Genomic DNA, 72089 nt, shown 5'->3' on the forward strand with positions numbered 1-72089 from the left:
TTGTTTCCTCTCTGAGGGGCTGGGTGCTCACAGAGCTCTCTCCAGAAGTGCTGCCATGACTTGGTGTCTGGGGGGAAGGTTGGCTTTTTGTTGATGTGGAGGTAGAATGAAGATGGAGGTGTAGGAGGCGGACAGCAGAGCAGAGAACTTCCAATCCCAGTTTTACAGGTTTTCCTGTTGCACTGCAAGTGGCGGGTGGAGAACAGTCTTTTCATTTTCTTTAATGTATGTAAGTACACAAGGAACTATGACAAATACATCTAATCTAATCTAATTAAAAAAATTTGCTTCCATACAGATTTGGCTTTTATGCGATTTAATGTTGTCAGAAGAGATGGAAGATGCATTTTATTTGGTTAGTTTGTGTTATTTCATATATCATTTGCTCTGTTATTGTAAAAAAAAAGGGAGAGAATATATATAATCGATATAAATATCAGTTACATATTGTATTAGATCATAAATAGTGAACAAAATACTGAATGTATTATAATCAACATTATTTATTGCTGAAACAATCATTTGAATAATAATTAGTGAAGATAGATTTTTTTTAAATGTTTTTTTTTAAACCAGTTTATTGTTATTTTTAAGTTACCTCATTAAGGATGTCAGTGCTGGGTTAACTCCAGTTCATCTCGTTTCAGCAGTTGTAGTGTGAGTAAAGTAATAGAGCAGAGAAGAAGAAAAGTAAGAGGAAGGCGAAAGGCGGAAAATAATCGATTAAATTATTTTGAAAGCAAAATGCGAAACTCGAAATGTTTTCTTATCTTTTATGCTAGTAGCCTGAATTAAAAATATATTTTGGACTTTCTTTAGACAAAACAAGTGTAATAAGAATATGGCATCTTGAGCTTTGGCAAATTGTAATGCACATTTTTCACTATTGTTTGTCATTTTAGCCTATAAACTAAACAATTAATTGATAATCGGGCAAAGAATCTGCAAATAAACTGATTATAAAATGAAAATTAGCCACGGCCCTATTACAATGTAGGCCTACCACCCCTCCCCCCCCCCCCTTTGTATGTTCTGTGCTACAGCATAGAAAATCTGCTTAGAAATATAGGAAATATTGGATAGGATAGAACAACACAATGTCATTATGCTAAATAAAACACATTGATTATTAATTTCACTTGTTTTTATTTTAACAAATTGTATATCCAAATACAATGCACATTTTCTATATATCTATACTCTTTTTAAAAAAACAATTCCAGGGCTGGTTCCATGGCATCAGAATTTTGGACAGTCATCATGGAAACATTAATTGGTCATGTGACACAGGCTAGGGAGATTGGCAGAACAGGCAGCCAAGTGACAGTACTCTGATCCACTCATATTTCAGAGGGGGGGTGGGGGGTGGGCGGTGCCACCCCATGTCCCCCTTCTAGCCCCGCCCCCCTGACTGTGTATCCCTGTCTCCTGTGTTTGCAGCAGGCTGCCCGCAGAGCCAGGAGCAGGATGCAGCTCTGTCCCGGGGCAGCGGCCGCTGCAAGTGGTTCAACATGCGGCTGGGCTTCGGCTTCCTGTCCATGAGCAGCCGGGACGGAGCTGCTCTGGAGCCGCCGCTTGACGTCTTCGTCCACCAGGTGAGACGCTGCTGCTTGTCACATCTGTCTGTCACACATTTCAGCTTTATTTCACTAGCCCAGAGATCTTCAAAAGGGGGCCCGGGACCCCTAGGGGGTCATCAGAGTTACTGCTAATATATATAATATATAATATAATATTAGCAAATGTAAATTTAATATAAATCTAATCTAAAAACCTATTTGTGAAAAAAAAAAACATTAAAGGACAATTCCGGCACAAAATGAACCTAGGGGTTAATAACACATGATTACCGAGTCCACCACTATCAAGGCTCAAAATAGCACTTCCACGGTAGCATGGCAGTTTTTGAGCTAAAACTGATCACATTCGATTAGCATGAAAACATATCCCAGAGAACGGTCGACTCGGTAATCATGTGTCATTAACCCCTAGGTTCATTTTGCGCCAGAATTGTCCTTTAATGATAGGCTAACTGGCTTATAGGTTAGGTAGTCACTAAGGCAGCCATCCATTGATACAGTTGGTTTAAAGGATTCACTTTGCTTTCAATTGAGTGTTCAACATTGAAACATGATTTATAAAATCATCCCAAAATTTATTATTTTAATTGCTTAGTATTTTATGCAATAAAAAGGTATGTGGTAAAGGCTTTAGGCCGCTCTACACGTTATTGTAGGCCCAGTTTAATATGCAGCTTAATGTTACACAATATTTGTAGCTTGGCTATATCTAATTGGTAGTCTCGCATTGCCAGACCTTCCTCCACAGCACTGTGGAGGAGGCTCTGGCTAGTCCACACAGCATTCCGGGATAGGAGAAAAACGTGCTCTGGTTTATTGGCATTTCTTTAAACCAATCACTATCGTCTTAGGCGATGCTAAGCACCGGACGGAGCCACGGTCTAGCTAGCTGTCTGGATTTACCCTGCAGAGATCTGAGGAGCAGTTAACCATAGTCCTCACAAATCCACCAGAGGTTAGAACGCCAACACAAAGGAAGCCCAAAATTTCCATCAGCAATGGAGCAATCTCGAAAGTGGAACATAAAGGATATAGACTAGCTATTTGGTGTCAGTGTTAAACTGACAGCAGATACTCAAAATAAAATGTGCACCTATACAGAAATGTGTGCACGTTCACTTGTTAAAAGTAGGCTACATTTGACTTTCTTGCAGGGCTGGCCATAGATTTTTGGTGGCCCTAAACAAGATTAAGTTTTCAAAGATTAGACACAAATACATGGGCGAATGGGGTCCAGGTTAAAAAAAAAAGAAGGAATTGACCCTTTAAGTAAAGTTTCAAGCAAAACTGAAACATTCTCCGGCTGTAGCTTCTTTTTAGGAAGCTGTGCTTCAGGCAAGAGGAAAACACCCCTCTCTCTGTAGTAAAGTCAGGGATTATCCCACAAAAGCAACTTGTAAAATGAATGTGTGTTTGTATCAAATTACCTACTTGTGTCAAGTTTAACACATCTTAAAGTGCTCATATTATGCTCATTTTCAGGTTCATAATTGTATTTAGAGGTTGTATCAGAATAGGTTTACATGGTTTAATTTTCAAAAAACACCATATATTTGTTGGACTGCACATTGCTGAAGCTCCCCTTTTCACCCTGTGTGTTGAGCTCTCTGTTTTAGCTACAGAGTGAGACATCTCACTTCTGTTCCATCTTTGTTGGGAGTCGCACATGCGCAGTAACTAGGTAAGGACTACTAGCCAGTCAGAAGCAGAGTATGAGGGCGTGCCCTGACAGTACCTAGGTAAGGACTACTAGCCAGTCAGAAGCAGAGTATGAGGGCGTGCCATGCTAGCAGCTAGGCGAGCATTATAACGTGTGTTACAAAGTGACCACGTTTGTCTCTGAAGTAAAGGCTGGACTACAATAGAGCTGTTTGGAGCAGTTTGTGAACAGGGTTTTCTGTTGGAGATGGTAAGTCCCTTTGGGGGAGACTTTGGGATTTTTCACTTTGGAAACCTATAACGTGCACAAAAAAGATATACAACACAATAAATTAAAGGGAAAAAGCCAAAAAGCATAATATGAGCACTTTAAAGTCAGCTGTGGCCGAGTCACCCCCACTCACCTCACCACCCAGACAGTTTTGTGCTGCGGAACCTCAAAGGTGTCAAGCTCAAACATTTCTATTTTAAAGGGGTTAGAGGCTAAAGCAGAGATAACAAGGTTCTTTCCTCTCCCCAACCAGCCCTGCTTCCTGTTAGAAAGTCATTAAAGCATCAGGGAGCCCACCCAACCCTGGGTTTCAGTCGCACCTCCCATATGGAGCCTTGTGGCGTCTCAGGTTACTGTAAATCATGGGATGAAAGAGAGGGGATAAGGGCCCTGCACATGCTTGTTTTGGGCTTCAGTAAATCGTTGATGTCAATTTGGGGTGCAGAGGTTCGATCTGATTGGGAGATTGTAGTCCGTGTTGTTATTATGAGCAATTCAAAATTGTACAGAGGCTCAATCCTTGTTGCAGCAGGCCCTTTGCTGCATGTCATTTCCCCTCTCTCTTCCACTTTCCTGACTTAAAGCTTTAGTGCGTAACTTTTTGATATTAATGAACGTCCGTTCCATTCAAGCCATTGCCAAATGAGGTGCTACAAAGCTAATTAAGACTATCAGCTCTACACAACTCGCTCTGTATTTCTCAGTATGACTATGTTCAGAAGATTATGGCGTCCGGTGACTTTCGCGTGCAGAAGCACGAGTGAAGAGAATGACCTCTTCTGAAGAGTCCATCATGTTTTTTTAATCCTTTGTGTCCTCCTTGGCTACTAGCAACTGTGTGAAGGAGTAGGGGTAGTGGCGCATACGCGATCACCCAGGCTTGTATCATGTCGGTGCCAATAGTGTTGTCATTACTTAGAATTCCTCATGGGGGCAACATAAACTACGCACTATAGCTTTAATCTGTCCTATAAATACAGGCATTAAAAAAAAAAAAACAGCCACAAAAAATCTTTAAAGAAAAAAAGATATTCATTTGGAAGCGGAATTCGAACAGATAGCATCACATTAGGGCAGATTTGTGATCAATGTTCGAGGTCCTCTGCGTGTCAGATAGTTCTCCACACACGTGAAATGCAGCAGGTTTGAAGGTTCTGGTAGCAAATGATACAATATGCGCAGACTTTGTCATAGCTTAAGGCCTCAGTATGCTTCTAACTAACTAAACTAACTAGGCTGCATGATGTGTTGCGTGTGAGAGCTTTCACACCTCTATACACTTGGCCGATCGCTGCCTAAAAAAATGGGGTAAAGTGATCGTCGGTTTCAGCAAGTTCGACAATCTACCAAGCCCTTTTGTCAATTTGAATCCCACTGACTAGGGCTGCTAATTTGCTGTGTAGTACTTCTCCATGACATCCCGTATCAAACAAGTTTTCTCTTAAAACAAGGTTGATTTCATGCAGACTGACTTGGATGGTTAAGACGTTATGGCTAATAATCAAAATCTGAATGATGAATTGGAATGGGATTTTCACTTCCAGGACCTCACTGCTGAGCTCTATAGTGAGCTATTGTTGAGAGTAACAAAAGGACTTTTTTTTTTACAGTGAAGTTGTTGTTCCCATGTACAATATAAAGTGCAGTCAACAGAGCCTTTCACAGCTGTGGTCATACTGGTCAGCAGGTTTACATTCTATATTTCCTCCAGCTCAGCCAGCAGCAGCTTTAATGTGTATTCAGAAACAAATGAGCATTAAGGCTGGTTGCTGGTTGGCTTGCGGCTGCTGCAGGCTGATCCCAGACAGACTACTTTTATTGTTTGGTGGATGGATGTTTTCTTCATTTAGTCGTGGTCGAACAATGTTTGAACTTTCTCCGCCACCATCCTACCGCGCACTTTCTTCAATTTCCATCTGGTGTGAAAAAGCAGCAGTGATACAGTGGCAGAGAGTGCTTTGTAGCACAGGAATTTCCCCAGTGTGGGATTAATAAAGTCTATCCTATCTTATCTTATCTTTGTACCAAGGGGGAGTCAAAATGGGAAATAATCTTAAAACTAGAATGAAACTGTTTGAAAATTTGGTCTTTGCAGTTGAAAGTACAGCAAGAAAATATGTGAGTACCAAATCCATAGAGAGAAATAGCAGGAGACCATTCTGAGACAACAAAAGAAGTACTGTTTACATTAAAACGGTATTTACTTTGTATTTACTTTAAACCATTTATAGGCTAGTGATAGCATTGTCTTATCGAGTTTAAAGGGAAAGTAAGTTATATCAAAATTCATGTCATTTCCCCCCCCTAAAGTACAGCTGGTGTTTGGCGTGTTCACCGTGTAGTGTTGCGTCCCTGTAAAGAGGAAAATAGAGAGTAAAACACGGACACGTTGTAGCTTCAGTCAAGTCCGAAGTTGTAATGGACGAGCGTAAGCCACACATTCCCCTACAGTCTACACAGTCCAAATGAGGCATTAGCAATCGACAACAGATCAGCAAATCACAACTGGTACTTAAAACGGGAAACAAATAGAAACTTGATATGTTGGGAACACCAGCCAAGAAATATTCCTGCACATAACCCCTAATAAAAACACAACTTGTTTTTACACTTTAGTGTTTGTACAGATCAAATAAAGGAGATCTAACATGTTAATTGGTGAGCTTTTGAGCTGCTGATGGCCGTTTCTGTTACCTTTGGACAGAGCCCGACTCTCCTATTTTTATTTCCAATTCCTTGCCTTGAACACCTGATTGGACGAAGACACCCCTGGCTGGGCTGTTATTGGTCTTTGCTTTTTGAAACTGGGGAAAACATCTAGCAACATCTAATTAAAAGCTAAATTGTTGTCAGACGATAGCCGATGGGTTCCCATAGTTCCCATTATATATATATATATATATATATATATATATATATATATATATATATATATATATATATATATATATATATATATATATATATATATATATATAACTATGGGAACCCATCGGCTACCCATATATATATATATATACACATAAATACCGCCTCTGTCTTGTGAGATGTGTCTCTGCCGCCGCCATTTATGGATGGACATGTGACTCGTTAAGACCTTAAAGACTGGGTTTTGTGTGAGTTTTTTCTGTCCTTTTGGATGTTAATGCAAATTAAATGCCAAACTAAGCAATAATAATATTTCACAGATGAGAAAGGTATTGCTCCAATAAACAGCAGCGGCCAATGCGGTATCTACATACATTATGTGTATATATCCACAGATGGGTTCCAAGTTTGCATTGAGGCCAATGCGCTCCGCCTCTTTCGCCTCCACACGGACTGTGTATAAACAGAAAAAAGAACGCTTCCAACACCAAAATCTAGTCACATGACCCATTATATTACCCATAGTTCCCTTATCGGTCCATCGGGCTCAATAGATTGTTAGCGGATGTTTTCAGCCTTAATTTGACCCTTGTTCACTCTTTCTATTATCTCGTTAACAGAGCAAACTGCACATGGAGGGCTTCCGCAGCCTCAGAGAAGGTGAGGCCGTCGAGTTCACCTTTAAGAAATCATCCAAAGGGCTGGATTCTGTCCGGGTTACCGGGCCCAACGGAGCACCATGTCTGGGCAGCGAGAGAAGACCGAAGAGCGCCCAGAAACGACGCTCCAAGGGTGACAGGTAAGTCTTGTTAAATCAAGAATTGTTAAAATCAAAACGATGCCCAACCCTAATTATCACTTCAAAGTTTATCTCTGTATTACAAAACACATATTCTAACGCTATAAATGAACCTGTAAACGAACGCTATTTGCAATCGAAGCTTGTTTGGGCAATCAAAGATTCAGCGCGGCTATTCATTTGATAGCATCTTGTAGATTTGACCATATTAATCACGGCTGGAAGTGATAAAATGAATTCTTTAATCTTTAAATACCTGCTGGATTTGATTTTATTCAGATGTTCCTACTTACAACCTAAGAATAAAGGAGTTTTGTTTTGCAGATTGTATCCCGTTAAGACCCAACAAGGTTATAAATGTGATAGCATCTTATTAAGTTGAACTCCATTAATCATGGTGGGCAGTGATAAAAACAATCCCACCACTTCCTGTCCTTAAACACCCCCCGCCATAGGTTTGATTGCATTCACATGTTCCCTCTTTTCTCCCAAACATAAATGTAGTATTCAGAAGAGGAAAAGAGTCCTATCCGTTTAATTGATAACAGATGTAGGTGCCCGAGAGAGGTCAGAGGTCACCATTGCCATAGCAACAATGGGATGTGGTGTGCAAATGAGGTGGAGGGGAGGGTAGGGGAGCGAGCGAGCGGGGGTCAGGGATCAGAGGTCACAGTTGTGTTGAAACAAAGGAGCTCCTTCTGCCATCCTCGCTGATCAATACTGAGCCCTGATGGGGGGGGAGAAGGGGGGACCAAGAGAGGAAGGAAGTGGGGGTTAGCTGTGAGATGATCCAGCCCCCGACAAAAACGTAGCAACATGTTTATTTTAAAACTGAAACCCTGTTGTGTGCCCAAGCGCTCTGCCGTTTTATTACCAGGAGTTTGCAGGCACGTCTCTGCTGATTGGCTATCACCTGTGACACAGCCAATAAACCAGAGACACGCCCACCAAACCAGAGAAAAAACAGAACTCAAAGCCACACCATTTCAAGGAGACATGTCCTTTCAGCCAGGAAACCGTAGCAACACGGTGAACACCGTTTTGGGATTGAACGTGCCCCTGGGCTCGGTCTGGGTTTCATCACTCTCTATCTCACAGGTTGAAATAAAAAAAGACTCATATTATATTTTTTTAATATATTTTAAGTCCATGAAAAAGACCCAAACTGACAATCACAAGTAGTGTAGTAGACTTCTTTTTAATATAAACTATATATTCCACTCGACTTTGCACTTCCCTTCAGAGCTACATGGCGTTTTAGCATCTTTCAGCTCATTATTTTTTTTTTTTTTACGACCAGTAACTTTACTGTTTCGGTTCACTCTCGCCGCTCTCATCAACCTGATTTCCTTCTGCAGCAGCTGTTTTCAGTGAAATGGCTCTGATAAACCAACGGTGCTGCTCAGCACCACAACAGCAGACAGACACAGTAATGCTGCTCTTCCACTGCATGGTACAGCATGACTCGACTCGCTCTTTTTTGGTTTTCCATAAGCAAAAGTTTTGCAGCTTTTTGTCACCGCCCCTCCAGCTGCCACCGCCTGCTCTTCACCACTTTACAGGCGAGGCGCAGCTTATCTCGAACGAGCTTTTTGAACATCAAAGCATGTAAACCTATTCTAGTAGACCCCAAGAGTACAAATATGTCGCTGAAAATGAGCTCTTTAACAGTCTCCACAGTGTCCACAGTTTGTAAATTTACACTTGTGTCCATGTACAGCTGACCAAAAGGTGCTTTAGTGTGTTAGATTGAAATGTGCTTGGTTTCCATTTATTACTGCGCAGTATTAAAGCAATCTGGAGACAGGAGACTGTGATATGTCATTTGTTTGCCTTTTAATTTCTTGTTCGACTGCAGAAAGGGAAAAACCAGCAGGGCCAGTAAAAAATCAATGGGTTTTGCTCCCCTGCTTAAGTGGTCAGTGTCTCTTTGTGTCACAGTACACAGTGCTTGAGCCTCACTTGCCTTATTCATCCTGCCCTAATGAGTCCACCCACAGGATTTCACTTAGCTTCTGATCATTAGCTTTCTCAACATTGATTTACTGGTACCAATACACATTTAGCACCAGATCAACAAACGGTAGCAGGAGTGTTGTGGTCAACCATGCCAGCTCGTTGTGTGGAGATTCATACTGTACATGCTCTGACCTGTTAACTGCAACAGCATGGCTGGATGGGCATTACATTTCATCTATTGCATTTCATCCCATTGGGAGAATATGATCAATAATTGTTTTAAAAATGTCTCTTTAAATCAGAGAACCAAATTGGGGCCACCAAATTATTCAATTTTAAAAGTTTTTTCAAAACTTAAAAAGTCTTAACATGAATCCAACATATTCCCCACTGCTTACTGGCCTGTAGGTAAGGTATTCACTAAGGTAGCCATCCACAGATACATTAATCCTAGGGATTCACTGTGCCAAATGTATGTTTAAAATTAAAATATGATTTGTAAAATCATGGCAACAATTATTAGGCTATTTTAATAGCTTAGTATTCTATGCAAAAAAGGTATGTATAAAGGCTTTAGGCCGCCATACACGTTATTGTTGGCCCAGTTTATTTTTTTATAATATATGTAGTAGGGTCCGTCTCTCTTTCAGTAAAGGGGTCCTTGGCTTAAAAAAACATTGAAGACCCCTGCTTTAAATGACATATTCCTAGTAAATTGCAATTAAAAAGTTTTGTTCATGTGAATGCCATTATGTCTTGCCCTAGCAGAGGTTAATGATGGCTCTGTTCTATGAAATATGGGCAGACACTTTACAGATTCAGTGATCTGAGCCCCTTATTGGTTGCGCCCGGCTGATTTGGGAATTGGGCTGAATTTTTGCCACACCAGTTGTTGTTTGCGGTGCAGTTTAAGGAAAAGATAGAAAACAACATATCCCCAATCCATTGGGCTAGAGTGCTGTCAATTGTGATTTCCACTGGATCAGAGTACTGTCACTTGGCTGCCTGTTCTGCTCTATATTATGTCTATGGTTCTGCCAATCTTCCCAGCCCTTGTCACATGACCAATTAATGTTTCCATGATAACTATCCAAAATTCTGATACCATGGAACCAGCACTGGAATTTTTTTTTTTTTTTTTTTTTTTTAAGTGTCAGACTGAGCCTTTAGAAAATGTGTATTGTATTCGGATATACAATTTGTTTAAAATGAAAACAAGTGAAATTAAGAATGAATGTGATGTTTTATTTAGCAGAATTACATTTAGTTGTTCTATCCTATCCAACATTTCCTATATTTATAAGCAGATTTTCTATGCTGTATCTAGCCAACAATATAACGGCCTACAAGTCCAGCTGAGATGATGAGACCATTAAACACACAACTGGTTGGATCCTTTACACTTTCTACAATGGGAGGATTCTTCTGCATTGAGTACTTTTACTTTAAATACTTTAAATCCATTTTCCTGATGATTCTTGCATACTTTTACTTAAGTAACATTTTCAATGCAGGACTTTTACTTGTATAGTATTGTTTACAGTGTGGTATTAGTACTTTTTAGGATCTGAATACTTCTTCCACCACTGGTCAGAATTACGAGAATACAGTCAGAATTCTATATTCTTTAAAGTCACAATTATGAGCTTTTTTTCTCAGAATTCTGACTCTGAACTCAGAAATCAGATGTCCACATTTTTCACATTGGCCTTAATCCTCTTCACACAATTTGCAACGCCGTTCAGGGAAGGAGATCAATTTAGCTGAATCCCTGAACAGCTGCCTCCACTGGGGCTGCAGTTGATGTGGATGCATAGTGACAGAAAAGTGAAGAGACCCAGGGATCTGAACGCAAAGCTGGGCTGTGCTGCCCTCTGATGGTGGAATCTAATTACTTCACTGCAGATGGAATTGGATTCAGACTGAAATGAAAACCAGCTACTTGTCAAAACTGTGACGTAACACCACACTGTAAAAAATACTCTGTTACAAGTAAAAGTCCTGCATTGGAAATGTTACTTATATTAAAGGATGTAGTATGTATGTAGTTAAAGTACTCAATGCAGAAGAATCCTCCCATTGTAGAAAGTGTAAAGGATCCAACCAGTTGTGTGTTTAATGGTCTCATCATCTCAGCTGGACTTGTAGCCGTTATATTGTTAGCTAGATACAGCATAGAAAATCTGCTTATAAATATAGGAAATGTTGGATAGGACAGAACAACATAATGTAATTCTGCTAAATAAAACATCACATTCATTCTTAGTTTCACTTGTTTTCATTTTAAACAAATTCTATATCCGAATACAATACACATTTTCTCAGTCTGCCACTTAAAAAAAACAAAACAATTCCAGTGCTGGTTCCATGGTATCAGAATTTTAGATAGTCATCATGGAAACATTAATTGGTCATGTGACAAGGGCTGGGAAGATTGGCAGAACAGGCAGCCAAGTGACAGTACTCTGATCCAATGGAAATCACAATTGACAGCAGTAGGCTGTTATATTGTTGGCTAGTTTAATATATAACAAAACATCAGATTTTATAAACGACCTGTGTTTTGTGTTCAAAAATCTTCATTTGTAATTTCCTTCCACTAAAAATGAAGATGAAGATTCACTTGTTGTCAGTTCTTGTGGTGTTATGACAAAGCCAGATGACTGAAAATATGAAACATTTTTGTTTGTGAGAATTGCACACAGTGTTCGGAGAGTGATGATGTGCATTCAGCAATTGTGCCAAAGTATCCGAGAAAAACTGCAATCGTCCCTCTGAGGTCTCTGATTTTCTGCCTTCTGTTCATTGTAGATGCTACAACTGCGAAGGACCCGGCCATCATGCCAAAGAGTGTCAGCTGCCCCCTCAGCCCAAAAAGTGCCATTTTTGTCAGAGTGTTTCCCACATGGTGGCCAGCTGTCCACTCAAAGCGCAGCAGCAGCAGCAGCGGCAGCAGCAGCTTTCGTCTCCAATCTCTCAGGGAACCCCTACCTCACAGAGGGACCAGGAAGAAGAAGAGGAGCAGAGCCAGGCCACCCTCAGAGTGAACCACTGAGGGAAACTGTGAGGGTGTCCACTGGAACACTGCTTATACAGAAGAGCTACCTCAGGTTTTATTTATAGAGCGGCAACATCAGGGTCATCACTGTGGTACGGGTGTGATGGGTTCTTCAATAGAGTGCTGGCAGACATGTCCACTTTGAAAACTTATTTTTCTTTTTCTTTCCAAGTTCTTTTCCCACCTCAGATAAGTGTCTTAGCTTTGAAATGAAACAATCCGACTCAGTGCTAGTTCAGCCGTGTAGTAACACCAGATATCAAGTCCCTGGGCTGATCTGACATGACCTGTGCCTCTGTTAACTGAGCCTTTTTTTGGGGGGGGGGGGGTTTATAACTCTCCAAAGCATTGCACACACACAGGGTGTGTGGCCTAAAGCACCAGAGTAGACTTGACTGATATATGGGTTCGTAGATATTTGACAGGAGTCTATGTCAGCGTGTTCTATAAAACCTGCATAATGGGTATAATAGACCTTTTTTTAGCAGATGTTTTCATATATCAGAACAGGGAAAGCACAGGTGCAATTTATCAGTGGTGGAATGTAACTAAGTACATTTACTCAGGTACTGTACCTAAGTATGAATTTGAGGTACTTGTACTTTATATTATTAATATTGTACTTTTTACTCCACTTCATTAATCTGACAGCTTTAGTTACTAGTTACTTTTGCACACAAAACACATTTCTGATCTGATGTTTTATTATAAATTAAAGCTTTAGTGCGTAACGTTATGATATTAATGAACGTCCGTTACATTCAAGCCATTGCCAAATGAGTTGCTACAAAGCTAGTTAAGACTCTCAGCTCCACACAACTCTCTCTGGATTTCTCAGTAGGATTATGTTCAGAAGATTGTGGCGTCCGGTGAGTTTCCCGCGGAGAAACTCGAGTGAAGGTAATGACCTCTTCTGAAGAGTCCATCATGTTTTTTTAATCCTCCGTGTCCTCCTTGGCTACTAGCAACTGCATGAACTGCGCAATCACGGAAGGCTTGTATCATGTGGATGCACTGACAGAATTGTTGTTATTACTTAGAATTCATCGTGGGGGAGACATAGCTTTAAACTAGCCAACAATATACCGGCTTACAAGTCCAGCTGAAATGATTAGACCATTAAACACACAACTGGTTTCTGCATTGAGTACCTTTACTTTTAATACTTTAAATACAGTTTCCTAAGTGAAGCGTTGCAAAGCGTGTCTGCCTGCTGAGTCTTTTACCCTTGTTCCACAGGGTTAAAACTCTCTCACTGACTTTCATGGCACAAACAATATTAAAGTTCATGATATTGATAAGTGTAACAAAACAAAGTGTCTACGGCATTTGTCTAGAAATGTCGGTATTGGCCTTCAAACCCATAGAAGTCGGAATGTTGTGTCTGGTTTCAGAACGGGGATTTGATAAAAAAAAATCCCTTTATAAGCAACACCTGACAAGATTATACCCTGTTTTTATTATCCCCTTTTTGTGACAAGAGTATTAGGGTGTCTGCAAAGTATTAAAAAATCGAAATATTTTGAGAAGTCAAGTGAAAAATGTGACAAACATTTTATGTAATACTATGACTTTATTTTCATAATATTCCAATTTATTTTCTTGTAAAGTTAGAACTTTTTGTTCTCCCGTAAAACCTTTTTCTCAGAATATCACAATATAAGTTTAAAAAAAAGTAACTAGGCTACTTAACTTGAAAGACGAGCTAAACAATCCAACATGTGAATGTAAGCGAGAAAACATATCCCGAACTGCAAAATATTTATGGCCACCTTTTATCAGAAAACATTTTCAGGTATTAAGTGAAAAGTGAATGTCACAGCATAACTGCCATAACCTCCACTTTCCTACTGAGGTTGATGCCAGCTGCTGTCATATTCCGCTGTAAACATTATTTCACAAGTGATAAAAAGGATGTCTTAATTACCAAGTTGCCATTTCATTATTTGAATTTATATGCAAGACCAGTATTGATTGTATGGCAGACTTTGTCTGCAAAACAGTATTAATCTGAAGGGAATGTTCACACATGTATCAGGGATTTATTCACTTAAACAATATTTGCTCAGTTATTACTTATTATTAACTTGCCTTCACTCATTTTAGTGAGGGGGCTGAATGTACACAGATATTATCTTTTTTTAATATTCACTATTTATTCAGAGTTGTCCTCCCTGAAGGGCAGACTGAACATTTGCCAGCTTTAATAGTTACATTTGATTCGTGCTGTGATCATAGACTGCTGGCATTCAGAAATATCTTTTTCAATACCAATGCATCGCAAATTCTGCAAAGCTTCGGCTTCCTTTTGTGCACATGCCGTGCAGTATGTCCTAACTTTTTTGGACACATTCTGATAATTCTATTACCGTGTAATTGTTTGCTGACAGTATACTCTGTGTCATTTTTACAAATCTACAACCTAACTGGATTCTCACTGCACAGAAAAACACAGCATTCCAGTGTTTTCATTTTTCTATCTATAGCTATGTTTCCATCCACTTGTCAATCGAATTATCTGGAGCTCGCTTAAAACATGTATGCAAATAAAGCCGGTAAGGTTTCCATAAAACCAACACATTCATGATATCGGACGAAAAGTTATGCACACTAAAACGTATGATTTACGAAAACTAAGAAACCGCCACCTGGTTCAGAGTTGCTAGCTGTTTTAAGCCGCTACAGAGCTTCATGCTGCCGGCTACACACTTCCATCACAGCTCGGTCGCATCAGTGGTAGTTAGTACAGTAGATGTGTTTAGCTGCTACAGAGCTCTGCGACACTGGCCACAGTGCTCCTCATGGTGCTCCGCATGGTGCTCCCTCAGGTCAGCGGTAGTTGGTGGTTCAGTTACCCGAGAATAGGTGACTGTGAGTCGGGTACAGAGCACCGCAAGTCATTTCAGCTGAGATTACGGTTAAGTTTATTCCACAAAAAGTCAGCGTTATGCGTTTATCGCTGCCTGGAAGGAGCCGTTGGGGCCAAAAAACACCATTGAGTGCGTTATGCGGTGACGAAAGTTAAGATTAGGCACTGAAACGACTAGTTAAGTCTAGGAAAAAGATTGTGGTTTGAATTAAAACACTCCCAAGGAACACGCATTTCCTTGGTGAAAAGTCTTTTGTTTTCCCCGTGAAGCGAACTCCACTCCCTGGCTTCAAAGTCCTGTGTTTTAACGCCCACCCATCCACCCTGACCTCCTCCCTACGCAGCTAGCTGCTTTCTTATACAGCAGCCGTCAATGTGGTGGATACGGCAACAAAAATCATGCGACAGTGCTTAACTTTTCGTAGCTTTTCGAACATACAGTTCATTAGAACAGCCTGATCCATCGGCTTTAAAGCGAATACATACCTGTGCGTAGTGAAGTCACATGCTGTTTTGCGTTGAAATTGGTATATCAAATAGATTTGTGACATTTTATGGTGGTTTCATTCATTTTCGCACTGAATCGCACAAAATCCAAGCAAACATTTGCAAACAAAGTTTTGCTAGCCAAATTGGATCGCGCCCTACAAATGATTAATATTGCACAAGTTGTAATAGTGCTTATGTGCCAGATGATAGACATATCAAGCTATAACAATACAACAACAATGCTATCAAACCATCACTATGATGATGCAGATGCACGTAAATGCCAGACGACAGCTATCTAAAATAGCTGTCATATTTCTCTCGTAAACTAAATTTAAAAAAAAGTCTCTCGTCTCCTCTTTCGTCCACTTATATCTGTCTTTGTTGACACCTGGCATGTCTGAAATGAAAGCGGAAATTACCTAAAACTTCTTCTTCGTTTCATGGCAGTTTGCAACATAAAATGAACTAAAACGTAATTATAATTCATTATTTATTTGACAAATAACGTTTGCATCATCATGAATCGCATAAGCCGTTTACCGATTAAGAGAAAATCCGATGAGATTTAACGTATAAACTTTGTGTCGAAATTCATGAAATGCAATCGAATTGTCCATGAGGCACTTTCATTCTATATTACTTACTTTGCATAAAAACGTGTGGATGGAAACATGGCTTATGTGTGTGAAAATGCTTTCTCAGTGACCTCAGCCTGTATTTAGTTTATTTAGCATCATTTTTTAACTCTACTTTTTTGAACTATAGTGTCTTTCAGGACGTCTTTAGATGTTTAAGAATTTAGTGTCTTGGGGTGCCGGAAGACCAAACTGCCAAATGAGCCATGCACTTTATGTCATTTTTCTGATACAAAACACAGAGCAGCAAATGCTGTGGCAACCTTGTATGTCTTAAAGGAACCATTCACTCTGAACACCTTGATGTATCTTTAAGCATGATGTGCATTGTGTTTCTTGGTAGGGGTTGTTCTTTGCTATCGTATTTGACGGGTGATGTCGTTATGAGATATTTAGCTACAATGAAGTGGGACAGAAGAAACTTTTTCCCGCTATAGCTTGTATAAAAAACTGTTGTAGACAGAAGTAGTAGCCTGTTTTTGACTAGTAGTTGAAGTCTTTTAAAAGGTTATTATGTAGCTTGTAGTCACCTATGCCAACTTGTAGTCACCTATGCCAACTTGTAGTCACCTATGCCATGGCCTCCACATGGCCTGTGAGCCACCGAGCTAGCTCAATAGATTAGCCAATTAGCTAGCTAACTAGGCTACCACATTGTTTAGTTTTCAGGCTTTGGAGTTTGTTTGTCTTCATTGAGAGTCTATATTGTGTTTTCGATAAAATTGCGATTAATTGTGCACCGCTACATACAATACATTTCTATTTCTGTTACGGAATAATCAAACAAGATACAATTTTGTAAATTAGTGAGCTTTATAGATGTTGGTAGGTGTATTTCTTTAAATGAAACTAGGCCAGTGGTTCCTGCTAGCTGCTAGCTGCTTTAAGGTTGAAACAGCTAGCCTTCTCATCTCACAAAAATATGCATATTGCCCCATAACTATTCTTTAAAGCTTATGCCTTTTGTGTGGTTGTCTGGTTGCAGAAAGACATTAGGGGAAATGTAAAGAAATCCCTGAGTAGATAAAAAGCCAACAAAGCAGGTAAAGGAAAAAAATTGACTCACCAAAAAAAGTAAAATAAACAGTTAATCACAAAATAAAAGCCCTGGAATGGCACTATAATTTAGAAATCACCATGATGTTGTTTTTATTGTATATATCCAGTGTCATTTTCACAGGTATTAATATAATGTTTATGATGTGTCTGCATGATAATGAGTAGAATGATAGATTAGCTTTTTTTTTCATGCAAAAGGGGACTAAATGCCCAAGCCCACTGTTTACACAGCACAAAGGATGTTTAAAAGCATCAGTAATGATCATTATTAAAGATCATTACGCCTATAATATGTGCTTGGGTTTGCCATAATGTTCACTAGGCGGCAGTATGGGGTCCAATCTACCATGGCTAATACTCTGTTTTCTGTTTTGTCGTTGCTTGTAGTTTGTATTGTTTCTCATGTGTGACCAAGACAGAACTCGTCTTGTCAAAAAATCTATACAAGTCTACCTCAGGTGTGATTTTGGACAGCTTGAGAACAGCATGTCCAAAAAATAGTTTAGTGTGTTTTGTAAATTTTTTTGGTTTTGTTTATTGAGTGGTCTGCCCAAGTATTTATTACTTTGTCTTTTTACATCTTCTTTGAATGTGATGTGTGCTACCTCATAGAGCATATTCTGCAATTTGTCTGGTATCTTTATGTCTGTTGTTGCTGCCAATATATATCACAAAAGATCCTGAACTTTAAGCCAAAGTGGTGCTTTTGAATGACGTCTTAGCCTTGTTTCCAGGAAATAGAGAGACACACAATCACTGATAAATACCCAAATACGATGTTCACTTGCATTGTTCAAATGAACACCCATATCTTTGCTTACCAGAGCAGACACACCCACCATGTTTTTTGTCTTTCTGGAAACTCCACTCCAATACCAGAGTCTCTCACCATAACTGCATACAAAGAATGTTCATGCATGGTTATGTTAACTTTGGGTAAAGGTTTCACCTTTACTCAGTACTCAGGGTTGTTGATGAAAGCGTACTGTAGCCTTATTATTAAACTCAATGATTAAGTTTGTCTTTGAATGTGGATCATCCGCCACTTTTTCAGCCTGCAACTGAAATATATTGTGCTGCAATGCAATGGAAAATTAAAGATCTAACAAGATTTGTGTTTCATTTACCAGTTTCTTGTATCTACATGTTATGCCAATGCCTGTCAAACCTTCGCCATAGTCTAACATTGTATTGATCAGTTCTATGACAAATTCTTTAATCAATCAGATTTCTGTGCCATGCATACCAGAGTTGGATAACACTGAAACAAGTCTGATTTCTAATAATAAAAGATTATAATATAGTCTAAATTGTGAAAAATCTTAACTCAAGGTGCACTTACTAGCTAGAAGAGGAGTTCTCAGACACATTTTAGTCATCTTCCTCAGTGGATGGAGTTTGCTAAGTTGTCAGTGAGACAGCAAAGTTGTTGCCAAGTATGAAACCAAGTTATCTCCATGAAGACCACAAGATAGGGTTAATAGATCTGAGAAAAAGCTTGTAAATCAGGGGTGTCAAACTCATTTTAGTTCATGGGCCACATACCCCTAATTTGATCTCAAGTGGGCCAGACCAGTAAGCCTCTCCAGAAAGATCTGAAACTGTATTTTCTTGTCAGCTTGATATTGGCAAACGTAAGTTGCTTCTGCTACGACAGCGTTCTTAAACCGTGGTAGGAAGAAAAAAATAATGTGACCCTGTTGTAAATGGACCTGGAGTTATTTCTCAGTTTTTGGTGACAATGAACTCTCACAATCAATCTAAACATCAGTTTTATTGGGATTGTGGAATTGAAATTATTGTATTAGAATACCGGGTATGGCATTGTTCAGTAAATTATTTGGATTAAAAATAATAAGATTAGCATTAAAATGAAAAAAATAAAAACACTGAAATGTTGTGTGATCGATAGGTTACCAACCAAGAATCATTCAAATCATTCCAACTGTGGCAAATAGACAAAACAGCTTTCTAGCCTTGCTTTGATTGAAACATCAGTAGGAAGGAATAAACATCTTTTATATCTAATGATAAAAAGTTTAACTTCTCAAGGTACAATATAACTCGGAAAACTGCCCGATGGTTTCATCCTTAAAACACCAGAAAAGGAAAACGATGCCATGAAGAACAGGTTTATTTTATTGGACCTACCACATATCACGCTGTGTCACTATCTCAACAAAAATGTCAAATTATAAGTTTCAGGAAGAATGACATGCATAGATGTGTGCAGGTGTTCACGTTATTGTGTCCACCCCCTGTTAGTAACAGTTTGAGAGGGAGGGCAGAGGGCATCCTCGTTGTATTGACTGGCTACATTGTAAAACACATGGGAACTTCATAAAGTTAGATTTTAACCTAGGATGTCCGGAAGTGCTGTAATTTCCCTTCAAAATATAGTGTATGAATTTGTCACTTTGCTACTCATCAATAAAATTATCAAATTTTAGATATGGAATTGTAATAATAAGCAAAAAGTAAAAAATATGTTTAGTGTTAATATAATTTGTCATAAACGTGCAATATAATGAATAGGATTCTGTTTGGTGTAATACAACTTTTGCAGTTATTATATTACCTGAAACTATTACATAATACATATATGATCATGTTTTTGCCTACGTGTATTTTATTAAGAAAATGAGAATGAATTAAAAAAAATTGTGTAATTCCTTTATATTATAATTGGAAAGTTGTGATGGTCACGGTGGGTTGTTAATTTATATCAAATTGTAGGCCATCGTTCCTTCAAACGGGAGTTTATTTTGAAATGTGTAGCCGGAAGTCGCCTCATTCCGTCCACCTCTGCGCTGCGCTGCACAGCAGCTGCACGCTCTCACGTCCAGTGTTTGAAAAGCCTCCTTGGTTGACTGTGTGAGCAGAACGTGTGCGGCGGTAATGGCTGCCAGGGAGAGTGAGGAAGACAACAAATGAACCCCTGAGAAACGAGTCAAAGGTAAGACTGAAAAGATGACAACTTGCAGCTCAACAACTGCGGCCTCGTCTGCATTTAGACTATTGTCTTGTCTGCTGTGGCTTCTTGTCGACTTGGCTCGCAGGTGTTTTTTTTGAGAAATCTGGTTGAATTCTTGATGGCACTCACACATACACACACACACACACACACACACACACACACACACACACACACACACACACACACACACACACACACACACACACACACACACACACACACACACACACACACACTGGACAATAAACTGTCAAAACCCAATGCTTATCATGCATGCCTTCTCCGTGCCCCAACGTTTCTACAATTTAAGATAAGGGGACTTACTTTAGGTTTGAATTGTATGTCTGCATCTAGCTTATATATGTCGACTGTGCTGGCGAGTGCTGGACTCTTTGTTATCGGGTGTTAACGTGATTAGCTAACGTTAGCTAGCTAACCAACAACATCGTTAGCTGACGGGAGCCAGGCCACATAGCTGTGCCTGTTAGCCAATCAGCCAAGTGGATGTCTAATTAGCTCGTTAGCATGTGGCTATCATATCTTTATGTCAAGGAGTCAGCTTTTCGGTTCCGGCTTTTTTTTGGAGAGGTTTCTCATAACCAAAGTGACCAGTCTCAAGTATATTGACATTCAAGTTAAGTTTTATGATTTTTATGAATAGCCATGTACAGGCAGGTGTTGACTGACTGGTTGTCCAGTCGTTTCGAAAATGGCAGTTTGTTGCAGTACTAACTGAAGTTTTGCGCCAGTTATTACACAAACGCATTTTTTTTTTTTAATGCTTATATATTCATATTTAAAACAATACTTCCAATGGTTTGAATAAAGTAACTTACTAGTTTGTCTGAGAAAAAAAAATCGACCCACTATTCATTAATGTTTTAACTACAGGCTTATGTCGTGTGTATGTCATGCGTATATGACATACGTAATTAAATTGGCCAAACCAACACTTAAATGGTGTTGTTATTAATGTTCTAACGGTTTATTGAAACTTGAAATAAACAACTTTTAATAGTATGTTGGTGTAGAAGAAATTCAGTAATTTTATGCTGAAACAATCAGTCCATTAATCAATTAGTAAGACATTTATAAAGCGTAGGTCACATTCAGTTTCCTGCTTGTCACATGGGAAAATGTGCTACTTTTTCTCTGTATTAGATCATTGAAAAAAATGTCTATTGGTTGGACAAAAACAAGCAATTTAAATGTCACCTTGCACTAAATGACGAATTGATTAATCATTAAAATAATCAGGTTAATTGACTATGAACATAATTAGCCCTAATTTAAAGACTCCTAGAAAACTTAATATAATGTCTGATTTATGAAAGTAACTAGTTGTAGCCCTAGTGGTATTTTCTGCTCTGGCAGGTGGATCATGATTATGGAACTAACTATACAATAGAGCTCAACAGTGACCACGTCTTCCGGTTGGCTGCGCTGTGTTGATAGACCTCGGCAGTGCTGTTGTATTCGGTCTCGTCACAAAATCGGCCGCATTTTTACTCCATGTTGTCTCGTTCTCAGACAAGCGGATACTGCTGTATATCACTTAATTACCTGTGCATTCACTTGCATTTTTACATCAATGCTACTTTCAGTTGCTCCTGCTCCTGCGCTCATGGACAGTTCCTACTCACGCTCTCCGTCTCTGCAGGATTGGGAATGATTGAGATTTCTCTTGGCAGAGCTACCAGAAGACTTCCAACTTTCAGACAGGTTGCTCACGTCACATCTACGTCGTCAAGCTCAGTTTGAGGCTGCGCAGGAATGCTCAGCTAGCACCGGGAAAGTGCTTCTTGACTTCACTGGTCTCCGTGGAAGTCTACGGCGTCGCTGTGTCCATTTCTTTAACAGTCTATGGCATTTCCCTCACTGGGTGATAGTTTGTTAAATACTTCCCTTTCCATGGATGTAAATCACCTTAGATGGGATTATTTCAGTGTTAAAGAGTAAAAAGACAAAGAGGAGGGAGGGAGAGGCAATAATACTATAATAATGATGATGATGATGACGACACTTCTGAATGTGCATTTGTTAAGCACCATTTAATTAAAATGTGCATGAACTAAAATAAAACAGCACATTGTAGTTTCTGTATTTATCCCCAAAGCATTTATGAGTAAAACCGTTTAAAATGGGGAATATGTGAAAAATTGCGTTGCAGGTCAATTTAAGGTGCGTGCCCCTCAATTTACAGCCTGTTCCCCTAACAGTTTTTAGTTATGGGCTACAATCTGTCTGGAGCCCTGAAAATATAAGGATGCTGCGCAGTTTTCAAATGTTGATTTTGAATGGTAACGTTATGAATGAAGCTTCGAAACTTCAGCCCTACAAGATACACGCTTGATCGGGCTAACCGAAACTGCTAAATCGTCACACTGGCTTTGGCTGAACTTAAGAAAGCATTTTCTTTGTCCAGGAGTTATGGCTCACCATGCTGCTCCCAAGCAAACTTACACAGGTTTAATAATATTTGTATGTAATATCCCCCCAGCCTGTATGTGTCTCCTGGGAAGTCGCGTTGAGCAAACCACAATATACTGAAAACTAGAGCTGGGTTTAACATTTGAAACATCAGATACACAAAATTTCTAAACTTTTTTTTTTTTTTTTTTTAACCCTACAATCACATTAGCTACAAAAGAGAGCGACACACACTCGCTTGTGGGCGCTCCTGGGTGTGCCTAGCCGACTCCTGGTTGCTTGGCAACAGTAAACAGAAATTCTCCAGTGCTACCTTCAAGCACGTCTTAAGCAAGGGGGTAAGCGAGCGTCTGGAATGCGTAGATCCTATGGCGCCATTTTGATGCTAACAAGCGATCACCTGCCGTTAGCATTCCATTGACTGCCATTCATTTTGACGTCCCTTTTGACAGCGAATAACTTTACATCTGAAGTGTTTTAAAGACTCTAGTTGTCCATTGTTTATTTCTAAAGAAACACAACAATGTATAAAAGTCTCCATTACCTTGTAGCTCACGTTATGGCTCCGTAGCAGACGCTTTTATAAAAATACGCTAACGATTGTGTCATAACCAAGCGACTTACTGTTGCGTAGTAGAGGAATTACCGTATAGTACAGGAGAAGCTCGCAGGCAGTTCCGACTTACGTTAGCCATTTAGGTTTAATTACTAATGTTAACTATCATTTTAGTTAGCAATAATAATAGCCTGTGCCCATGTTATCTCCTTACATATACCTACACTCTGTCTCTGTAAGATTGGGAATGATTGAGATTTCTCTTGGCACAGCTACCAGAAGACTTCCAACTTTCAGACACGTTGTTCACATTTACGTTGTCTCTCTCAGTTTAAGGCTGCTCCGTAACGCTCAGCGCTCACCGGAAAAGTGCTTCTAACATCCTTCACTGGTCTCCGTCCAGAGACACGGGATCTATTGGTCCATTTTATATATGTCCGTGGTCTTAAGTCACTTCAGAGGTGTTAAGTCACAAGAACGATGTTTTTGGATTTAAAAGTACCGTATTTTCAGGACTAGAAGTCCCACTTTTTTTCCTACTTTGGCTGGTCCTGCGACTTAGTGTCAGGTGCGACTTGTATATCAAAATATATATAATTTAACATGTTTTTAAATGTTAATTCATACTGAAAACATTACAGTCTACAGCCGCGAGAGGGCACTCTAGGCTTGTGACAACTAGAATGCTGCTCCTAAAGACAACTGAGAAAGAAAAGAGATAACTAACTGCAGGTAGTAAAATATGCAGCCGAAAACGGTAATCGAGCAGCAGAAAGAAAGTTTGAAATGAGGGAGAAACTTGTGAGGGACTAGCGAAAAGTTTACTCTTACTGCAATGAAGAAAACAAAGAACGCTAATTGGCTAATCACGGGCTGAAAGCAAGATGGCCAGAGCTAGAGGAACGAGTCGGGAGGGGCTTGTCAACGGTGCAGTTACTTCTCCACGCCTTTAATACATCCATGCTCCACGCCCTGGTAGCTAGTTGTTCTGTGTGCTATTGTATAGTTCAATAAACCGGACACCTACCGTATTCACCCTGTTCTGTCTGCTATTGTGTAGTTGACAGATGAAAAAAAAAAAATAATAATAAATGCGACTTATATATGTTTTTTTCCTCTTCATGACGCATTTTTTGACTGATGCGACTTATACTCCGGAGCGACTTATAGTCCAGAAAATACGGTAGTTATTTCTCGATAGAAGTAATAGGGGTGGGAATCACCAGAGGCCTCACGATACGATATCATCCCGATACTTATGTCACGATACGATATTATTGCGATTTTAAAGTTATTGCAATATTCTGCGATATACTGCAATTTATTAGCTTTTTTTCAAACTTGAAATTTTTCCCAATTTCAAATGATGTCCCCAAAAGGAAACTTCATAAACATCTGTTTTATCTAAAAAGATACATTTCTCTGTTTGTTCATCTCACTTCAATTTTATTGCTGCAAAATGGGATTGTCAAGCAGACAAAGTGACCAACACATATATAACAATAGATCGATACTTGGCGTCTGTGTATCGATACAGTATTGCCACAGAAAATGTCGCGATACTATGCTGTATTGATTTTTTTTTTTTTCCCACCCCTAAGAAGTAATAAAATATAGGAGATAAAATGCCAAACATATCGGATACAGAAATACGATGTCCTGAAGCGTTTCCGCCATCTTGAATGATTTTCTTCGACTTGAGCAACCAACGTACATACGTCATGCTGCCTCACTCCAATTGGCAGTCGCTTTGTCGCATCGCTCAGCATTTGCATAAAATATTTCGGCCCCGTCTTGCTCGTGGCAGCGGCAAGCTGGTCGCTTGTCGCTGGCAAACGGTCACTCCCATTGAAAATGAATGGCAGCCTGTCGCTTTGTTGCTGTCTCTTGTAGCTAATGTGACGGTAGGGTAAGAGACGAGCGGGACCACTGGCAATCTCAGCTGACACTACTGTCTTTTAAGATGTTTTAAAACAAGGGTTGAGATATTTGTATTCTATCCGTCTAGTCTATTTGTAACTAGATGGGAAGGGAGGTAAATAGCACTCCAAAGTTAGGCGAAAATTGGGCTTAGGAACAATTAGCTTTGGCATTTACAGGGTGTATTTTCAGGATTCAAACAGCTGAGTTAGACTGAAGAAACACATTGCTGAGCCTGTGAAAAAATGTGCAAGAACTATAGAATAATACAGGCTTAAATGAACTGACAATATAAGTTATACGACTTACAGTTCTCAAGAATGCACACATGCCATCTCAACCAGGTCCTCCGGACAGCCCATCTCTTTTTTTTCTTTCTCCTTTTTCTCCGAGTGGCCCACTCGCGTTGTGAAGCGCATGTCTGCGCTATTCTCCGTCGACTTGCTCTTTACAATCACTGCTGATAGACAGCTTTTTGTATATATATTTCTTATACCGTGGCGGGAGAAATCTAACCGTGGCGGACCACCACTTGCCAACAAACGTAGAGGAAACACTGACTAGTGTCAAGGATCTAATAATAATGAAATGTGTGTTTAAAAAATGCCATGTGAGGCATTACAGCCTCACATGGGTGCTGTAATGACTTAGGACTTCATAAGTCTTCCTGAATCAACCAGCTATACAGAATGAGATTCCATAGAAAGTAAACTGTACAGAAAGGGAATGGATAGAAAACTAACTGCACGGGCTGCACGTTATGAGGAAAATATCCGATAACATTGTTGAATGTCACGATAACCTATTACTTGCGATAAATATCCAGATATTAAAGTGTTCTCAGTTCTGTATTTCTGCTGCTTTCAGTATTCTGCTAAAATACAACAAATGTATTGTTGAATGAAAGGAAATGATTTCCAACATACTTTTATTGAACTGAATATAAAATGCACCACTTAAGGAAGAATGACCTTTACATTTTAAAGTGCACTTTTCTGCTGATGTTTTCTTACAACTAACAAAGAAATCCCAGAGTGTCTTTCGCGCTGCATTTTGCGATGACCGTATTAAAAAAAAAAAAAAAAGATATTGTGCAGTTCTAAAAATAATGCCATATGCCTTGTCCACAGTGAGGACTAGGATGGTAAGCAGCCAACCGAAGTACGAGCTGATCCAGGAGGTGGGGCGTGGCAGTTACGGCGTGGTCTATGAGGCAGTGGTGAAGCGCACAGGGGCCCGCGTGGCGGTGAAGAAGATCCGCTGCCACTCTCCAGAGAATGTGGAGCTGGCTCTGCGGGAGTTCTGGGCCCTCAGCAGCATCCAAAGCCAGCACCCAAACGTCATCCACCTGGAGGAGTGTATCCTGCAGCGGGACCAGCTGGCCCAGAGGATGAACCACGGCTCCAGCTCCCCGCTCTACCTGGAGGTGAGGGGACAGGGTTTTGAGGGGGTGCATTCATGTCCAACAGTAAAGATGGTACACACAGGCATTAAAACAATGTTGTTGCTGCCACCCAGCATTCAAGCTGTAAGTGGATCTTGATTACTTCATTTATGAAGCCAGACATGTACTGAATGTTTGATGTGTTTACTTCACTTTGAGTGGTACAGCTACAGAACAGATCATGTTTTACAAAGTTACTGCGCTGATGAGGTATATACTCAACATTTCCTGCAGCTGCTTCAGAGTAAGAGACTTCCAGGCAAGAGGATTCATTATGACTTTGACTGTGAATTGTTGTCTCAACCAGCAGCTAAGTCTACAAGAATGTGCCACATTTTTGTTTTAGCTTGTTTGTAGTCTCGCATTGCCAGACCTGCCTCCATAGCGCCAAGCTAGCGTGCTGTGCTTGTGTAAAACATAGATGCGGGGATGAAAGACTGCGGACAGAGATTGAAATATCGCTTTTCTTTACTAAGGGTGTCACTTTTTCGTTTTTAAATCGAAATTGATCAAAATTAAGTAACAGTTGAATATCGAATTAGAAAATGGAATCGTCGATACTGCCACGCCCCCATGTCACGTCCAGTCGGCTTGTCAAGTGGAAAAAAACACGTGTTGAAGTGCTGCGAGTCAGTCGACCTCCCGTTACTTAGCTAGAGCCAGTCAAAAGATAGCATGGCAACTGCAGATGCAGGAAACCCATCGACAGAACTTGAGCCCCCTCCTCTTTCCCTGAAGTGTGTGAAAGTGTGGAAGTATTTTGGATTTCCAGTGAATTATGGTGACAACGTTCACATTAGGGCTGGGCGATATATCGATATAAACAAATATATCGATATATTTTTAAATGAGATATGGAATTAGACCATATCGCATATATCGATATAGTTCAAATGTGATCCTTGCTCCCATAGATATGTCGCCGTGAGGTTCTAAACATACGTCAAAACCCGCCGCCATCTTGGAACAGGGGTCCGAAGCATTCAGATCAACGCTAAAGATGCCGGACTTTTGTACTGCTTAATTATGTTCGATAGAGGAAATGAAAAGAACAAACCGCAATGGATAACATTTAACAGGTGACCATGTGTTTTATGATTATATATGCCGCCCGACCAGCAATCTGAGCTCGGCAGCGGGAGGCGGAGAGCCCCGTCGGGCCGCATGCGTCTCTTCCCCGGGCAAAAACAGCCAGCCTTCGCTGCTGCGCTGGGTCACCGCTGATCCAGATCGGACCAGCCAAAGACAGAGTGGTGATCGGTAGGATCTTACACGTAGTCCAGGACGAACGTTTTATGTCGATATCGGCGGAAAGTTCCACTAAGTTTGCCGGCGCAGACGGACTGAAAGAAGCTACAGCGGGCAGCGGCACCGCCTGCGGCTGCAGGATCTGGAGCTCAGTGCCCGTTAAAATTACATGTAACGCTTAAATACATACAGAAATAAATAGTGGAGGAATGAGCCTGGACATTTCAGTCTGTTTAAACTTCACCTTGAAGCAGAAACTCTTAGTTCAGAAGGGTGAAGTTTCCGTTTGGACTCAGATCTGTGAACCGATCATAATAAATTTCTTTGTTTTGTAGTCGATAGTTCATCTTTTAGTTTACTTAAGTGGAAGCAGTATCAAGTGGAAGAATGGGACTATAACCTAGGCTTACAGGCATGAGGCATTACATTTTTAACAAAGTAGATTATATTAATATCAAAAGCTTAATTGACCTTTGGAACGAATCACAAATAGCCTATGGAGCTTTGATTTCAAAAAAGTTACTCCTGTTATACAGTATTTAGGTTTACATTTTATTGTTATTTGAACAGCTGAGCATTTAATCATGATGATCAGGTGAAGAAACCGGTTTATTATTTATTTGATTGGTTCTGGTTTCTATGAAAAAAACATGTTATTTTTTTTTTTTTTTTTGGGGGTTTCATTTTCTTTTTTTTTCAAGGAAAAAAAAAAATATATTTTTTTATTTTTATATTTTTAACCAAAAAAAATATAGGGTTTTTATTTTTGGTCCATATCGCCCAGCCCTAGTTCACATAGGGATCGACCGATACAGTTTTTGTTTTTTTCAAGGCCGATACAGATTATTAGTAGTTAATGAAACTGATAACCCATATTTGGAACCGATATGCCTTTACAGTGAAACTGAATCTTTAAAGGAAAATTGGGACTTTGTCTTATTCACCGTATCCCCCAGAGTTGGATAAGTCCATACATACCCTTCTCATCTCCGTGTGTGTCGTAACTCTGTCTGATGCAACCATCGCTAGCCTAGCTTAGCACAGATCCTGGAGGTAACCGGCTCCAACTAGCCTACTGCTCCCAATAAGTGACAAAATAACGCCAACATTTTCCTATTTCCATGTTGTGATTTGTATAGTCACAGCGTGTACAAATAACAAGGTCACATGAGACACCTCCATCTCCTAACCGTATACATACTGGGGACTATATTCTCAGAAGGCGAAGCACTGCTACTTGGGCGGAGTGATTAGCGCGACACCTGAAAAGCACCGTTGTTAGTCTCTGCTCCTCACCACGGGGCTTCTCAGGTGCTGCCAGCAAATCACTCCGCCCAAGTAGCACGTGTTCATGTATGCATGTGGCTGTAACTATATGTTACAGCAGGGGTTTTCAAAATTTGACAATGCGCCCCCCCTAACACTGACCACTGCACACCCCTCCACCTTCACCCTTCTAATGGATAGAGGACAGTGTCTGTCTACAGGAACATGAAAATATTGATTAGTGTAACAATAAAAAATATTACGTTTTTTTTCACTCATTATTCTTTGATTTGAGGCATAATGATGCTCTAAGTGTTTGAACTGCAATTCCCATAATTTTGGGGCTTTGGGGGATGTAAACAAAAGGAATGTTAATGTTGCCATGGAGTCAATGAGTGTGAATAAGTGGTGTGCTACAACTTGAACTGTGTTTTTCATCCTACATTTGTTCACATATTGGCAAATTGAATGCTGAGTGGAAAAAAAATCTCTGTTCAATTTTGTATTTGGAACACATAATACAAATGAATTTGTGTTGTAGTCATTTTGATATTTCATTTGATAAGTCTACTATCTGACTATTACTATCTACTGGTTGGGTAAACATGGTGCTAACCAGCCACCCCAAAATGATTAGCTTTTTATCTTATTTAATCTGATTTGCTCTAATAACACATTGCTTATGAATTCATCACTGGGCACTCTACCGGCCTTCAAGCGTCTGTGTCTTTCCAGGGTTTCATTACTTTGTGATGGACACAGTAGTAAAGTACAGATAGCAGTTTCTGCTCTGTAATAGTCAGGGAGGACTAACCACACTGTCAAGTACAGAAATGCCAGGTTGGGACACTAGATTATGTCGAGAGAGAGAGAGAGAGAGAGTGTGTGTGATTGATTGATTGATTGATTGATTGTCGATGCGTCGGCTCATCAGATCGAGGTCACCACTACGTATTTTCTTGTCTTTGATTTTGGTAGTTGTTGTGTTTGGTGTAGTTTCATCGTCCATACGACTCTGTGATTTACTTTAGTCGGTCCTCTTCGTGGAATGGATGATTAAGTTAGACGTCGTGCTATTATCGTGGTAAGCTAGTTTGATTTTGCAGTAGAAATACTGTACAGAGTTTTAATTACGTTTGAACTGATTCCAAACTTTGGACACTTTCTGTCGTTTTCTCCAGCCTGTCTCTACTCTTAGCCCCCTCTTTACGCTCTGGCATGTGTCGCCATCAGCAGACTGAGCCGCGTCTGTCCGACAGTAATAATGCTCCGTGCAGAAACACTGTCCGTCAGCGATACAACGTTGGTATCATTGATTTAACGAAGCTTCGAGGCAGTCATTTTGCATCGAGGATTTTTTGTAATCAAATTATTCGAGTTACTCGAATCGTTTCAGCCCTAATTATAACCTTCCCTGGCTAAAACTGTTTGTATTGAATTGGAAGCCTGTTTTGGTGTACAAAGTGTATCATGATATCCTCTGACGTATGCTCGATTGCTAGAAGAGGAATGTGACAATGTAGACTGAATAGAAACATAGGTCAGTGATTTTCTTTTTTTTTTTTTGTAACACAAAGTGAGTCATCAGCAGCAAGCCAGCTATTTGTGTAAACTGATATTGTAGTTATTAGTGTCGGAGATTACAACTATGGTGGCAGAAAACATCAGCACAAATATTGTCACTGTGTGTGTGTGTGTGTGTGTGTGTGTGTGTGTGTGTGTGTGTGTGTGTGTGTGTGTGTGTGTGTGTGTGTGTGTGTGTGTGTGTGTGTGTGTGTGTGTGTGTGTGTGTGTGTGTGTGTGTGTGTGTGTGTGTGTGTGTGTGTGTGTGTGTGTGTGTGTGTGTGTGTGTGTCCTCAGCACAAGAACTGGAAGTTTCTGGTTGGATGTGTGTTGTCTCTCGCCTCCATGCCCCCACTGTCACATGGGAGTATTATCAGGTTGAGGGGGTGGGGGCACCCCTCCCTAGTCAACCTGTCTGCACCCTGTCATGTCGCAGTGCCTCCCTGCTGTCTGACAGTGGGCGCTCAGGCACTCTGTCACTGCCTGATTATAGTGGCAGTGGCACGCGGGGCCATTGTCAGACCCTTCATTCTGTTTTTGTGCAGCGCTAGCATTGGTCACTGTCCCAGAATACCTTTTTATTCCAGCTCTTGTTTTATTGCTCTGTAATGTTCCAGTACGTGCTTACAGAAGAACAAATCATAATAGGGCAGAATTATCTGACCGCCACGACTGTGGGGTAATTTGCATCTGTTCTTTTTGGGTAGTGGATTCTTTGGCTAGTGGCAGGTCAAACAATTTGCAACCATTTGTTTACAGCACGGCTTCCTCTAGCAAGTAGTAGTCCACTACACATTCAGAGCATTTGTGTTTTGCCTTTGTTTGCATCAAAAGACTTAATGTTTGGTTTCGACAGCCTCAACTGACATTTGAACACGTTCTACTATTCAACTAACTGTTCATCTACTTGAACTCATTTTTTTAACATTCAGTCACTGGCTACATACAGGGTACCTGCTGGGTCTTAAAGTTTTAACAATCTTAAATAGAATATTCGAAAAATTAGGCCTTAAAAGTCTTGCATTTCTTTAGAAAGTCTTAAATTTCATTCACAAAGGTCTAACATTTGTATTGTCCTTTCATAAGATTAAATAACTCCATTGTTTCTTCAGAAAGCATGTGTTTTAAGTAGCCTACTACAATAAAATGTTGTATTAGGTTCAAGTACTTGGTAAACAATTATTTTTATAGCCTAAAATCCTTTCTGATATTCCATTAGCAGGGCTCCAGACTAACTTTTTTCACTAGGACACACTGGCCCCAAACTGAAAATTTTAGGGGCGCAACCAGAAAATTTAGGGGCACACACCGTAAATCAAACCAAATTATTCACATTTCTACTAATTTCCACTGTATTACTAATAAACACTTTGATAATAGAAATTACAATGTGCTGTTTCAAATTTAGTTTCACATTTTATTGTGCACTTTTGAAAATGCAACATAAGGTAAACTGACAGCACCATCGCTGTCATGACAGTACAAATATTAAAAAAAAATATACCAGTTCTAGTCTCCAGTCTACAATTACAATGAATTCAACTTAAAATTAAAAATGCATTGTTTAGGCTAATAAAAAATAAAACCACTCCCTCTCCTCCCAAACCCGTTCCTACAACCTTGAGTTTAATAATTATTAATTTCTTACTCACTGTAACTTGTATTCTTTATTCTTGTAGTTGTATATTATTCTTTTTTATTTTCATCATGACTGTTTTTTACTCTTTACAGTTTCATGTAAAGCACTTTGAATTGCCTTGTTGCTGAAAGGTGCTGTAGAAATCAAGCTGCCTTGCCTTACAGCACACCACAGTTGTTCCTGATTGTCAGGAAGTGTACATCAACAGCACCGCGACCGCTTTCGCCTCGCCGTTAATATCATATCGCAGCAAACCCTGTCTGCGTTAAGTTTTGAACAACTGCAACCACTTTGTGTGTGTGTGTTGCTCTCTGTCATATGCAGAGAGGACAGATAGGCTTGCACTTACGAACTCTCAGGTACCGAAATTTCCACGTTTAATGTGTAACTGGATGTAAAAACATCCCATTTAATCTTAATTTATTGTAAAATGGATGAAACCTCACAGATTTGTGGTCCGCTGTCAAAAAGGGAGATTAAATGAACTCACTTTTCCAGCAGGTATAAAAGATGAGAGGCCTCTCCCGCTGCTTTGATTTAAAAAAAAAAAAAAATAGAAATTACATTACACATTCTCACACAAATCTTTTTATTTTTCAGCTGTGTGTGTGTGTGTGTGTGTGACAGCCAATCAGCAGCATTATTAGAGCTTGGTAGAAGCATGCTGATTGGCTTACTGATGCTGATGAGATTTACTCCTTATTGAAATTGAGTATTAAAGGTGCTCTTAGCTATGTTGGGTGACGGCACTTCTTGTTGACGTTCAAAGTATTGTCAAACTAAACAAGGCTAGCTTGAATATCGCGATAAAGATATTACTTGCGATATATTGTGCAGCCCTAGTATACGGTTCAGTGTTTGTTAGGTTTGATGAATTCTAAGTTAAGCATAGTGTATAGGCCTTTTCAATGGAATTCCATTGCTAGGCAACAGCCTGGCCCCTTGTTAACTCCCTGTCAGTTGATGTCATTCACATATTGCAATAGGAAGTTAATTTGGGGCCATTTATAATGTTTGTTTTCAGCTGTGAAATAGTGTATATTTCAGCTCTAGCAGTTTTTTTTTTTTTTTTTTCAGGAAAGCTTGACAAATATGGTAATACTGTTTCCAATAATATTTTTGGCCTCAATTGACAAAAAAAAAATTAGAGCCTATCCAAACGTGTGCAGCACGCAGCGGCTAACTGTCCCTTCACCGGTGGTCTTGGTTTTTTTTTTTTTCCTCCGAGGTGGTTGATGACAAAATTTTTTTTTTTTTTTTTTTTTTTTGCAGCTGGTGGAGACGCTTTAAGAACAGGCGAATCACGTTCAACCCGTGCTGTGCCTACTACCTGTGGTTCGTCATGGACTTCTGCGATGGCGGCGACATGAACGCCTACCTGTTGTCCCGCAAGCCCAGCCGCAAGACCAACACCAGCTTCATGCTGCAGCTGGGCAGCGCGCTGGCCTTCCTGCACCGCAACCAGATCATCCACCGCGACCTCAAGCCCGACAACATCCTCATCTCCCAGGCCTGCACGCCGGCAGGCCTGTCCGAGCCCACGCTCAAGGTGGCCGACTTCGGCCTAAGCAAGGTCTGCTCGGCCTCGGGGCTTAGCTCGGAGGAGCCGGCCAGCGTCAACAAGTGCTTCCTGTCCACGGCGTGCGGCACAGACTTTTACATGGCCCCGGAGGTCTGGGAGGGCCACTACACGGCAAAAGCGGACATCTTCGCCTTGGGCGTGATCATCTGGGCCATGGTGGAGCGCATCACCTTTGTGGACGTGGAGACTCAGAAGGAGCTGCTGGGGAGCTACGTGCAGCAGGGCTCGGAGATCGTGCCCTTAGGCGAGGCCCTGCTGGAGAACCCAAAGATGGAGCTGCTGATCCCTGCCAGGAAAAAGAGCATGAACAGCCACATGAAGCAGCTGATCAGGGAGATGCTGTCGGCCAACCCTCAGGAGCGGCCCGACGCCTTTGAACTAGAGCTCAGACTGGTCCGTATCGCCTGCAGAGAGCTGGACTGGGACACGTGATGGACGAGCAACACGGCAGCACAGACTCAGCCGATCAACTTAATGTACACATCTTCATCAGCTACTGCTAACCTAGATCACTTAACGGGATTCCTGTTTTGGTTTTGTTTTTTAACTAGGGAACAATAAATAGAATAGAAATTGTCGGTTTTAATGGCTAAATGTCATCCACTATTCCAAGCACATGCAGTCCTCTACTAGCTGTGTCTTTTTCTATTGGAAGGGAAAAGGTGTGACATCCACCGCTGCTGCTGCTTCTCAGAATTGGAGCTTAGTCTCAGGCTAATCACATCACAGCTTCCACTTCCTCCTCACAGAATCACTCGAGCGCGCTGGAAGAGCAAAAATGACCAAAACTCCTGGATTCAATTCGAAGAGAAAGTCAAAGTGGCAGTGAGACAGTTTGTCTACAAATACCGTCTTGGACTCGGTGCTAATTGTTACTAAATGCAATATGAGACGTTATCCTGTGATCATTACAGTGTGCATTTAATCCAAAGGGCCAGTATTAAAACCCAATCTCCTCAATGTTTTGGATGTCGGAAGGCTGTGACAGAACCTGACTCAAGAACTGATTTCAGCCGGGCACAGGACTACCAGCACTAATCTTTACATCAAGATTTGATTCTGTTATTGGCATCACATTCAGGTATGCCCTGGTTGCTCAGGTAATAAATAACATACAGCATGATGGTATTTGTAGGCAAACCTCTACTATCGCAGTCAGTTTTGCTCAGTAGTCTGGGAGGGGGGGGGGAAACGATACCAAACTTTGGTGCTTGAAGATGACATTTTCTTTCTGCAGGTTGCTTCGACACACCCCTTACAGTATACCAGAATGTAAACTGATCAGGACAGGTCACCTTTACGTATATAGAGCCTTAAACACAAACACTTGAGGAGGAGAGCTTAAATGATAATACTGGTTTATTTCAACTTGGTTCTTACTTTCGTAGTTTGGCCATTGTTCCTGTTAGGAGTATCAGTAATACCATTGTACTGACAGTAGACCCTTTCACACAGCCTGTTCAATGCGGGAGTGTTGGCGCCATTATTCCGCTTGGCCGTAATGTATGAAAGCAGGATCGGTCCGTGTACAGTAAAGGCAACGTTTGTTTGGTAGGTTGCTCTTAGAATTTGAAGTGCTATTTTTATTCTCAATTCTTGTCATTTTGGTGTTGGTGATTTTCCTTTGGGGCTGGCTAAAACCTCTTTGGGCGGCACCAAAAATTCCTCTATGCAGGAAAAACCCTACACACACACGCAGACACACACGCAGACACACACGCAGACACACACGCAGACACACACACGCAGACACACACGCAGACACACACGCAGACACACACGCAGACACACACACACACAGCAGACACACACGCAGACACACACGCAGACACACACACACACTAGACGCAGACACACGCAGGCACACACACACACACGCAGACACACACACACACACACACACACACTAGACGCAGACACTGTCGTGTTACACGTCACGTCTCTGTGGCCTGAAGAGACAGCAGTCCCTGGCAGATTTCCTTGGCTGTAGCCAGCTAATGTTATTTAATGAACTCTGTCTCTGACTGACTTTTGAATGTTTTCTGGTGCTCCCTCAGCTTTGTCTGTGCAATGTGCTCGGTTTTCAGTTTCAGCTCCAATTGGTGGTCCAGTGGTTTAGGTACTCTACTGGCTTGTTTACAACCAGTTTGGTGTATCTTACCCCATTGTTATCATAGCCAGTTGAAATAATGTCCCAAACTGACAATAAAAACCAAAGGTTAAACCAGAATTATCCTTTATTTATATAAGAAAACCCAAACAACGGAGCACACTACATAAAGCAGGCTGGCCTCTGTTCAAAGGGGCGACTCCCCCACACATGGCAAACTAAATCTGCTCTTAAGAGAAATCCCTATGTTGCCTAAACATACATTTAATTATCTGAAGGGTAAGCTACCTGTATTACAAGAGCAGTGACATGAATATTCACATCGGAGTCCATTTAGACCCGAATGAGGGGGAAAAAAGAAAAAGGCAAGGGATTCAGTGAATGTCACTGAAAGCACTTTTATTTAGTTTATATTTATTCATCATAACTACCTACTGCATTATATGGAGGAGCTGTGTGAGGCTGGATTCAGTGTGATAACTGCCTCGGTATTTGTTTACCAGGCCAGCCCAATGTCAGCCAACAGTCTACTTATGCATGCAGTGCCTCTCACCTTCAGGGAAGAAGTGAGAGAAGACACCAGCACACAAAATCCTCCATGAGCCAGAGGATCTCTGCTTTTATTCTATGCTTCTTTTTTTATACATTATGTTGTTGTGTTTAACTTGATCTCCTGTCTGTGTCACTGCTCCTCGTTTCCTTTGGCTCTGGATCTTACAGTAATCCCTTTCTTCATGCTTCTGACGGGCTAATTCTAAGCCTATTAAGTTGTTGCAGCATTTGGCAGAGCATCATGCACGGGACCCCTTTTTGCCTTTCACGTCATACATAATTTGTGCACTTTTTATTTTTATTTTATTTTTTTACAAATTTTACAGGAATCTGTAAAACCAAACAATCATGGCTTCTTCTTTGCTCTCAAACTCTACCTGAAAATACCATTTTCTTTTGACTTGTTGCCAATATTTATCTGCTAGATGGCCTTCAATTCTCCCCTTAGCTGTAATAGTTTTATTTCCGGTCATGATGCGATTGAGATTTGGCTTAATTTCTGAAATTCCTGGCCTCATTGATATTGCACTCAAACACATAATTGGCAGAAGTTGTGCTTGAGACGATGCACCACGTTTCACTGACTCGGTATGAATAGCAATACCGCAATCAGTATTAAAACCTGTCTTCACTGCAGGGCACCCATACTGCTTTGTTGGGCTTTTGTGGCTTTCTGTTTCATGAGCAGCAAAGTTTGGACTCAAAAGTAGGTCACCCATATCCGCGGCACTCTAAGTAGAGCAGAGGATGATGGGTAGAGTCATTTCCGGACAGATTTCTTACTTCAACCTTTCTAGACAAGGGAAAGAGGGGGGGGGGGTGGAGACAATTTGCTTCCTGTGGGGTTTGAGACATTTGCCAAACAAGTGCTTGGTCTGTGGCATTAAGAGATTTCACCCTTTTGATTTGTTGTATTCAATTATTTTGCACATGTGTAAATACTGTACAGGATCAGTGGGGGGGGGGAAATGAACAAAGGTTGATGTACATTGGACTGGATGTGCTCTGTTTTCAAGAGCCTGACTTGTTTGACATGTAAATTGCTGTGATGGATTCAGTTTGACTTCAGCTCTTAATTCAGCTTCAGTTCACTTGGAGAAGATGTGATATATTTACAGGTTAATACTGTCGGTGTGCTAATGATAACTGTTTTTCATTTGCCTTTTCGTTTGTGATTTTTGTGTACTCAAAAGCAGTTATATAAAGTGGGTCAACTCAAATTGTCGAAACTTTTCTGTCTGGTACCGGGCTATTCTGGAAATGGAACAGCAGTTTTCGTTTGAGTTTTGGGACATCAATCGAACCTCGCCACTTTGCCAGCCCTGATCCAGGACCAGCATACAACGTACCGCCGTACTGCTTTGCTGTCTCCTGGGACTCGGACATTTCAGTCACCGAGTGCCTCGTAGAATCGGTTATGGGAAGAATGTTAAAAATAAAAACTTCACCGCATGGTCGCAAATGTTTTCAGCAACCAGATGGAGAAATAAAACTGCAGTAGGCAGGTTGAAATTTACAGAAAACTCGACGAGATTTCTTTTTAGCTTCTTTGCTGCTCAGCAGCAGGGTTACTATAGTGAACTACAACAAAAAATAAGCAGTAATATATCTTTTTAGTACACTGAAACTAAATTAAAGCTAAACCAAAAATTGCTTCCTTAAAAACTAATAAAGGGCGCCCGGATAGCTCAGTTGGTAGAGCGGGTGCCCATATCTCGAGGTTTACTCCTCGACGCAGTGGGCCTGGGTTGGACTCCGACCTGCGGCCCTTTGCTGCATGTCACTCTTCTTCCCCCCCCTTTCCCCTTTCATGTCTTCAGCTGTCCTGTCAAAATAAAGGCCTAAAAAAATGCCCCAAAAATCTTTAAAAACTAACAAGTTAATTTCCGTTTTAGTTTCCAGTCAGTAAATCTGCACCGTGTTTTTGTAGCGATTTGTAATGGAGATCAGATGTCAACATCCCTGTTCCGAATCATACGAGTCACTTAGCGACTGAAATATTGAAGTTCCAGGAGATCTGGCTGCAGGACTGTGATTAAACACCACCTGGAACATCCCACCAAATAATGGATCTGAACTCACAGGCAGGCAAACTTCTTCTCTCACACTTTTGTATGAACAATTTCTGCTCTGATGTCATTGTAAAATATTTTGAAGAGATTAAATGAAGTTTTATCAAAAGTGGTGTGAACCCGTTATTTACTGTTGAATGAATTCTCAATGAAAATAAATTCAAATAGTAATTGGAATTGCTTTAAAGAAATGTAGCATGCAAATGGCTTCACAACTGTCCAGTTCCTCCTCAGCCCATGTTATTTGGTCCTGCACTGCACCATGGGTAATTGCTGTAATTCCACACACCTGTTGGCCTAGCATAATGAAGCTGCTAGCACAGTTAGCTCTGTTCTCTATCCAGTGCATTCCAGCCTGACTGTTGTTCATGAATTGCCTTCTGACGGTCTGGAAGTCTCAGGGTTTTGCTGAAAATACCTGTAGCTGCCAATGTGACAATATTGAAGATATTTTGTCATGTGGAACCAAGGTAAGTTAGCAAATATAGAAGTCCCTCCAACAAAAAAAACTGTCAAGTCTATGTTTGAATATGGTTAGCATGTTTTGCTTTTCAACAGCTTGCAGTCAGCCCTCGGATGCAATGGCACCTGACTGCAGTACGCAGATCGGGGTTGGGCCAAATGTGGGCGGAGCTAAACGTTTGACTCCGTGGGCGCGCCATCTGGTGGCGGACATCATGCAACATCTTTATAATATAATATATATTATAGATATATAGATTATAATAAATAATGATATTTTAATTATCGATTATAATAAATAATATTTGAATTGTAAAAAGGAAAAAAGAACGGGGTTGGGTTTAGGAAAAGAAGAGTGGGGAAAGCAAACATGACTCCCGGGAAATGAGCCCTGGTCTCTGGGGAACGCCAGACAACACCTGACGGTTGTTAAGGAAGAGGCGGAGTGGCAATCGGGAAAGTCTGGACGGACTAACCTGCCGGCTGCCTGCCCGCGGACGGACGCTGGCTGCCGGCTGGTTGCCTGCGGACGGACGCTGGGTTAATTAATTAATTCGCGGGAAACGAGCCCATGTCTCTGGGGGACGCCAACAACGGGGTTGGGTTAAGAAAAACAACAACGGGAAACGCAAACTTCACACGCGGGAAAAGATCTCCGGTCAGCTTGAAAGTCCTGCGTTTTCCCCTCAGACCAATTGCCAGAGTGATAGAGAAATGGATCTGCCAATTGCTATTTGGCAAGTGGGCGGAGTCAAACGTTTAGCTCCACCCACATTGAGCCACTCCTCGATCTGCGTACTGCAGTCAGGGCTTACTTCTCGGATGGGATGCCCAGCCACAAAGCGGTGAGTTTACTGGTGCTTCTGTCTTCTGTCCCAAAGTGAAATACTATGTAAGGGTCTGAAGAAACTGTGTTCATTCATGCAGACTGTAATGGATTCCTCCCTGATGTTGCCACAGAGGACAACTCTTCAGATTTTGCCGTGCACAGTGTCTCAGCTGCTGTCTGCCTCTCGAGGCAGCGACAGAACCTTTACAATCTGCAACTGGGAACTCAACCAGGTATATGCATTGAGCAACAGTTTCTGGAACTTAAAGCCCATGTTGCAAGTTTAAACTGGTATTCATGTATTTGATGTTGTTAGGTATCACAAAACAGAATATAACACGAAAAAGTAGGTACTATTTTACAGCGGTTTGTCTTTCCCCCTTAATGCATTGCATGGCGTCACGTTGGGGAGACGATATGCGAAAGCCCCGTCTCGGTTCACTGTCCCGGTCACGGTTGCTGCCACTGATCTGGCAAAATATGGCTTTTGGTCTCGACCGAGTCAATGTGTCTTTATTATGTGAATATTAAGTGAAAGGCAGCTTGGACGGGGATGCTATTCGGCTTTTCACAAGTTTAAACAGCTAGCTAACGATACGCCGACGTTTGCTAACGTTAGCGCAACAGCGTTAGCTTAGACTGCTAGCTAGTTAAATACCGGTATTACAACTGCCTTCGGAGCTGCGTCCACGTTGTCAACACAAGACATGTGGCGTTAGTGCTCCTTTTGTATCATACTTTTATTGAATGAAATATTAAGCTTCGCTCCTACGAAATAGGTGTTTTTTTTGTAACATTACACACAAAGCTAACTGGCTATAGTTAGCCTGTACGTATGCTAGCGGGATTAGCTAACGTTGCGTAGCCAGCCAGCCAGCAACTTCGGCAATCGGCAGTAGTTTCGGGGAGCTAACCGCGACAGTATGTTGCCCACAATCAACCTCTGCTGTTAAAAGCAGTCAATCTGCAGCGATGTTTGAAATGGAGACACATGGATGTGTTAGCTGTCGAGGTTAGCTCGCCGAAGCTGCTTGCTGGCTATGCAACGTTAGCTAATGTCCGCTAGCATACGTACAGGCTAACTATAGCCAGCTAGCTTTGTGTGTAACTAACTAACAAAAACCATCTCGTAGGAGCGAAGTTTAACGTTTCATTCAATAAAGTTATGGTACAAAAGGAGCACTAACGCCACAAGTCCTATGTTGACAACGTGGACGCAGATATAGGAAACTCCGAAGGCACTCGTAATATTTACCGACCGCGGCTAGGCTAATGCTGTTGCGCTTAACGTTAGCGGCGTCGGCGTAGCGCTAGCTGTCTAAACTTGTGAGAAGCTGAACAGCATCCCCGTCCAAGTAATAAATAAACACCAGGCAAATATGTTGTTACTGGAGCTAGTAGGCTACCATCAAAACGTGAGATATCTAATCATGATATCAATCATATCTGTGTTTACAACCATCGCGGGATTTTACAGGTGGGACTGGCAAGTTAGCACATAGCTAGCATGATGCCTTGTATTTTCTAGATCTAGATAAGTTTAGCGGTACTTATCTGAACTAACGACATGATCACTGTCCCTAGATATAAATAAAACATTTACTTTCACTTGGTGCTATTCACGGACAGTAAAAAACCCTCTTCTTCATCACAGTCAGTCCCCATAGTTCTAGTACTAGGCTGATACACGTCTCCCGAACGTGACGTCATCACCGAATTGCGAAAAAAACCCACTAATACCAAAAACTACAAAAAACCTGAGAAAAACTGGCCATTAACACTATTTGGAGACATTTTTAACAATGATATACATATATTGAGTGCTATATGTACCTATTAATCAACAGTGGTGGTTAACTTGCAACATGGGCTTTAAACAATGACTTAAATATTTTAGCACTAATACAAATTAGTTAAGGACATGGACATGACTTGGGGCTTGTTCGTAGTGACACGAGACTTCATAGCCAAAACTTGAGACTTGCTTGTGTGACCATTGGCCTTCTCCATGGGTGCTCTGTCCCGGAAAAACCCACGGAGGAGACCAAGCAGTGTTCGAACTATACCGTGGCCTTCGGGGGAGCCCACTTTTTTCCACGTAGGTCGGCGCTTGCAACTTACAATGACTTACAAAGATACATAACAGCTACAAGTGTATGCACTATACAGGATTTACCCTATCATACTTTATCGACAGGAATAGATAGGGCAAACAGCCACCCACAAATATATAAACAATAAGAAGAATACCAGAATTCCTCCGTTCAATTAGACCATAGCGACGCACCCCAAGCTTCCATCCTTAACAAACAGCCATGTATATGGGCTCTTCCAGGCTCTCCACTGCCGGCTGTTCCAATTTAACGGGAGAGAGGAGCGAGAGGGGTTAGGATCATCTTCAGCCAGAGAGGACATTATTTCTTCAGCTTCTTCTTGCGTTGTCACCCCGGTGGGAGGTGTGCTAACAGGGCTTGCAGCAGGTGAATTAGTCGTGCTATTAACGTCATCGCTACAGTTTCTTAGTAAAACCAAAATCAAATAAACCTCCTTGTTTTCTTTTTGCCATGGCTATATGATGCTTACTGCAGAATGGATTTCAAGGACTTTGCGCACCGATTAATGGCCTCCAATGTTTATATTTTTTCTACGAATCTTTGAGTTAACATGTAGCCTACTAAACATGAGTTGGATTTGCACCGCAGCGCCGCCACGCCTTGATGCTCATAACAAGAATAGCATGTATAGTTTTCTTTATTGAAGTGAATTGGGTTTAAATCACCATCACGCATGAATTATATTTTTGCAGTTTTACACATTATAATTCACGATGATCACATTACACAAAAACTGAAATGGGTTGCCCAAAAATGACATTGTCAATATTTTTGAGAGACCCCACAAATTTCACAAATCGCGCGGAGTCTTCGGGGCCCATGTCTTATTAAGGGGAGCCGAGCTCCCCCTAGCTCCCCGTAGTTCGCACCCTGAGACCAAGCACTCATGTGCACCAGCGTCCACCCAGAATACACCGACAACAACTATCGATAGATAGATAGATAGATAGATAGATAGATACATAATGGTGATTTTATTTCCGTTAGACCTTTGCCTACATTGACGCTGATGCATTAAAGAGGAGTGACTCCCTTGGTCCAAGATGGCGGCTCTGTTGACGCATTCGTTCCAATGAACTACCGTAGTCAAGGCGACATCTAGTGTATATATCTATGGTGACTTATGAGACAATGACTGGCCCACCTCTGGCATAGAGTTCCTATGGGAGTCTATAAAGGTCTATGGAGTGAATGTGAAAATGTGCAGACTAATTAAAAGTTTTGATTTGGAGCGGCAGAGGGGGGGAGGAAAATATAGTAACATTCCACTATAAACATGACAATGGATGTTAAAATAAAAACTTTAAAGGCCGTCAGCAAGTAAGATTTTTGAAATGGTAAATTATGTACCGTTGGTGTGTTCTTGGATGTCATTCAAAAACCTGGAAGTATACTTCTGCCTTTTTCACTAGTCGGCATAAGTATAGATTTTGGGGGAGATGCAGGGGGTATGCCCCCCAATCCAATATTTAGAAGAGGTAGATTTGTCCCCTTAAAAAAATATGAAAGACAACCCACTCCACAAGTTAAAAATAACCTTTCAGGAGGCTCAAAACAATAGTTGTCTACTTTGCAATATTAGGGGATTAAAGGTAGCCTGGTTGACACCAGACCCTTCTCAGCTGTAACTGAGAGTGGGTCTGGGAAAGGTTCATTGACAGTTCATTTCCAAAGGGGCGTCACCAACGGATGCCACTCAGATGCCTCTGGGCGCAATTGGATAGTCCTTCAACCAATCAGACCAATGATCCAGGTGACGCTTTTCAATTCAATTCCAATATCCAACTAAAAAAATGTGATTGTGGTTTTTGGTTCCCTCCACGCCCATAGACAGTACATAAGAAGTCCACGCCCTACTTTTTCCTTGCAGGTGTTGCATATTGCTAACTTGTTATCTTCTGCACACACGCTGAAGAATGTCCAAACAGCTGACATGTTGCAGGTTAATTCACGAGGTTCCCTACATGTGCAAGAATAGCGGGACCGCACGCTTCACCGCACGGCGAAGCACTGCAGGTACGCACCACACACGGCAGAAAAGTTGAGAGAAAGGAAAAGAGACTGTGTCTCTGTCCGTTGTATAGCGTCGTCCTTGGGAACTGTAACTCGTATAACTTATGTTGTCAGTTAATTGTAACGCCATGAAATCGCCATATGTCAGACTGACCTGCAGCTCGCCGGTCATGGCCGTCATGTTGAATGTAAACAAAAAGCTGCTCGCCGTTGCTGCGCTATCCTCGTCTGCGTAAAGCCCGCCTCAACGGTCGTGATTGGTGTAAAGCCCGCCTCAGCGGTTGTGATTGGTGCCTCAATTTTGAGGACATTGGAAATGGGTTTGAATGGGCTCTTCGCCAGACTGACCTGCAGAGCAAATCTCAAATTTGCCGGAAGTTCGTCAGGGTTTACCCAGGCTAGATTAAAGGTGCAGTAGGTAAGACTTATAAAACTAACGTTGTGTCATATTTGCTGAATCTGACCCTATGTTCCAGTAGAACTACATGAAGCAGGTAAAAAAAACTCCAGCTCCTCTGGCACCACCTACAGCCTGTATAGCTGTAAATTGCAACAGTATTGGCTGCAAGAATTTACATGCATCTTATCTAGTCATATCAACAACTTCCACGCATTTAGTAAGGTGTCACATTGATTTCTAATGTAGTGCATGGTGGGAAAAATTACGTTACCCAGCAATTTAAAACATAGTGGGTCTTAAAATACACTTAACAGTTAGAACACGTTCCAGATGAGCCAGGTCTCCGCCCAATGCATGCCGGTTTGATTTGTGTCTGACTTGATCCCGACTTGCTCTGACGTCATGCACACGTGGGCAACGATAACCTCAGGAGATCAAGACGGCCGCAGGTTTGAGACCCAGGCAGCGCAGTTGCTTTTCACCGACTGCAAGACCCAGGCGGACCCAGAGCATGTTGGGAAACGCCTGGCTCTCAGCTGATCTAACGGCTGATTGGTTCAGAATCGACTCAACATGATGACGTATAATATAAACTTTTTTATTGTTTTTGAATCTGAGGGAGTTTAATAGCTATTTGTCTGATTTAAAGGCTTATTCTGTAGAGAACACATGTTGTGTGGCTGATAGTTATGTTTAGAAGTCAGAGAGACTAAATCTGTTCAGATTACAGATCATCTACAGCAGGCCAGCTGACAGTCTTGCCTGGGCCCGGGACGAGATCTTAGATGGGCCCCCCCCTCGCGGCCAGATCTCTCCTTTTCCCTTGCTCTTCCTCTCCTCACATCTCTCACTGAAATTAAGTGTGTAATCAGTCTCTGATCCATCCTGCTCAGACTCTCCGACAGGGCAGCGAGCCCCCCCGCATCACTCTCTCTCTCTCTCTCTCTTCTCTCTCACCGGTAGCCTGACTCTGTCCAACGTTGCGGGGCAGCGGGCCCCTCCCGCATCACTCTCTCTGTCACCTGACTGCAGCTGGATCTCTCTCTGTCTCATCCTTACTGATGGAGCTACCAAACTCAACTGTTTCTGTCAAAGTTAACGTGTTGTGTCAGGCTTTTATACAAGCTAATGGACGTTAACATGAGAGCTGGCCTGTTACGTTACAAGGCTCGTAAAACGTTGGCTGCGCTGTTTCTTACCTTGTCTACGTTGACAGTTCCAGCTTCACCGTCACCACCTTTTTTTAAATATTTGTTTAGAAAATCTCTAAGGCCTCTATTTTCTTCTTCTCTTTTCTTTCCTTTTCCGAGCTCCGGACTTGTGCTGACCGGACATTTTGAGCGTACTGAACTTCAAATCAAGTGACAATATCAAATTTTGATCAGTGGCCAAACCATTTTTATGTTGGGGTGGGGGGGTTCTTGACCACTATTTCCAGGACAATTGGGAAGAAAACAAAAAAAACGCTTTTATGTAATTCAAATATTATGCTACATATTTTTTTCCACAAATAGGCCTATTTAAAAAAAAGATTTTTAATTCTTCCATAATTTAATGAGGGCCCAGTTCTGGGCCCCCTACTGTGGGCCCGGGACAACAGACCCGTTTGTCCCCCCCTATCGGCGGGCGTGATCTACAGTATGTTGTGTATTAAAATCAGCACCAGATCGTATGTAGAGCATTTTAACAGCTACTCTGTCTTAATAACAACAAGCTGATACATGGGTCTGATATCATTTTAATAAATTGGAATCCGACCTAATGGGATGCAAGTGTTTCTTTGACTTCCTGTTCAGCCTGAAGGCTGCTGGAATCGGCTCGAAACTGTCCGACTTCACCGTGGCTTTTTGTCACCGCCCCCGGCTGCTGCCGCCGGCTCTCGTCCACTTTACAGGCGAGGTTAGGGCTTTAGTAGAAAGGGGGGAGGTCACGGTTAACACATTTGTTCTTGAGCTGTACATAATTCCTCAAAAAAAAAAAAAAATCCCCAAAATGATGTTTTGATTATGCTGAAGGTTTTGAACAGTACAGGATATAATACTTTCCTTTACATAAATAAAGACATTGGTACCATAAATTGTTGCATTAGAATGCAGGGAATTTGCAGGAGGTTTAAGCTAAAAGTGTGTGTGTGTGTGTGTGTGTGTGTGTGTGTGTGTGTGTGTGTGTGTGTGTGTGTGTGTGTGTGTGTGTGTGTGTGTGTGTGTGTGTGTGTCCTGTTAAAACAAAATCTATGCCCTTGCTTTTAGGAACACATGGAATATGTTAAGTTGCCAATTTCTTGAATGGAATTTGGTCTGAGGTTAACCTGTTGTGCTTCCTGTCGCTGCAGGTCTCTGTAGTGGGCATCATCCGAGGATCGGCTCCCTCTGTGACCAACATCCAGTACTCTGTGGATGACATGACTGGCCCACCTTTAAATGTGAAGCAGTGGGTTAACACAGAGGCCAGTAACATCAGCAGGAATCTAGAAATCATCTAAAGAGTGTGCACTTTTTTGCTAAATAATGATTTCAAAAGTAAAGTTTCAAATTGTGTTTCTCACAGGACTGTGTTTCTCCTGGAACGTATGTGAAGGTGATTGGAAGCCTACGCAGTTTGGATGTAAGAAACTCAAACAAAAGGTTTAGAGATGATGGGCTTTTTTCTTTTTTTTTTGACTATCTGTGCCTCCTCCCTTTATTTATTTATTTTTTTTTTTAAATGTTGCATTAGGGTCAAAGGTCATTGCTGGCGATGGACATTCGTTGTATCAAGGACCTCAATGAGATCACGTCCCACATGTTGGAAGTGGTACAAGCACATATGCAGCTTTTTGGAAAGGTACACAAGCTCGTGGAAGGTTTCGAACATGTAAACCCTTGATTTTTGTGTAGGCCTATTGCATACTGGTACGGTGGCCGTGAGAGCTCAACACACTGCAAACAAAGAAAACCTGCAAATAGCATTCAGGAAACCTCATAGGGTTGGGCGATATGGCCTAAAAATAAAATCCCCGATTTTTTTGCAAAAAAAATCCGATTTAAGATTTAAATCAATTTTTTTTCTCCCTCTACTTAAAATCAATCCGCAGATGACAAAGAAATTGTTCAAAACAAGTTTTATTTTGTTTTGACTCATACACACACACATGGGGCATGTACCATTATGATTATTCATGCCAATTTTGTGGAAATATAAATTGGTTTAAGGTTGTTTTTTTGGGGGGGGGGGCGCTATATATTCAACAACAAAACGGATGCGTGAGATGAAGCGGTTTTCACACATACAGGTGGTAATTCACTTCTCGTTCTTCGCTAAAATTTCAAATCATTTTAACGTTATTGCGCAACCTTGCCCCTATTTTCACCTGTTGCTGAGTAACGTACGTTAACATCCCGTGGTCTCTTGAATGTAGCATACCTGTAGCAAGCTCCTCCGTAGCGATAAAATCAAACGTCGAAGCGGAGCTCCGTGCTACAGAGCGGTGATTGCAAGTTGTTTAAGCCGCTACAGACCTCCGTCACAGCTCGGTTGTATCAGCGGCATTTAGTAGATGTGTTGAGCCGCAAAAGAATTCCTCAACACCGCCTCTGGTGCCCCGCATGCTGCTCCTTCAGGTCAGCTGTAGCTGGTGGTTCAGTTACCGAGAATAGGCGACTCTCAGCCGGGGACAGAGCATAGGGAGCTGCCGGTCATTTCGGCGGAGATTACAGATAAGTAAGTAATGAAACGACTGGTTAAGACTGGTTAGTCCCTGTCGCTGCCATGTTGTTTGTATATCTTTCTGGCAAACGCGCGGGGGGGTGAGCCCGTTCGGAGCTACTGGAGCCCAGAGGGGAGCGTCGGCGGATGTTAAGGAGAAAATCGATTTTTCATTTAAACAAATCTACGTTGACTACACATTCGAGTTAATCGATAAAATCGATTTATCGCCCAGCCCTAAAACCTCATCATCAACATTCTGCGTCAAGCTTAGCGTCGCCCACAACGATTGTTATTGGTTTAAAGTAGGGCTGTACCGAATTCCATTTTTTGACCTTTGGTGCTTTTCGACAGCGAATACTCGAAGCTTCGGTGGCGGCGGGATGAAGCAACTGCTTTGTTAGTGCTTGTTTCATTTTTTACCTTTTGTAGTGTTAAAAACCTTTTTACAGTAACATCACGGGATTAGCACGCCGCGATTGACGAGTCTGATAGCCGGTTAACGTTACATGATTGTCCACAGCAGGTTAACGTCGGGTTGCTTTTTCTCCTAAAGTTGGTTCGGACTTAACTTTTTGCCGCACGTATTCAAAACAAACGGAAACCCCTGCGTTTTTACCGGACTGTATGATGGGTGACACCGATGCAGTGTCTGTGAATGAATGTTCAGCCAGCCAGCGCCTTATTGTATTGGCGTTATACACGGCCGTAACTAACGTGTTACTGTGTTTACCTTTATCAAAACGCCTGACGATGACGCCAGGCTGCTACAGTATAACCGTACAGACCTCTACACACATCAGACTGCTCGGTTTTTGGCTGAGATGGATGACCTAGTGCTGCATTAATTAGTCAGTGGACATTTAGCAAGCAGCTTTATCCTGACAAAACACTAGTAAGGGGGATGGGGGGCTCCTAGATTATATCCCAGCCTTGTGCATCACTTTTTCATGTCCCCTGGAAACAGTTTCCATTGTGCTGGACTTGGGAGCTTTTTGTAGAGCGCTTCTCTATTTGCAGCGCTTTTTCTAAATGATGCTTATGTTTCAAGTCGACTATCTATCTATCTATCTATCTATCTATCTATCTATCTGGCTTTCTCTGGGCCATTGGCCACACATGTGCAGTACAGGCATGTTTTGAACGGGCACTGCGCTAGTGTTTTCAAATGTGATGTAAAATTGGTGAGGTTTCTTAATCTCTTTGTGTCGTGTCTATTTGCATGTGTTGTCTTAATTTTCAGTGCGTTGAGCTCTTAGGGCCACCGTATCCTTGAGTTAAAAGAGTTGCATTTGAATCATTTCAGGTTCAGGTATTAAGTAAATGACCTCAGCTGGCCTGATTTGGTCTCTGCCCTCTTAAACACTAGTAATACTGCAAAAACCCATTTTTAGATTTTTCTCCGTCTGTTTATCCAGGCATTTGATGTGAATATGAATACCATTGTCGGCCATGATGGCGGTGAACATCCTAAAGGTGTCTTGCCAAATGGTTTGTCCACCATCCAGGGTCAGGTAAGTGAAATGGGTTTAAAGGTTCAGTTCACCCATTGTGTTCCCCAATTTGTGTTTAGTGCAAGTCCTCATTTCCCTAGTCTATATCGGTGGCACTTCATTTGCCGGATTGCTCCGGTGCCGCTGGAAATTCTGCCCAGATGTCCCTAATTTTCGGCCGGATGTCCGTCCCCTTCCTCTTTCTTTGTTTTGGCGTTCTAACCTCTGGTGGATTTGTGAGGACTATGGTTTACTGCTCCTCAGATCTCTGCAGGGTAAATCCAGACAGCTAGCTAGACTATCTGTCCAATTGGAGTTTTCTGTTGCACGACCAAAACTACTTTTGAACGTACACATGTTCCACCAAAACTAGTTCCTTCCCGAGGCTATGTTGCAGTGGCTCCGTCCGCCCAAGACGATTGTGTTTGGTTTAAAGAAATGCCAATAAACCAGAGTGCGTTTTTCTCTCCTCCCAGAATGCTGTGTGGACTAGTGCCCTATATTTAGGGAGTGTGGCCAACTCAAATCATGGGCGCCATATTGGATACCAACGTCAGATGACTCTACAGTGTAACCCTATGGGGTGGATATGCTATCTTGAAATAAATCGCTTATTTTCACCTACAGGCATATACATGTTATTATCAATGTTTGTCAATATCTAAAAGGCCCTTACGAAAATATTCCAGTCTATATTTACCTTCTATATCGTAAATGGGCCTCTAAAAAAAGCCCATGTAGTGAGTGACCACGTCGCCGAATAAGTCTCTTAGCAGTGTTTATCTTTCTAATGTCTGCTAGCATACAGGCTAACTATAGCTAGCTTTGTGTGTAACGCAACAAAAACCCACCCATCTCAGAGGAGCGAAGTTTAATATTTAATTCAATAAAATTATGGTGCAAAAGGAGCACTAACGCCACAGGTCTTAGGTTGACAACGTGGACGCAGATATCGGAAACTCCGAAGACAGTCGTAATATTTAGCTACCTAGCAGGCTAGGCTAACGCTGTTGCGCTAATGTTAGCAAACATTGGCGCAGCTGTCTAAACTTGTGAAAAGCTGAACAAAATCCCCGTCCAAGCTGTGTTTCACTTTCCCTCCAATATTATGAAGATAATAAAGACAGCTGGACTCGGTCGAGACCAGAAGCTGTAGCTATGACTGTGGCAAGATCACAAGCATTTAGGTACATGGAGTGCTAGTGAAAAAGCTAACGCTAGCATAAGGCTAACTTCAAACTTCATTCATTTTTAAAGCAGTTAGAACTTTTTTCAGCAATGTACACATTAACGATGGTATTACTATATTTGTCCTATGTAATTTGTTATAATATCGAAGAGAGAAATTTACATTTACCTCACACCATAATGAACAGCTCCCATACTTTTTGCTTCATGGGGGACCTTGTGAAATCTTTTGCTGCTTCCCTGTCTTTAATTGCAGCCAAATGCACAACAGTTGGGCATTTTTTCAGTGATTTATGTCATTTTTTTTAAAAATAATTTATAACATTTTTCCACTATTCCCTGCACTATATCAATGGGAATCAGATGAATGTTGGTATCAAACATGGAGTCCATGAAACACGTGACAACCTCGGGACCAATCACAGAACGGTATGCTCAGAACATTCTCTTCCCTAGTTGGCCACACTCTAAATATAGGGCACTAGTGTGGACTAGCCAGACCTTCCTCCACAGCGCTGGAGAGGTTCAGAGTGCAAAGGTAGCCCAACCCATCAAGTGTGTATGCTGTTGATTTTGTTCAAATAAGGGGACATTTTAATATCAAGAAATAAAGAAAATATGTTTCTTGTAGAAATACTTTTGTATGTAGTTATAACAAGGAAATATGAAGTAACATGAAAAATACAGTTACATTGTTGTTAGTGTCTTGTTTTAACGAGATAAGATTCTTGTTATGATGAGAAACTGAGCTGTGGCATTGAACCACCATGACAAAACAATTTTTCACTCACAGTGAAGTGATGTGAGTGGGTTTTCCTTTTGTGGAGCTTACTGTAAATTACCACATTGAAATTGCATTATTACAATATTTACAATTTAATGCAATACTACAAATAACTGCATTACAACTACATTCGTTTTAGAAGGCTCCACAATAATGTCTTTTTAGGAACTCACGGAGGACAGCTTTCACTATAGAAAATAGTTCATGATAGACACTGATGACAAAAATGATTGTGCATTTAGTGAGATGCCATATGACGGCACCACCGGGTTGGAAAGTAATTGGTTGATTTCCTGTGTAAGGTGATGCATGTGATCCGAAGGTTCTCTGTTAGCGATATTGGCATTGGGTTCCATGAACTGCAGTCCCAGCTCAACCACCTCAGCATGGGAGACCTCAGGTACCTCTTGACCTCACTCATCTCTGGATAAAGGCACGCTGGGTGACGATAGGCCACTTGCAATATCCAGACTAAAGCCTGGGTTATACTGGCGCGCAACACCGTGGCGTGGGCTAGAGGACTGCATTGGGATCCCGCGGGACCTAGTCCATATCAACTTAGGGATTATTCACATACCGCTGGATGTCAATTACCTTCCTCTTTCTTTGCGTTGGTGTACTAAACTCCAGTGGATTTGTGAAGACTATGGTTAACTGCTGCTCAGATCTCTGCAGGGTAAATCCAGACAGCTGGCTAGACTATCTGTCCAATCTGAGTTTTCTGTTGCACGACTAAAACTACTTTTGAACACACATGTTCAACCAAAACTAGTTCCTTCATGAGGCTGTTTTGCGGAGGCGCTGTCATTGTGTCTGCGCCGCCCAAGACGATTGGTTTAAAGAAATGCCGATAAACCAGAGCACGTTTTTCTCCCATCCCGGAATGCTGTGTGGACTAGTAAGACCCTCCTCCACAGCGCTTTGGAGGAAGGTCTGGCAATGCGAGACTAGGTGGGTTTTAAAGGGGGCTGCGACTGTGAGCGGGCTGTCCAAAAATAAAGTGCTGTAACCTACTGCCGAACTGAGGTTCGCCTAGCTAAGTTTAATAAGAAAATCACCAACGCACACGTTGCATCCAGTTCAACGCCAACCGAACACTAACACACGGTGCGCGGTCACGGAAGGCTTGTATCATGTGGACACGCCGACAGTTTTGTTGTCATTACTGCGCGCTACAGCTTTAAGAAAACAGTCCCGCACATGGCTCTAGCACGGGCCTCCAGTAGATGGCGCGCACTGCGAGCATGCACGGAGACATTTATGCCCAACGCATTGTTCATTGCAGTATTCTCCAAAAACACCAGAGGGCGTACAAACAAAATAATCTGTGAATAATCAAGAAGTAGTAGAGATTGTAAGTAAAGGAAAGCAGGCTGCCTGGCAACCGAAGTAAACACATCCATTATAAACACCGACGTACTGCAAAACGTTACATTTATCTACTCTAATCATTTGGTTTATCTCCAAATTGAAATGACCGTCTACCCCTCGATGTTCAAACACTCTTTCCATGACGCCATTTTTTAGCTTTTACGAAGCGATCTCTGTTTTTCCACACTCTCAAGCAAAAAACTGCAACACAAACAAATATATTTATTCACCTCTATTCACACACAATGAGGCATATTTTCAGTTGTGATTGAACTGTATTTTTTTTTTTTGAGGAACAGCAGGTCTACACTTAGAACGGACCCACCGCAATGACACTTTTGGTGGAGCTGTTCGTGTAATAGTCGACTCAGAAGAAAGCGAATGTCTTGACAATAAACTCCAACACAACAGTATGTGGAGTTAACCTGGACGGGCCCAATAACCTCTGAATAGTTCTACTTGTTGTTAAATTGCAATGTGAGCGGCAGCTAACGGGTGCTGCCTTATGTCAGCAGGATCATTTAAAAAGCATCCGCGACAAAAAAGTTTTTACAGCCCTATTTCCGATACCGTGGTGGCAGAAATTTTGCCATGGTGGGCCGCCACTACAAAATCAACATAGAGGAAACACTGAGATGTTGGTAGAGGCGAAGCTGCTCGGTCGGTCTTCCCAGCCAACCATGTTGAAACGGAGGGGCACGACCACATGCCATGACCATTTTGCGGAGCCTTAAAAATGACGTCATTTTTAAAGCTCACGCAGCTCGTCCCGGGAACACCGCGGCGACCATCAACCTAGCTCTAGCCGTATCGCTCCACATACTGAACCCTTTATTATCTGATACTGATTGTCAAACAGACGCAACCTAAATCGGCAACCTGTCTCTCTTTCCGTACAGAGCGTCCCTGACATTTCTGATAAATGAAGGCCATGTCTTCTTTACCATTGATGAGCATCATTTCAAGTCAACAGAACATTAGCGGGCTACCTGGAGTCAGCGCAGTCCTGGATCTGATCAGGATTTACCCACATTTTTGGAGTGACATACATCTTTTTTTTTTTGGTTAAATTATAACTAGTGCTGTAGCTGATGGCTTTGTTTGTCTTGTTCTAAATATGTTATACCCTGTGGGGTTACACAAGCAGGGTTTATACTGCATAGAATTACTGCCCTGATGTATTGCTCTGACTAATTTGTTTGACTATATATATATATATATATTTTTTTTTTTTCTTTATCTTTTTAATTTCTAAGTTGTATATGTATGCTGAATTTATCTGTACCCTGCAAATGTTGTCTTGTTTGCTGTATATAAAGGGACTGTGACTCAGCAGAATCAATCCGAATACTTTATTCATCCCCTCGGGGAAATTATTCAGTTGCAGTTGCTCACAGTCAGTTTCAAGGTAAAATAAGAGTTGTCTGTAGCAGGTCTGATTTATATGACGTGATTCTTAGTGTCTGTAAATGTATTGTAGACATGCTAAGCCATATTGGCAGCTATGGATCATTCTTTCACAGATGACAAGGGAGTTTCAATCCCTGGTGAAAACATTGTGAAACATGTAATTGCTTGATCATACAGGTTTTGCAGCATTGTAGGCATTTGTAGTTGTTGAAGGTCTTAAATGGGTGTGTGTGTAAAACGCATAAAACTTCCTGTGGCATGAAATTAGCCTACCTGCCACTTCCCTTAAGAGACCTCAAACGGCTGTAACAATGTACACACAGTTGTCATGTGAACTGTTTGCAGATAGTTTTTCTATCACAGTACACTAGTAGTAGTGTGCATCTTTTGTTGTGCACTACTACCATTACAGACTCATTTAAATTTAATTTTCACTTAATTTTTTAAGTGCATGCCAGATCATCTAAGAGCAACCAAAACCCTGTTTGGACAGTGAAAGGCTGTGATTGGCCAGGTGTGCAGAGGTGTGAAAGTAAGGCCATTTTGTGTTCTTCAAACAACCTACTTTATTAACCCTCTGAGGACGAAAGACGCAGCGGGGCTACTCAAAAGGCGAAATAACATTTCATTTCAGACATTTACTTACTATTTTTAACTTAAGACTTTGGTAAACTCATTTCAAGCACCAAAACAATTCATACAACACATAAGTTAAGGTTTGTTTTCAAAAGAGATTTGAGGACTTTAAAAAAGCCAACCTCAACGTTTCAGCTATAGCGTCAAATAATCTATTTACACATTGCTCTAGGAAAAAACTGGGTCCTCTATACAGAAAGCTAAGTTTGTTCTGAACATTTTGATGATGAAACACAGATCAGTTATATTCAAATACCTCCAAAAGGTACATTTTAAGAAGATATGTGAAATTGCCTTTCAGACCTCAGAGGATTAATCACCTTTCATTTGAGCCATGAATGATTTCGAGGAATAAAATATATAACTACTGAGTGGATTAGCACAAAATGTAAAGACATTCATGATCCCCTGATGATGAATCCTGATGACTTTTGATAATCCCCTGACTTTTTCATTGGAAATATTTATGTTCAGGGTGAAATTTCTCAATAACTACTAGATAGATGACATGAAATCCCCACGATTAATTGTAATAACTTTGGTGATCCTCTGACTTTTCAGCGCCATCAAAATTTAAATTGCCCACTATCTTAGTTTATGGCAAAAGACCTTCCATCAGCCTCAGCTATAGTGTTAATGAGCAAATTTGAGAATGCTAACACAGTATCAACTAAACTACGGTGAACATGACACACCTTTCCTGATACCTTTTAGCTCAAAGCACTGCTGTGCCTAAAGCGTGATTTATGGTTCTGTGGAGGCTCCACGCAGAGCTTTCGCCCAGAGATGTTCACAAGTAATTTTTTTTTGGAAGTCCAAGTCGAGTCTCAAGTCTTTGAGGGGCAAGTTCAAGTCAAGTCTTTTGCCACGAGTCCAAGTCAAGTCTCAAGTCTCTGGCCATCTGATCTGTCCCCAACACTGTATTGTTAAATCTTATGAATTCAAAGCATGTCCTGTAGCTACCATCCATACCATACAGTATCAAAATCAGTTGTAGGATAATTTTATGGGGTCTACTGCATGTATTTTTCAACATTTTGGTATCGGACAACATATAGTCTAATCTTCTGCTACTCAACACATCCCTCTAGCCCTCAGACCTGGTGAAATATTAACCTATGTCTGTCACATCATATGGATAAAACTATAACGATACAATTTGCCTGTTCCCAGCATTAGCACAACACTTTGCGATGGTTAGCTTGTTACCTGTGACGATATCTGCTAAATGTAACGTCTCTTTCACATTGCAAGTGACTGACCTTTCTGGGTGCGTTTTGAGATGCCTGATGAAGTTCGACGTTGTTAATCTGGCATCATTTATCTTGGTGCCACACACCTTGAATTTAGCTGTTGGCTTACTGCCACTGTTTACCAAGTTATTGAAAGAAAAAATAATGACAAAAGGCACAACTCTGGGAGCACTTGGTGTTGCCATCGTCAATGCATTTTTTGATATGTGAATGCACGCACATATGCGTTACGTTGCACATTATGGCAAAGGGCAGGGGACATGCAGCTCGTCCTACATTTCTCCAACGTATATGCACCAATAAAAGAAAATAGAAATACATGAATGAATTTAGATTTAAAAAGCAATAATTGCATGGACGAGTTTCGAAGCTCGAGTCAGAGTCAAGTCTGAAGTCTTTTGGGTCAAGTCGCAAGTCAAGTCTGAAGTCACTGTTTGTGCGACTTAAGTCGTAAGTGTCGAGTGTCAGACTCGAGTCATCGCTGCTTTCGCCCTAGCCTACGTAAGTGGCCTGAAGTTTATACTTGGTGTGTGCGTCAATCTATAACAGAATAGCAGGGCCGGCTTGTGTGCGTGGGGAGTGTGTGGTAGAGTGAGTGAGAGAGTGATGGTGATTATCTTCAGAGTGAGTAGTGACTCTAGAGTCCTAGTGAGAGAAACAAAGTGTCTCCCTGTTCTTTCTGACCACGGTGGGAGATCTGGAGCAGGAGAAGTTAACCCTCTCCTTGATTTCATGTTTATGGAGAAGGAGAACCAGGAAATGAGTTGGGGGGGAGAGGGGGGAATGCACCGCTACCAAGCCACGGCCGAGCGACGTGCAGTTACATTTTTTGAGAGGTACACGTCAGGTTCGTATCTCCACGTACAGTGCCTTGCGAAAGTATTCGGCCCCCTTGAACGTTTCGACCTTTTGCCACATTTCAGGCCTCAAACATAAAGATATAAAACTGTAATTTTTTGTGAAGAATCAACAACAAGTGGGTCCCAATTATGAAGTGGAACGAAATTCATTGGCTATTTCAAACTTTTTTAACAAATAAAAACTGAAAAAGTGGGCGGCAAAAATTATTCAGCCCCTTTACTTTCAGTGCAGCAAACTCTCTCTAGAAGTTCAGTGAGGATCTCTGAATGATCCAATGTTGACCTAAATGACTAATGATGATAAATAGAATCCAGCTGTGTGTAATCAAGTCTCCGTATAAATGCACCTGCTCTGTGATAGTCTCAGAGGTCTGTGTAAAGCGCAGAGAGCATCATGAAGAACAAGGAACACACCAGGCAGGTCCGAGATACTGTTGTGGAGAAGTTAAAGCCGGATTTGGATACAAAAAGATTTCCCAAGCTTTAAACATCCCAAGGAGCACTGTGCAGCAGCAATATTGAAATGGAAGGAGTATCAGACCACTACAAATCTACGAAGACCCGGCCGTCCCTCTAAACTTTCAGCTCATACAAGGAGAAGACTGATCAGAGATGCAGCCAAGAGGCCCATGATCACTCTGGATGAACTCGCAGAGATCTACAGCTGAGGTGGGAGACTCTGTCCATAGGACAACAATCAGTCGTATACTGCACAAATCTGGCCTTTATGGAAGAGTGGCAAGAAGAAAGCCATTTCTTAAAGATATCCATAAAAGTGTCGTTTAAAGTTTGCCAAAAGCCACCTGGGAGACACACCAAACATGTGGAAGAAGGTGCTGTGGTCAGATGAAACCAAAATCAAACTTTTTGGCAACAATGCAAAACGTTATGCGTGTTTAAAGCAACACAGCTCATCACCCTGAACACACCATCCCCACTGTCAAACATGGTGGTGGCAGCATCATGGTTTGGGCCTGCTTTTCTTCAGCAGGGACAGGGAAGATGGTTAAAATTGATGGGAAGATGGATGGAGCCAAATACAGGACCATTCTGGAAGAAAACCTGATGGAGTCTGCAAAAGACCTGAGACTGGGACGGAGATTTGTCTTCCAACAAGACAATGATCCAAAACATAAAGCAAAATCTACAATGGAATGGTTCACAAATAAACATATCCAGGTGTTAGAATGGCCAAGTCAAAGTCCAGACCTGAATCCAATCGAGAATCTGTGGAAAGAACTGAAAACTGCTGTTCACAAACGCTCTCCATCCAACCTCACTGAGCTCGAGCTGTTTTGCAAGGAGGAATGGGCAAAAATGTCAGTCTCTCGATGTGCAAAACTGATAGAGACATACCCCAAGCGAACTTACAGCTGTAATTGCAGCAAAAGGTGGCGCACACAAAGTATTAACTTAAGGGGCTGAATAATTTTGCACGCCCAATATTTCAGTTTTTTATTTGTTTAAAAGGTTTGAAATATCCAATAAATTTCGTTCCACTTCATGATTGTGTCCCACTTGTTGTTGATTCTTCACAAAAAATTACAGTTTTATATCTTTATGTTTGAGGACTGAAATGTGGCAAAAGGTCGAAAAGTTCAAGGGGGCCGAATACTTTCGCAAGGCACTGTACATACGTACGTAGCCACGCCATAGATTTAACGCAGAAGCACAAATCACGCTTAAGTGAGACTCCCTGAAAAACGCCCTCATTTGTTCAAGCAGCAAGCAGTAGTATTTGGGCTGTAGAATTTATGACGGGAGCAAAGCAGGTCATGAAGTACAAAACGCCAAATTTCCACGTAAGGAAGAAGGTATGGGTGGTGGATGGGTCAAACAAAGGACTTTCGCCCAGGAGACCGGGGTTCGGGACCCGTTTGAAGATTAAAGTAAATTGCAAGTTTCTTTTAACTTCAGAGAACAAACAGAGCTACGTCATGTTCCGCTTCACTGGAAGTTAAGTAATGTGTGATTTTAACCCAAACCACAATCTTTTTCTAAACTTAAACTAAGTAGTTTTTGTGCCTAAACCTAACCAAACCGTGACAGCTTCACTTTAACAACAGGTTAAAAACGTGACCGTTACGATCTCTGGTTTAGATATGAGGTTGTATTTCCTGCCACTGCTAGGGGGCGCTAATTTATAAGACGCTCCTGTGGGTCGTATTAGAGGGTAGGAATAAACAAGCTATATTAGCCTCACAGCGCCTCTAGCATGGCACTAGTGGTGTATGTGATATATAAATACTGTACAAGTATCAAATTCCACAGAGAAATGCACACATTTGGAACATGTGCCTTTAAACGAGCCAGCAGGACTTTCGTGCAGTTTTGATGTCACAACTTTACTATATATAGGTAGAAAGTGTTGCTACAGTGCCGTTACTGTCTTTCCCCGGCTGCAATGACGGTCCAGAGACTCTGAGAGCGCATATGTGGAAGACCAAGAAATGCAGACCAATCAGAGCAGACTGGGCTGTGTTAGGAGGGGGGCTTAAAGAGACAGACGCTAAAACAGAGCGTTTTAGGTATATTCAGACACTGTATGGAATTCTTTTTTTTTTTTTAACATTAAAGCATTAAAACAGTTCTAGTAGAAATCCAAAATACATGTCTGAACCTGAATATGAGCATGATATGGGACCTTTTAAAAAGAGAGATTTCTTCTAGCCACTAGTCCAGGTTGTGGGTTAGATGGCAGATGATTGCAAGCTGCTCCTAAAATGTACAATTTTAAACTCTTGAAACTTGATGTGAATCTTTTTAGTCTCTAGTCACATAACCGATGCATTGTGGTCCATTTAGATGATTTTCTACAGAGAAAAACTGAAGTAGAAACAATCTTATTGCAAATTTTTTAATGTCATCTCTGCTATTTGTTTCTTCTCAATGTCTCACTGTTGTCCATGATAACAAAGAAACAAATAAAATGGCCATTTGGCCCTGGCGTGTCTTTGTTAGCATTTGGGACTTTCCTGGGAAAAATACGCGTGGAACCACACAAGCCCCAGCAGGGTAGACTCCAGCATGTGGTGGAGGGCGTCTATGCGGGTCTACATTGTTAGGGAAAACCCCCAAACCCAAAGCAGTAGCGCACCAGGGGAGCTGATGGCAGGGGAGGGTGAAGAGCTGAAAGGCCTGCTGGGATTGCCTGAAGAGCCAGATAGATGTCTTTGTTTGCTGCTGTCGGTTCTCAGCAGGGTCTTAAAAAAAGTCTGGATTGAAATAAAGCCAGAACTCCTCATTGTGAGCAGCTTCAAACTCCAAACAAAACTGCATTTCTCGGGATCTGACAAAGCTGAAGATTGACAGCTGTAGAGGTATTTATAATTTATAGCTTATGCTGGTTTTCTTTTTAGACAAATTATTTTATGCCTCTTTGGCTCATATATATTTCTCATACACGAGCAATATGTTGGTTTCACTGAAATGTTTTCTTTCATTCATGCCAGTGTTTCCCATACATAGGTTCTACTCGGGCGCCCCGTCCAGGTAAATTGAGACCCGGCCAGGTAGAAAAAATCCAAATTCAATTTTCTTTCCAAACTAGGGATGCACCGAATCCATGGTTCGGGTTCGGCCATGCGACATGACAAAACAATACACTGTAAAACAGCGGTCTGCGAACATGCTTCCCCTTGCGGGGTCACAGTTTGCAGTCATGCGACATGACAAAACAAATACACTGTAAACAGCGGACTTCAACATGCTTCCCCTTGCGGGGTCACAGTTGAAGCGCTGGGATCATCTCAGGATCCGAATTATATTCCTGTCTCTCAGGATAAGGACACACCTCTGAATTTCAGGTCACAGACTAAGGTTGTTTATCATGGTAGTGTCGATTCTACAGAGATATGCATTTCCTTTGTTCTAACCCAGTCTGGCCCCGCAGGGAGTGGCTCCCCAAAAGTTTTTTAAACAATAAGTCTTCTAGAGCATCTACATTCATGCTAAATAACAGCCATGACCTAATTAATTCTTTAGAAACTTGAGAAGGTGTGAGCCAGACCAATGCTGATTAGGCTTAATCAGTATTGAAACTATAAAGTATACAGTATATAAAAGTATATTGTACTAAAACATAAGCATGGTTTTAACTTTTTTATCTTCAACATTGTTAACCCTCTCCGCGGCAGTCTCCTCCGCTCCATATCTTTATAATGGAGCTAGCTAACCGAAACTGACTGGAGCTAACCCCTAATCAGAGCGTTGCTAACCGAGCCTTCAGTTCTCCGTGCCTGTATCCATTAACTGTATTTATGGACCCGAGCCTGAATAAAACCCTTAATTTCATTAAATTGTCTGTAAAAGTTTTAAACTACAACTTAGAGGTGTTTGAATGACAGAATACTGCTCAGATTGTAATGTTACTTACGAGACTCAGCTTAATTTAAATTTATTTATTAATTCACGGTGTCAGCATACACATTCAGCAGTATGGCTTCAATCACTTCCTCTAATCCACTACTGGCATACTTATATATTGATCAGGTAGCTATGCCAACACTACAGCCACCTAGTGGTTGGGGTGACATCCACTTATCACTACACTGATGAGATCTAAATGAGTGCAATAGGACAAGTAACGTTAGCTATAGTACAGATAGGGATGCACCGAATCCAGGATACGGCTTCTGATTCGGCTGAATATTGGGCTTTTTGACGGGGTTCGGTTTCTGCCATAGACATAACAGTTTATGGTTTCTGCCGAACCTTAGAATTTGTTTCCACCGACCCCTTTGCTTGCACTATGCGCGCTACGCTGGTCGACGTAATGACGCCGCCGTTGATTACGGGAAGGTGTTAAAGTAGGTGCAGTAGGCTAAATGCATAACGAAAACACTAACAGAACATCATTTGCACACTTAAACTAGGACAGGAACCGTTAATAACCTAGTCCCATGATCCTTTGCACTGCCATGTAGAACAGTCAACACAACGGCATCCTGCCGGCCGTTACAATACACTTCAAAAACAATGATCTAACCAACAAAATGAACTATATATAATATACTATAAATATAATAATTAACTTCAGATAGCCCTAGTCTTATGATTTAACAGGAGTTAGGAGGGAACAGTGTTTCAATTAATAATAACTTTCTGTTTGGATCATAGTAGTATTACAGGTATTTTATCTGCTGAACCGTTAACAAAAAAACATTTAATTGACAAAGCACATCATGGCTACACTTTTTTGTCATTTGTTTAAAATTTAACGAGCAATTTCTTCTAGCAAAATACTGAAAGCAGCAGAAAAGCAGAACCAAGTAGGCTACATTTTAATATCTGTTTATTTATCACAAGTTGTATCATTATTGCGATAGTCAACAACGTTAGGGCATGTCACATATTTTCCTCATAACTGTGCAGCCTTAATAACTACCCTGAAATTGTGTCAGATGCCACATAGTGTCGCAATATTTTCGCGCCGTCACATCCTGCGCCACACACCACAAGTCAATTCTCAACCTGTGGGAAACACTGCATGCTTTTATGTTCTATTCCAGTGCAATAATTACATCAATACCTGTAAAAAACTAATTACATTGGATTCATGTATCTGGCTTATTAAGTTTGAACCTGTGTTGTCGGATATTTGCTTAAGTTGTTTTTGTCTTTGTAATATTTGTCCTTTATTGCACTGATCGGGAATAGCGCTCCTAATTTTCTTGTATTCTACACAATGGAAATAAAGGCTTTCTATTCTATTCTATGTGGGTCTTAATGAATACATGGGTAATACACTACCGTGCATTACTTTTCAGTTACATACAGTGAATGAAAACAGCCTGTTTTTTTCTGGTCACCTTTTCAATTTTAGTAAAATGTTCACTTTGAGCTCTGTTTTCATAGATGCTGGGAGCAGAGTTTGTTGGCTTAAAAAAGCAAAAAAATATACTTCGTACAGCTGAGGTTAGGTGATAATTCTGTGTCAGTTTGTCGCTATGGGCAACCGCTTTCATACTACACATATTAAGTAGGGCTGGGGTGGGGGGAATCGATACAGCATAGTATCGCAATATTTTCTGTGGTAATATTGTATCGATACACGGACGCCAGGTATCCATCTTTTATTATATGAATTGCATATAAAAATGTACATTTTTTTGTCAGTTCATTTGCTTGACAATCCCATTTTGCAGTGATAAAATTGAAGTGAGATAGATAAACAGAGAAATGTATATTCTTAGGTGAAACAGATGTTGATAAAAGTTTCCTTTGGGGACATCATTTAAAGTTGGAAGAAAGGTAATAAATTGCAATATGTCGCAATATGTTTAAAATCGCATTGTGACATAAGTCATTCATGCCATTGTATATATGAAAAATATTGTTATTTACTTTCAACAATACCACATTGGACCCTTTTCTCACATGGCTGGTAATTCAATCAGGAGAGACTTCGTTGTAGATATGCAAAGATTTATTGTACATATGCATAATGTGAAATGAACCTTTGGAGATTAGACTCCATCCTTATAAAATAATGTTTTAAAGGGGTAGAGAAGCCAAGACATATCCCCCCTGATGGAGCCTAGACACTGGTGATGGTGGAGAAGGAACCCGAAGACCGAACAAAGGAGCTGTCTGCCGGAAGGGGACCCAGGGTGCCGTGGGTGACGATGACCAGACGTGGAACGGGAGGAGGAGGGTTGCACGTTTACCTGAAAAGACAGCTGACAGAAACGGAGAAAAGCAGGATGTCATGCTGTGATTGGATCATGAATTTCGTGGCCTATTCTGGTTGGTTTACTGAAAAGTGAACGCCTCTAAACAGCTGAATAGTTTTAGGAAGAGAGATCGGTGATTAGAAGATTAGAGATTAGACTTTTTATGATGACTCCAATCATGGATGCATGGAGACTTCTCCCTCTCCTAGACAAGGGGGTAAGCCTCTCTCCACAACGCGTACCTCCTTTGGAGCCATTTTGATGCTAACAAGCACTCACCTCCCGTTAGCATTCCATTGACTGCCATTCATTTTGACGTCACTTTGACAGCGAATAACTTTACATCTGAAGCGTTTAAAGACTCTAGTTGTCCGTTGTTTATTTCTAAAGAAACACAACAACGTATAAAAGGCTCCAATACCTTGTATCTCACGTTATGGCTCCGTAGCAGACGTTGTTATAACAATAGGCTAACGATTGTGTCATAACCACGAGACTTACTGTCGCATAGTAGAGGAATTACCGTATAGTACAGGAGAAGCTTGCAGGCTGTTTCCACTTACATTAGCTGTTTAATTACTAATGTTAACTAGCATGTTAGTGATCAATAATTAGCCTGTGCCCATGTTATCTCCTTACATATACCTACACTCTCCGTCTCTGTAAGATTGGGAATGATTGAGATTTCTCTCGGCACAGCTACCAGAAGACTTCACACTTTCAGACAGGTTGCTCATGTCACATCTACGTTGTCTCTCTCAGTTGGAGGCTGCTCAGTAACGCTCAGCGCTCACCGGAAAAGTGCTTCTAATATCCTTCACTGGTCTCCGTCCAGAGACACGGGATCTGTTGGTCCATTTATTTTACCGTCCATGCTCCTGGACAGGGCAAACAAATCCTGTTACTGTACGCTGTGACCTCGGCAGTTTGATGATTGAGCAAAGGAGAAAAATAAATAGCTACATAACTATTTAACCTGACATTTGAGGCTTTAACTGGTATGTTCCTGGAGTATTTTACAGTAGTACACACTGCACTAGTTCGCCTACTTTAGATCAGCTTTAACTGCTGTTGCAGCTTTTTGGAGAAGTTTCAAACTTCAAAGTTCTCAAGTTCTTTCTGTCTCATGTATATTTTTCCTTACCACCCTCTGTACAAATTCTTCTTTGTGTGAATAATATTTGGTCAGTAGCTGATTTACTCATAAAAATAGGAAGAAAAATGTCACACGCCAGGAAAGGAGTAGTAGACATACCTGTAATAGACTGTGACAAGGCTATGAACTGTGGGTGAGGATTGACTTCAAAGGAACTCAATAAAGAAGCCGCTATTTGTGACAGTAAAATCAATGCTATTTTTTCTCTCTCTTTTTCTATTTTTATAGCAGAATGTGGCTTTCTAAGCAAGTGCCATTGTCAGATATTTACGAAACACTTTGAGTGAGAGGGCTTTAATTGATATGACTGTTATTAGAATTCATCTGTGCTTGATATTTGGATAATAAACTATAATCCATACCTCTCACTTGGCTGTGTGTGAAATGATGTGAAGGAGGATTAGCGGGTCCCTGGAGAAATCTCCCGCTGAGCTTACTTTACTTTCATGTATTCACTTTTGTCTGCACGGTGCTGAATGGTCGGTCCTATCTATGGCAAAAAAAAAAAAAAGAGAGTGCTTAATTAAGTGATTATTTTTTTTTAGCAAACTGATTTTGATAGCATGTCTCTGGCACATGCTAAATGTGTCATTCCCCCCCATGTTGATGAAAATATTCTCTGAAGATTTTGAGCACCTATCTGTTCTTTCTTTTTGAATTGCGTCCTGATCGGTGACAGGTATTGCGTTTGAAATGGCTCACACGGCTCGTCTTTTCCAATCCAGTATGGCTTTTTGTCATCGCTTTATTTTCCACATTACTGCTGTACTCTGCTCTCTTAACAGCCATTAATAATTGTCCCCACCACATAATGAAGTGTCTCTGCGCCTGACAATATGCTGCCTGCTGCTAAACAAGACTCCAGACACCCTTCAGCAGCAAGGCATATAGCCTAAAATGATGTTGTTTTTCCACCAGAGGGCAACGTGTGTACTGTAATCCACAAACAGCCCTTATGTCTCCTTCACTCCACACCTCTACATGTAAATCACATTCTTTCTTTACACTTTTTTTCCCCACAATATCATGCCATTGACAGTCTCTTATGTACAGTATATAGAAATGCCATTATTAATTACATAATACAATTATTTTAATGAGAAACCCTCTCAACAGTCTCACTTTCCAGACGGTGTCAGTAGTATGAGACAATGAGAGAAAACTTCACATATCCCCAAAATATGAGTGATGCAATGAAGTGTGCAACATTATCTGCTTTTCTGTTCTCCATAAGAAGCTGTAATCTGTATTTTGTATGCCTTAAATTAAATATACGAGATAGATTGTGGCTGTGAATGAAGCCTACATTACATATCTTCCACCTTTAGGGGTCTCTCAAGCTCTGTGCAGGCCCTGCTGTCTAGCCAGTGCAGATAAATGGCACCTCGTTAATCAAATCTGCATGAGTGCGCTCAGGTTGCCATGGCAATAATTATCAGAGCTGCCTAATTAACTTTCTCAATTGCTTAATGATATACGACCCTCTGAACTCCCCTCATTTTTTTTCCCTCTCTAATCCAAGTTGTTGTGTTTTTATTCCTCCATTTTCACTCCCCAGTGTTAGCCCGTGACCGCCAAGATAATAGAAATTATAGAGAAATTAAATTCAGCACCACATCATTTCCTCTTGGCCCACCCCAGCCTGTTCCCGGGGCTGAAACCAACGAGGGAGGTGGTGGTGGGGGGGTGTGTGTCAAACTTCACATGCAGCACAAGCACACGCTACTGAATGCCGACGCATGTATCTGACGTGTGTCTGGCCTGTACAGTGTGTGACTCGCATACTTTGTCTTCTGCAGTGACCTCGTGTGACAGCTGACTGAAGGTTGGGAGCAGCGGCCCTGTCGTCCCTGATCAGCCAGGCGAAACTCCTGAGATACAGCGAGACAGGGGGGAATCGTACCTGGTGACACCCAGCCTGCCATCCTCTGTCACAGCCGGCCTCCCATACTGCCTACTGCCTTTTTTTTACAGCCTCCTGTCAGCCTGCGGACCCCTCACTGGCTGCATCTCACAGCAATCCCAACTTGTTCTCGGTTAGTTTTTCATATCTTTTAGTCAGAAGTTCAGAAGTAGTGCGTGAAAAACAATTGAATCGCGCCAGTTTTGTCACTGTCCAACTGTTGCCTTTTTTATTTTGACATTATAAAAAGTAAGTTGTTATTCCCAACTCGTCAAATAGGGAGAAGCTTGGTCAACATCAGGCTTTTTTTTAATAATTTTTCTTTTTTTTACAGTGTATGGTGAGAAAGTGTTGGCGTCACACCCCTAAATTTCTGGATCCTACATTTCCCCAAATGCAACTCAATTAGACCCTCCATGTCTTCTCAAACAGTTTGTAACAAATACTATTAAAAGTATGAAGACCAAGCAGACATAATCCCCTAATACTGTATCTGAAGTCTCTTTTATATAGACCTTACTGGTCCCCTAATACTGTATCTGAAGTCTCTTTTATATAGACCTTACTGGTCCCCTAATACTGTATCTGAAGTCTCTTTTATATAGACCTTAGTGGTCCCCTAATACTGTATCTGACGTCTCTTTTATATAGGCCTCAGTGGTCCCCTAATACTGTATCTGAGGTCTCTTTTATATAGACCTTAGTGGTCCCCTAATACTGTATCTGACGTCTCTTTTATATAGACCTTAGTGGTCCCCTAATACTGTATCTGAGGTCTCTTTTATATAGACCTTAGTGGTCCCCTAATACTGTATCTGAAGTGTCTTTTATATAGACCTTAGTGGTCCCCTAATACTGTATCTGACGTCTCTTTTATATAGACCTTAGTGGTCCCCTAATACTGTATCTGAAGTCTCTTTTATATAGGCCTTAGTGGTCCCCTAATACTGTATCTGAAGTCTCTTTTATATAGACCTTAGTGGTCCCCTAATACTGTATCTGAAGTGTCTTTTATATAGACCTTAGTGGTCCCCTAATACTGTATCTGAAGTATCTTTTATATAGACATTAGTGGTCCCCTAATACTGTATCTGAAGTCTCTTTTATATAGACCTTAGTGGTCCCCTAATACTGTATCTGAAGTATCTTTTATATAGACCTCAGTGGTCCCCTAATACTGTATCTGAAGCTTTTTTTTATATAGACCTCAGTGGTCCCCTAATACTGTATCTGAAGTCTCTTTTATATAGACCTTAGTGGTCCCCTAATACTGTATCTGAAGTCTCTTTTATATAGACCTTAGTGGTCCCCTAATACTGTATCTGACGTCTCTTTTATATAGGCCTTAGTGGTCCCCTAATACTGTATCTGAAGTGTCTTTTATATAGACCTTAGTGGTCCCCTAATACTGTATCTGAAGTCTCTTTTATATAGACCTCAGTGGTCCCCTAATACTGTATCTGAAGTTTTTTTTTATATAGACCTCAGTGGTCCCCTAATACTGTATCTGAAGTCTCTTTTATATAGACTTTAGTGGTCCCCTAATACTGTATCTGAAGTCTCTTTTATATAGACCTCAGTGGTCCCCTAATACTGTATCTGAAGTCTCTTTTATATAGACTTTAGTGGTCCCCTAATACTGTATCTGAAGTCTCTTTTATATAGGCCTTAGTGGTCCCCTAATACTGTATCTGACGTCTCTTTTATATAGACCTTAGTGGTCCCCTAATACTGTATCTGAAGTCTCTTTTATATAGACCTTAGTGGTCCCCTAATACTGTATCTGAAGTCTCTTTTATATAGACCTTAGTGGTCCCCTAATACTGTATCTGAAGTCTCTTTTATATAGACCTTAGTGGTCCCCTAATACTGTATCTGAAGTCTCTTTTATATAGACCTTAGTGGTCCCCTAATACTGTATCTGAAGTCTCTTTTATATAGACCTTAGTGGTCCCCTAATACAGTGAAGAATGTACTTTGAACATTAGCGTTTAAACCAACATGGACAAGAAGTCGTTAATGTGCTCAAATCTAAATCTGGACAACCACAATTCTATAAAAACTGGGCAAACTCCATCTGTTGACGTAGATCAGACCAGAACAGCTACTAAATGGCGAGGTTGGTTTCTTGACTTCCATTTCCAAGGCCAAGAATGAGCTTTTAAAGCTCAGCCTAATGTGTCATTGAGGTTGGAGGACATGCTGGTAGAACCCCAGTTTTGTCCGTGTTGCTCCTCTCCGTGAACCCTCAGTTGTGACGGTCGTGCAAAGGCCATGTTGCGCTGAAAAGCGGCGGTCCAGACCCATTCATGCCTGGGTTCTAGGATCAGCGCTGGGTTAGCAGACCGCAAGCCCTGGAAGAGTTCATGTGATTAACTTTCTGCAACCACCATCAGGAAGCTTTATAGGACTGGGTCAAATCAAGCTTTTGGCAAAAAAACAGCAACAACCTTACAGCGTGGTTACCACCAATGTCTGCCATATGTCTGGCACCGCCCGCCGAAACAGTGTGATACCATTCCCCTTCTTATTTCCCACATAACCTTTTTTCACAAAAACCTAACCTTCCTTTTTTTTGCTCGGAAGACCTACTCGTGCTTTAATTGTACCTGCACTCTTTTGTTGCTTTAAAGCCGGTGGGGAAAAGTGGCAGGGGAAAGATTATCTTTGTAACACCTCTGCACTGCATCACTGTGTATTTTTTCTCCTCTTGTGAGTGGATTTCATGGTTGAGAGTGCAATTTGAAATAGGATTAACAAGGTGTCGGGTACTGTTAGCTAAACCTCTTTATGTCAGAGAGAAGTCTGTCACTGTGTCTGCCTGAACCCTTTCACCATTGAACATTGCTTGAGGGGGGATTCTTAAATATTACTAAAACTGTCTTTGTATTCATCAAAGGGCTGTGAGGCAGGCAGGCGCAACACAATGTTGTGGTTTCTACCTTTAAAAAAGCACACGTGCAGTATTAGACAACCTCAACATGTACTGCCAATGTGGGAGCAAAATGCAGCCTTTTTGTTTTTTGGGGGGTGGAAAAAAACTCGGTCTCTTTTCTGTCTAAGTGCCTCGGTGACATTGGGAGGCCACATGGTTGGCTGCGGCCCAGACCCACAGAGAGGATGCATTCCTGGGATGGCCATTGGCACTGTACGGGGCTGAGATGCCCAACCCTCGCTCCCACAGTTTCCGCACACAGCAGTGAGTCCCGATGGAAAACAACAGTTTTGGCAGTCTTATGTAACCGGGGATGGTTGTAAAGAAATGGGAGGGCTGGAGGGAACACTTTTGTTGTCATTACTTAGAATTCCTCATGGAGGAGACAGAAACTACGCACTATAGCTTTAAGATCAGTATTTTTATATTAACAATGGATATAATTACTTTTTGTAAGTGAAAAGGGTCACTCAGTAACGGGCGTAGCACAAAATTTGGACCCTGTACAAAGGCATCCTGGGCCCCTGACTGCATCCACGGCTATTCATTCTAGTATCTTTGTAGGCCCCCTTCTCACATGAGGGCCCTGTATACTCAGTCCCTCTTTTTACAACCAGTATACAGTTCCTGCACAACACCAAACGGCAGACAGAGAAAGTTGACAACTACCTGTAAACATAGTTTAGCCATTTGTTGAAAACTAAACCGCTAAAAGACGAGTTAATGTTGTCCAGAAACACAACTCAAACTAAAGGCTGATGTTGTTCTGTCTGCTGGATGTATCTGCCTGCTAACATGTTATAACACCATATAAACTTCATAAGGTAATAATATTGCCTCATTTCCACAGCATAGTTTGGTTCGAACAGCGTAGTGTGCTTAGTGTGTGGTGTAGTTTTGCAGGCGGCCATTTAAAAAAAAATCTGGGGCGAATGAATAAAAGAATTCTATTGTCGGTAACTTGGCTACTTAAAAATGGCGGGTTTGTGCAGGATGTCCTGTGTCGCACTTGTGACAATTATCTCTGACCAATCGGTCAGCAGTGTTTAAACTCCACCTAGGATCGGACTTACTGCTATTGGAAGACCACATTTGTGATGTTTGTAGTTTTTGGTTATCATTTCCATCAATTATGATAATGTTGTGATTAACGAAGTTAACGAAGTTAATCACAACTAAGAAAAAAGTAGTAAGAAAATACAATTGATGACCAAAACTACAAAAGTAAGACACAAGTTTTAATAAACCAAAATTTCACTCAATGCTGCTTCAGGTTCAAGCAGCTTGTATGAGTGAGCTGCAAGAGTTGTGACAGATGTATTTCCTCTGTGTTGGGTTGGCATGAAGAAATTCATGGGCCATGGTTGAAACTCCGCTGTATGATTAAATGAGGTGACACAGGTGAGTCAAAAACTCAGTGTGACACCATCTCTTTCTTTCTGTTTTGCCTCATTATGAGCAGAGACGAGCACATCCCAACTTTCCTGATTGGAGGCGGTGGCAAGCAGCAGTCAGTGTTACTCAACAGTTGAAAGCCTGAGGGTTTCCCAAGGCAGGGAGTGGCATCCCCCTCTGCCAGTAAACACATCAATAATCCTGCAGGTTGACTGACTGGCTCACTGGAAAAGGGCATGAAAATGAAGGAGGAAGACCCGTGGAGAAGAGGCAATTAGTGTTCACTCTAAGGGGTACGAGGCCTTGGAATAGTTAGCGACATAGCGCTAAAAAGGAGAGTAAAAGCTGAGTCCCAGTTGGTTAAGAGCTGCTTGACTTACTTACTTACTAAGAAAAGAGTGAACTTTTCCCCTTTATGAACCCTTATCATGTACAGCAACTTTCCAACAAGTCCTCCAAACCATACGATGATGTGGGTCGTTTGTTCCCAAACCCTCTAATACAACCCACTGGAGCGTATCATAAAATAGCGCCCGTTGCCGTGGCGAAAATACAACCTCATATCTAAATCAGAGAACGTAACGTTGGCGGTTTTGAACGTAACGGTCGCAATTTTAAACACGTCTTTAACCTTGTGAAATTGTCGCAGTTTGGTTATGTTTAGGCACCATATCTACTTAGTCAAGTTTAGAAAGAGATTGTGGTTTGGGTTAGAGAAAGCCTCCGATACCTCCTAAAATGCTAGTATCGGTATTGGAAAGTACTGGAGTTTATGCACCGATCCGATATTAAGTAATTTAGCCCCAAAGAAAATCTATTTCAAAGTCATTTGTTTATGTTCTTTTTCCGTTATGACTGACTGTCAAACTGGATAATATAAGAAAGTTCTATGGCGTTCATTGTTTGTGTTTGTTCATGTTT

At 41.3% G+C, this 72089-nt stretch overlaps 3 protein-coding genes across 3 annotated transcripts in view; all 3 read left to right on the forward strand.

Moving 5' to 3' along the window:
* The window catches only part of LOC120571721 (protein lin-28 homolog A-like), a 12863-nt gene extending 135 nt beyond the window's left edge, over positions 1-12728 (forward strand). The window contains exons 2-4 of the mRNA XM_039820794.1: positions 1441-1595; positions 6999-7177; positions 11948-12728. Coding sequence (XP_039676728.1) covers positions 1441-1595; positions 6999-7177; positions 11948-12191 — 578 coding nt within the window. The 3' untranslated portion in view covers positions 12192-12728. The remainder of the gene's footprint in view (positions 1-1440; positions 1596-6998; positions 7178-11947) is intronic.
* Positions 12729-20052: 7324 nt separating this feature from the next.
* pdik1l (PDLIM1 interacting kinase 1 like) lies at positions 20053-35550 on the forward strand. The gene is made up of 4 exons (XM_039820735.1): positions 20053-20205; positions 26263-26558; positions 30469-30479; positions 33574-35550. The coding sequence occupies exons 2-4, from the start codon at positions 26274-26276 to the stop codon at positions 34304-34306; spliced, it is 1029 nt and encodes a 342-aa protein (XP_039676669.1). The 5' UTR covers positions 20053-20205; positions 26263-26273; the 3' UTR covers positions 34307-35550.
* Positions 35551-39693: 4143 nt separating this feature from the next.
* On the forward strand, positions 39694-54288 carry LOC120570732 (replication protein A 32 kDa subunit-like). The gene is made up of 8 exons (XM_039819222.1): positions 39694-39915; positions 39998-40132; positions 46759-46872; positions 46974-47030; positions 47142-47249; positions 49529-49624; positions 51878-51975; positions 53846-54288. The coding sequence occupies exons 1-8, from the start codon at positions 39898-39900 to the stop codon at positions 53925-53927; spliced, it is 708 nt and encodes a 235-aa protein (XP_039675156.1). The 5' UTR covers positions 39694-39897; the 3' UTR covers positions 53928-54288.
* Positions 54289-72089: the final 17801 nt, after the last annotated feature.

This window comes from Perca fluviatilis, chromosome 13, assembly GCF_010015445.1.
Source record: "Perca fluviatilis chromosome 13, GENO_Pfluv_1.0, whole genome shotgun sequence".
In the NCBI taxonomy this organism is placed as follows: Eukaryota; Metazoa; Chordata; class Actinopteri; order Perciformes; family Percidae; genus Perca; species Perca fluviatilis.

What these genes read in the sequence shown, in the direction of transcription:
- LOC120570732 (XM_039819222.1), top strand. An exon ending in GCAACTGGGAACTCAACCAG is followed by an intron (nt 40,133 to 46,758) that starts GTATATGCATTG and finishes CTGTCGCTGCAG; the next exon opens with GTCTCTGTAGTGGGCATCAT. An exon ending in TGTCCACCATCCAGGGTCAG is followed by an intron (nt 49,625 to 51,877) that starts GTAAGTGAAATG and finishes TTCCTGTGTAAG; the next exon opens with GTGATGCATGTGATCCGAAG.
- pdik1l (XM_039820735.1), top strand. Translation starts at nt 26,274, where the DNA reads ATGGTAAGCAGCCAACCGAAGTACGAGCTGATCCAGGAGGTGGGGCGT.